At 36.6% G+C, this 72,089-nt stretch overlaps 3 protein-coding genes and 1 long non-coding RNA gene across 5 annotated transcripts; 1 reads left to right on the forward strand and 3 right to left on the reverse strand.

Annotated features, from left to right (window-relative positions):
- The first annotated feature begins 1,363 nt into the window (after window positions 1–1,363).
- Window positions 1,364–8,667, forward strand: odf3l2a (outer dense fiber of sperm tails 3-like 2a). Its single transcript, NM_001017836.3, is given in 4 exon segments — window positions 1,364–1,717; window positions 4,761–4,871; window positions 5,405–5,518; window positions 8,086–8,667. Coding segments are annotated over 4 exon segments (765 nt in total). The 5' UTR covers window positions 1,364–1,665; the 3' UTR covers window positions 8,574–8,667.
- Window positions 8,668–11,271: 2,604 nt separating this feature from the next.
- Window positions 11,272–17,402, reverse strand: ebi3 (Epstein-Barr virus induced 3). Of its 2 annotated transcripts, none has more exon segments than NM_001113508.1 (6): window positions 11,272–11,470; window positions 14,330–14,487; window positions 15,480–15,658; window positions 15,958–16,075; window positions 16,865–17,068; window positions 17,212–17,349. In NM_001113508.1, coding segments are annotated over 6 exon segments (909 nt in total). In that variant the 5' UTR covers window positions 17,300–17,349; the 3' UTR covers window positions 11,272–11,308.
- A 3,530-nt stretch (window positions 17,403–20,932) lies between these two features.
- LOC147846463 (uncharacterized) lies at window positions 20,933–22,665 on the reverse strand. The gene is made up of 5 exons (XR_015478816.1): window positions 22,584–22,665; window positions 21,719–21,773; window positions 21,569–21,634; window positions 21,362–21,411; window positions 20,933–21,063 (listed from the first exon to the last, which is right to left on the reverse strand). It is a non-coding gene; the product is annotated as an uncharacterized LOC147846463 (long non-coding RNA).
- Window positions 22,666–23,317: 652 nt separating this feature from the next.
- Window positions 23,318–58,370, reverse strand: helz2b (helicase with zinc finger 2b). Its single transcript, XM_087241189.1, has 19 exons — window positions 58,279–58,370; window positions 50,093–50,650; window positions 48,359–48,466; window positions 47,715–48,238; window positions 41,884–42,534; window positions 38,471–39,269; window positions 37,680–37,755; window positions 32,383–36,448; window positions 31,131–31,216; window positions 30,607–30,744; window positions 30,169–30,324; window positions 29,948–30,089; window positions 29,655–29,774; window positions 29,256–29,448; window positions 27,212–27,346; window positions 26,919–27,140; window positions 26,487–26,643; window positions 24,460–24,627; window positions 23,318–24,279 (listed from the first exon to the last, which is right to left on the reverse strand). The coding sequence occupies exons 2-19, from the start codon at window positions 50,582–50,584 to the stop codon at window positions 24,167–24,169; spliced, it is 8,346 nt and encodes a 2,781-aa protein (XP_087097315.1). The 5' UTR covers window positions 50,585–50,650; window positions 58,279–58,370; the 3' UTR covers window positions 23,318–24,166.
- Between the last annotated feature and the right edge of the window lie 13,719 nt (window positions 58,371–72,089).

Below are 72,089 nucleotides of genomic sequence, written 5' to 3' on the forward strand. Positions count from 1 at the left end.
AGGGCTTATGGGCCAAAGTTGGCCCATAGTAACCTATGATTTGGTCCACCATCCCATCTGAGAAGATTTAATGTGACTTCTAATTTAATGTAACTTTTTGTTTGTTTTACTTTATTCCTAAGCTACAAAAAGCTAATGCAAATTCAACATTTCAATTAAATAAATCAGATTTTTTTTTTACTGTGACCTGACAGATAGAGGACAATCCTGAGATATCAGTGAGCAAATGAAGCCAAGGCAGATTCTGCTTGACTAATTTATTCAGCTTTAAACTCAACTATCATTAGTTTTTATTTTAAAGTGTTTTACCAGATTCCTATTTTTTAGTGATAAATAATAGTAATTTGTATTTAAAAATAAGTCTTTTTTCATATTTTTAGATTTAAAATGCTAATCTTATAACAACATTTATTAAACTGGATTAACGTATCATTTAAATCCAATTTAGTAAATGAATACGTTGTAGTAAAATAGTATGGTGAGCACTTTTGTAGGAAATACTTTTGGTGCATCAAAAAGTGTGGTTATGATCACCACCCGACAAGCTGATTCAGCAAAGAATAGTTCTTAAAATTTGACTAAAATGCATAGTTGGATAGAAAAATGAGACGAATAACTGCAAAAAAAGGTCCTCTTTTTCAGAAAAAAGAACCTCCCCTTTCAATAGGCGGCTACAAGCCTGTGACCATATAAAGAACTGCAGTCAAGACTGGGTTGGAGTAAGGAATTAGGCCTAAATTACATATATTACAATCATTATTTTAAAAAGGAAAAAAGTGGTCCACTAAAAGCTGGAGTAAACATTAAAACTACAGGTATATAGTAATTTAAAGAATAATTAACATATACATTTTTTTTATTCCTTTTGAAATGTAATTTATAAATTAAACAAAATGTGATGATTTTCAACAGTTGTTATTTTAGTTTATTATAAAACAAAACTTTTGTTGTTAAAAACTAATTTGTAATAAAACTGGATGTGAATATTTTTTACAAACTAATACAAATCACACAACCAAATTACCTTTTATAGGTCTCTCACAAGTGTAAAATTTACTAAAGCTTGAAAGTAGAAAACAAGATTAAAATTTAAATGGAAATAATTTTGAAAATAATAAATACTTTGGAAAATAAGAAAATACTTTAGAAAAATAAAGTTAAAAATGTATTTAAAATCACTAAATATCAAATAACACTGCTGTAAATCACATTGTTGATAGTTGATATAAAGAACTGCTGAGAGACTGGGTTGGAGTAAGGAATTAGGCCTAAATTACATATTATTACACAATCTTTATTTTAAATGATAGCAGTGCTCCAATAACATTGGTGACCGTTTACTGTCAGCTTAATTAGTTCATTAGCCGTCGTTTACAGACAACATGCCAGGCTGTAACTGCGGGTGTCTTTTGTAGTCAGTGATGGATGTTTGGAAATCTGTAATGCGGAATGATATTGAGATGGAAGTTCTCGTCGCTCGGACAAGGATAATGTTTCTTGTGCTTGTAAGAGTCATTTATAATTCAGACGGCAGTTGTATCTCTTCACTGTGTCTAAACTGAAACTTCAACCTCTACCGGACCTCACTGAGCAAGTCTACTGGCCATTTTTCTTCTCAGCTCTTTGAAACCAGCCAAAAAATAATCCCAGAAAAATATCCGCGACATGGCGGAGGTGGAGCGGCGGCGGCGGCCCATCATCGCCGGGCGGGAACGGGGTGAGTTTTGACCTCAGTTGATTCATTTTGTACAAATAATTGATTGTGATGAAAGAATTATTCAGCGAAGCGAGGAGATCTGACGATTTATTTCAGCTCTGTCAGTAGTTCAAACATGCTTCTATTCGGCTCTTGAGAGAATGGACTGGCGGTTTGGTGAAAGAAACTGTCACTTGGCTCTTTTATTGAAACACCTGCTTGTATCGTTCTGAGAGTTGAACTGCTTTTGTCTGTATTTTATTTTCGGACAAAGCTTTGAAAATGTTGTGTGAAATTTAGCTGTGTTTATATCAAATTCATACGAATTCAAATGAAAAGTTTTACAGCCGAGCTTTGGAAATGTGGTCAGCATGTGTGGCCTTTTGTGTCTCGCTTGAGTCGCAGTCCGTTGTTTTATTTTAGGTTTAATGAAGATGAAATGACCGCAAGGAACAGGTAGTTGGCATATGCATTGATATTGTGTTATATATAAATTGTACTAAGAACATTAGTTTATGAAGTGAATATGCACTCTTAATGAAAATAAATGGTTGTGCAGTTATGCATCGGAAAAATGTTTAGTAGGCCACCCGTGTAATCGTTTAGTGAGTGCGAATATATATTGCCTAATTAATTTAATACAATATGGGACATTACTGTAAAACTCAAAATTTACAGAAAGTTACTTCTACACATTTAAGAGTTTTGAACTCCGTGTTGAGGGTGAGTTAATTAAATACCTCATTACTTCAACTTAAACGGAGTAAGTTCACAGTAATCATATAAATTAGGTTTTTTAACTCAAATGGTTTGTTGCAATTGGTTTCTTCAAACGATGAGCTGACTTAACTTTTTGAGTTTTACTGTAACTTACTCAGTAGGCGTGAGTTCTCTTCATTTATTGTTTTTTACTTTTTTTTTTACTCACATACATTAAGTTCACAGTACTCAATTGAATTCATTTTTGAACTCAATGTTTTTTTTTTTTGCAATCGGTTTCCTCAAATGGTTTAGGTTACCTTAACCTTTTGAGTTTTACAGTGAACCAGAAACATACATTATCTGTCCCTGAAATAAAAACATAAATACAGTCAATAAAATAATTTAATCCCAAATGTTTCTAAAATGGACTGATTGACTTCTGTGAGTTGTTCTGTAAAGAAAATGTTACATACCGTTTTAATACTTTTCTTATTCTAAAAACTGTTTAGAAAAAAAAAACTTCAGAAAAAAAGTTGTTATTGTTCACATCAATTGATTAAAAACATGAAATTATGAATTAATTCTACAAATAAATACTACAAATATATAATACAATTAAATGTACAATTAATGTAATGTATGGTTTTTAAGGATGACTAGCTTAAAAGTCAGGCCCTGTGAAATTTTTTAAGTGAAAATGTACGTTTCTGGTAGAATGTCCTATATAACTTATTATAAAGAACTCTTTTCCACCATGGAGAACTCTCTGTTGAAAGTAAATGTTTTATCAAAAACCATGAAAACATCAATGCAGATGAAGACAACTTTTATTTTTAGGAGTGTGATTATTTTAGTGTAATTTTGCACTACAGTAATTTTAGTATTATTATTTTATTATCATAATTTTAGTATCATTTGTAAACTATTAGAGCTTATTATTTTGACTTGGCTCTTATGTTAATTTGGATTTTCATTCATTCTTTTTTTCTTTTTCTTTTTTGGCTTAGTCCCTTTAATAATTTGGGGTTGCCACAGCGGATTGAACCACCAACTTATCCAGCATTTTTTTACGCAGCGGATGCCCTTCCAGCTGCAACCCAGTACTAGGAAACATCCATACATTTTCATTCACGCTCATGGAGAATACTCAATTCACCTATACCGCATGTCTTTGGACTGTGGCGGAAACCGGAGCACCCATTTGTTCAGTAGCAATAGTGTTTATTTCAGTTAGATGCAAGGCAGCATTCGTTTTTATTTATAGTATACTTTGGATTTGTCTCTTTTACCAAACCTCAGATTAAGTTAGTGAGTAATAAATGTAACTATAATACAAGATTATTATTGCTAAAATTAAAAACACAAATTTAAAATATTTATTTATTGATAATTAATAATAATATTTACTTATTGAAAAAAAAAAAAAACTTAATTTGTTAAGGGGGCTAATCATTTTGACCCTAAAAATGTATTATTTATTTTAAACTAAAATAAATACAGTTTCCTCAGAAGAAAATATATATTAGGAAATACTGTGGCAAAATGTTGGAAAAGGGGTACAAATTTTACTGGAGGGCTAATATTATTTATTTATTTATTTATTTAATTTATTAAATGTTTTCTCTTTTGTGCATTAATCAGCTTAGTGAGGCTGATTTTATTCCAATTAAGTTCTTATTATATTTCAGGAATTGCAATCAAATAAATTAAACTTAATTTATTTAAGGTCAGTTGGCATTTCTACTTTTTTGCATGTTTTCCCTGTGTTTGTGATGGTTTCCTCCAGGTGCTTTGGTTTTCTCCACTGTCCAAAGACATCCGCTATAGGTGAATTGGGTAAGCTAAATTATCCGTAGTATATGTGTGTGAATGAACGTGTATGGGTGTTTCCTAGTGATGGATTGCATCTGGAAGGGTATCCACTGCGTAAAACATATGCTGAATAAGTTGGTTGCAGCTGGAAAGGTATCCACACTGCGTAAAACATATGCTACATAAGTTGGTGGTTCATTCCGCTGTCGCGACTCCTGAGTTAATTGATTCCTGATCATAGACTAAGATAAGTTTGGACAGGGCATCTCAACAGTATGTGTCTTTTCAAAATAAGGAGTGACTGGTAACAAATTAAAACTAAAAAAAAATATATATATATATATAGGCACACATTTAAATAATAACAAAACATAATTTGCTTGAGCTTTACAATGAAAACAAAATGTAAAAAATAATCACTTCAACCAATGCACTATTATTCTGAACTACCAATTACTCAAAATTAGTTTCAAATCATTATTAACACTGTTCCAGTATAATAATGAATGCTGAAATTCTCCTGAGTGTGTGTTTTTGTGTGTGCCTGCAGGGCCCGGGCCGGGGCGTTATGCTCTTCCGCCCACTATCGGTTACATAAACCATGACTACACCAAACCCAGCAGCCCGGCCTATTCCTTCCACAGCCGCATGAGCAGCAACAGTGAGTGACATGACAACAAAACACTGACACACGACACGATCCACTCCACTAATGCGGCCTGCCATCAATCATGCCCGTTCATGCACAACACTCACATATTTCAACATGGCATTTATAGGGATTGATCATTTTATAGATGAATTAGTGTCGAGTATGATGGCTGAAATAGTCTTTGGATTTGCATACACACACTTACACGCCTAATTAGTGACATGTAACGCCTGCTTCCTCGTGGAAGGAATTGAGAACACCCAGTTTGATCAAAGAATGAATGCAAAAAAAAATAAAAACCTCTCCCACATCTGGACTTTATATTCCAAACAACAGCATGCAATATAATGATTAATGCTATTTCTTTGGCATATTACGCTGACAAAATCCATGCGCTTGATTTTAATCCATATGTTTGATTTTAATTAACATTTAAGAGTATTTTTGTTGCTCAGACAGTAGAAAATGGTTAAATAGTGATGCATGAACCTGATCAAATTTGCTACTAAATGTAATTGGTTAAATTTGTTTCTTTTGAATAGTGGTGTCTGTGGATTCCAGTCCTGGGCCGCGGTATCGCGTGGATGCCAAAATGACGCGCTTTGGCAGAGACGGGACCCCGTCGTACTCCATGCTGGGTAGAAGGAAGAGAACAGGTCAGTTTTCGTCTGATTTGATGCATTTTTTTTTTTCATAAATCTGTAAATTTGTTTAATTCAAGACTTTTTCATATATATATATACATATATATACATATATATTTTTATATATATACATATATATATATATATATATATATATATATATATATATATATATATATATATATATATATATATATATATATAATTGTGTATTATTTATTTATTTATTTTTTAGTGTATGCAAAATATAATATAATTATAAAAGTTGAGGTAATGGGTTTACTGACCTTTTTTAAGTAAAATTAACCTGTTGCTTTTCAGGCAGTGGGTTTACTCACTTTTTAAAAGTAAAGGAACTAATCGATTTTTACAGTGTAAAGAACCTTTTCCACTAAATAACCTGAGTTGATTGTAATAGAAAGCTTCTTTCAGATTTGAAATATTTTTCATGGAGCCACTATTCCGAATTAAAACCTTTTTATCTGTTGATAAGAAAATAAACATTATTCTAAATGGTTTAATCCAAATCTTCTGAAAATGTATTATTTTATTCACATATAAACATTGAGAAGCAAACATGATTCAGATTTGCTCATATACAGTAAGCTAGGGGATAATAATGAATTGATGATAATTGAATACTGCTGAATGAGGTTTGTTCCTAAATGTCACATGGATGGCACATTTAAGCCTCTGCAATAACCAATGAGGTTTGTTTTTTGTTTGTCAAACAGGTTCAATTGAGTTTCTGGTCATGTTTGCTGATCAGTGTTTACAGTAGTCAACAGTTGGATCAAAAAAGGTTTTTCAAAATTGTCCTAGGACAAGAATGTGTGTGGTTTAATAGTTTTAGGACAGCTTTGATGAACGGTTTTGATCCGCTTCAAATGTTGACTACTATTGCGTGTATGTGAACAATGAGCCACATTAACCCTGTTCATAATATAAAGTGATTGTCTCTTCAGAAGACTTGAATTGAACCATTTGATCTGTTTAGATTTGTTCTTATTATGAACATTTTGATAACTCAGAATTTGGGGTGTATACACTTTCAAAGAAGAGTGAAATCTTTCAGAGATAGGCTATAATAAATATGCAAAAGTTTAGCTAGGAAAATTAAACAAGCAATAAAATACAAAAATGGAAAACAAACTAAAAAAATTGCAGACATTGTGTAGCTTAATTCATAAATGCAGTTAAAATCAGGATTATTATTTAATTGTGTATATATTTTTTGCCAAGTTTTGTTTAAAAGAGAGAAGTTTTTTTTTTCAACACCTTTCTAAAGATAAGTACCTTTGTCCGATGTTAAACCTGTTTTAAATCTGTATTTTAATGAGAAATGGCAAATGGAATGGGATGAATTTAGAAACAACAAATTGTATGAAGTGAATCCATTTGTAAATGAAAAAATTACCATTTTGAAAATAGACATGATCAGGTTGTACAAGATGTAGAATCTGACACTCAAGACTAACACACTCATAGTTATTTAAAGGGGAAGATAAAGCTATTTGTGACTTGTGTAAGAATATTTTGACCGTAAAGCAAATTTAATAGAATGTGTATTTTTAAATTATATTAAAGAAGGTTTTTAGTAAGGAAATATTTTAAGGGAAATGTTTTAAAAGGTTTCTTCTGGAGCAATTTTGAAATATTCATCTTTAATCAAACTAAAAGATTGTACAGTCTGACTTTGTTTTTTGTTTTGTTTTTTGTATTTTTGTACAATGTATGTTTGCAGAAACTGGCATATTTGAATGTTATATGTTGTATATTTAGGATAGGTTTTGCCATGAATATAGCCAATGCTGCTGATATGGGATTAAAACAAAGAAATGCATTTCTAAGCATATCAGTTTCTTATTTCTAATAACTGATTTCTTTTATCTTTGCCATTATGACACACCCTAATATTTGACTAGATATTTTTCAAGATACTTGTATTCAGCTTAAAGGTCAGTTTAAAGGCTAAAGGTTAATTAGGTTAACTAGGCAAATTAGGCAAGTCATTTTATAACAATAATTTTCTGTAGCCATTTGATAAAAATAAGGGGGCTAATATTGACCTTAAAATTGACCTTATATTGACCTTAAAATATTGACTTTAAGACAATTAAGACTTTCTCTAGAAGAAAAAATATTATTGGAAATACTTTGAAATTTTTCTTACTCCTTTAAATATGACATAAGAAATATTAGAAAAAGAATAAATATATTATTAATTAATAATAATAATGTCAAAAGGGCTAATTTTGCCCTGAACTGTATATAACAACAACAGAAGAGTACATTATTATATCAACTCAATTCATTTCAAAATGTATTTCCAAACTACAGACACATACATTTTTCTGATGGCCAACAAAAGTCTTTCAAGTTTGTAGCAACATGGGCGTGAGTAAAGGATGACAGAGTTGTCATTTTGTGAGGAATTAATCCTTTAATGTTAAATGAAAAATAGCCATGCACAATACCTTTTGAGCAATTTATAAAGAAAACTGTCAATTTGAAGTCGCCTAAATCCTCCATTGCATGAAGCAGTTGTTGATTCTGTTTTTTTTTTTTTTTTTGATCAGCTAGTACCTTCCAGACTCCAGGACCAGGAGCCTACAGTCCTGAGAAAGCTCCACCTTTAAACCTCCACCACAGACCTCCATCTTACACCATGTCCTCCCGCACGCGCTACCGCAGTGTGGATCCTGTACCAGCACCTAACCGCTACACCTTACCCAATCTCTTCGGTACCACAGTGTCCTGCAAACCCTCCAGCCCCTGCTTCACCATGTCTGCTCGCATGAAAGCAGGCGGCCCGTCTGAAGATCTGTCCATGACCCCGGGGCCAGGCCGGTACAACAGCACAGACCCCAGCGTTTACTTGAACAGACAGCCTTCCTTCTCCATGCAGAGCCGTCATAATATTCTCATCGACAGCACCGGGAAGCCTGGTCCGGGTACGTACAGCTCTGAAAAGGTGACGGCGCACCTGCCCCGAGCACCATCTGTTTCTCTGGGGGTCCGTCACTCCGAGTTTGTAACGCCACTGATTGTTGATGTATTAGATTAAATTGAGACGACATGGGTGTATTAGATGCGTGTTAGATCACAGAGTGTTTACAAGAATTTTAAGGGGAAAATAAAGAGAAGTGTGAGGAACTACTGAGTGAACGAGTGGTTTTCAGTTTCATTCACATCAATTTTCATGGATCATTACATGACATTAAAAACTTTAATAGAATTAATAAATATAAAATGTGTGCTACATAATATCCATGTAATAAAAATTTAAATAAATATGTAATAAACAGGTTAGAGATCATTTTCATTCAAAAATTAAAATGAGTATCAAAAACAGATTCTTTTTCAATTTATTGTCAAAAAATTGCGTCATCTCTGGCTATTTAATTTCTTACTTCACGACTATTATTACTGGGGTATATGCACACAGACTTTACATTTCAGCCCGCCAGCCTTAGCACTTCCTGTAAACTGTCTTTCCATTTTAAAAGTCCCATGTTTAAGGTCTGATTTATTTAAAAATCAATTATCTTTACTGCCTGATATACGATATGAAGTGGGTCTGTAAGAGGCTAAATTATCATATGCATTTGTTTATATGACAAAACATGTCTTTTTGACTCAAGAAGGTCCATACTGACCACAAAGACAGATACTGATAAGATCAGCGCTTGTTGTGTGGACTTTGGGGGTTTTATGATGATCATTTGGGCTTTAGTCACATGGTCAAGAAAGATACAAAATAGGTGGTAAACTCTAGCTCTGGCTCTTTTCCTGCCCTCTCTTTTCCTAGCCTGTGTTTTCCTGCTCTGCTCCTATCCTCTGGAGTCTGTCTTCTTTGACTCTACTGCAATAAGGCTATCTTCTGGGCCTGCTCTATTTGTCTCTCTCTCCCTCCCCCTGTGTCTCTCCTTCTACCTCTGGTAACTTTAATTTTACATTTAAGCTGGGTACAATAATCATATGTTTTATCATTTCATATTTTATCATTTTATACAGTTGTTTGTAATTAATACAGTTGTAACCATAGAGTATTATTGTCATTAAATCATCTAATTTTCAAGTATTTGTGAATTACTTTTGATTTAACATCAACATTTAATTGTTCCATATAGCAATACAATACAATCACATAATATCAACGCTCTCCCACATTTATAGCATTTAATACTGCCCCTATTTCCGTTTTTGGTATGAGATTGCAGAAGAATGGTTTGACTAGAAATGTACAGTTTTTTTACCATCACGCTGATAACTTTTTAGTTGCTCGGCAGAACTACAGTTCGAACCGCTGTGGTTAAAACTCATTCTTACAGGTCTCAGACCGAACAAGAAGCACTGCATTAAATTCCAATTAATGGGATTTTTAATGACCACAGAGAGTCATGACCTTGGTTTAATATCTCAGCCAAAAGATGATGTTCACTGACAGTATAATGTCCCCTTCACTTTACTAGAGTATTAGGACTCACACAGACCACAGGTTGAGCGCTCCCTGCTGGCCTCTCTAATACCACTTCCAAAAGCAACCTGGTTTTTATGGTCTTCCATCTAGATGCTTACCAGGCTCAGCCCTGCTTAGCTTCAGTGAGTAACCGGTCTTGGTCTGCAGGATGATGTGGCTGAGGTTAAAATATTAGTCATTTATTTAATGGTGTATACATAATGCTTTAATACCAACAGCATGTGCCACAAATTCTTTTAAAACAGTATTATGCATTATGTCGGTGCCAGTAGCCTAGTGGTTAGAGCATCGAAACGTAGGTGCTCAAGGTGATCCAAGTTCGATTCCTGGCTTGAGGTCCTAAAGGTGAAAGCCCCTAAAAAAACATTGAATTGTATTGTTTTGTATTATTCATAGCAAGAAGGTTGTTGGTTTGAGTCCCGGCTGGACCAGTTGGCATTTCTGTGTGGAGTTTGCATGTTTTCCCTACGTTCACATGAGTTTCCTTTGGGTTCTCCCACAATCCTGCGCTATAAGTGAATTGGATAAACTAAATTGGAGTGTGTGTGTGTGTGTTTGCGTGTTTGTGTGTGTGTGAATGCAAGAGTGTATGGGTGTTTTCCAGTACTGGGTTGCGGCTGGAAGGGCATCCACTGTGTAAAACATATGCTGGAATATTTGGCGGTTCATTCCACTATGGCGACCACTAAAATAGAGACTAAACTGAAGGAAAATGAATAAATGAATAATGACTTTAATTTATTTATTTATTTATTTTTATTTATTTGTATTGATGAAGTGTGATTGCTTTTCATTGTGCAAATATTTGAACATTCCTAAATCAAATACATTTAACCAAATAACAAAAGATATAGAGTATTGTAAAATATTATTATCTTTATATTTTTTAATAATGCTTTACGTTATGTTTACAAATATCTGCCAACAGGGTTAAAAGTCTCTCTCTTTTTTTGGAATTACGATTGTTTTATACCCCATTGATGCATATTTTTCTTTAAACAATAAAATTGAAACAAGACAATTTCTACAGTCCAGATACTAAAAAAAAAACTATTTTGGTACTGAAAAAAAGATAAAAATCTGTAAAAACGTCATTTTACAAGCTTTTTACATCTTACAAGCTTTACTTCTATCAAGTAAATACACACACACACACACACACACACACACACACATATATATATATATATATATATATATATATATATATATATATGATGCAAGTGTTTGTTATTTTTAAAGACAAATCTGCACATTGAGCTTGAATAATAGCAATAATTTATTGAGTTTATTGACAGAATGGTTGAAGCCGAGATCCATCACTTTAGGTATAGTATAGTAGGTATAGTGATGTGTATTGGTGCACTCCATTCACTGCTCTGTCCATCATCAAGAATGTCCTTTGCTGATATTTGGATGTAATACGTCCTTCCTGCCACCAGTCCACTCAGAACCATTTTATTAGACTCGTAAGGGCCCAGCTAGAAAACAATAAACATTAAAGCATGAAATAACCATCATGTTTCATTCCTGCCTCTTAACACAAGAATCACCAAGGCGTATTGTAGAACTAAAACATCCAGCAGGTAAAAATGACCCATTCACATGACTACTGTAGTACTGTTATCTGTTCAGCTGAATCATTTTTTAACTAACTAGAACTTTTTTTATTATTATTTTCATTCGTGAAAAGTGGTTTTGGTATGATCTAGTGATAGGGGAAATCAATGCAGCATCATATCGCAATATTTTCCACAACTATACAATATTGATACATGGGCGCCGATATCATTCATTCATTCAGTTTTCTTCGGTTTAGTTCCTTATTTGTCGAGGGTTGCCACAGTGGAATGAACAACAATTCCGGCATATGTTTTACTCAGCAGATGCCCTTCCAGACACAACCCAGTACTGGGAAACATCCATACACTCGCATTCACACACAAACACACTCAAACTATGGCCTTTTTTTTTATGCAATTCACCTATAGTCTGTCTTTGGTCTGTGGGGGAAACCGGAGCAGCTGGAGGAAACCCTCGCCAACACATGCAGAACATGCAAACTTCACACAGAAATACCAGCTGGGACTCGAACCAGTGACCCTCTTGCTGTGGTGCCTGACGCTGATATCAATACATCACCAATATTTTATTTTATTATACTATTTAGTTGAATATTAAAATCAGTTTATTTACAGTCTTTCTAGATGGTGGTTTTGGTTTTGTTCTGGTGAGGTTAGCTGGGTCGCCTTCAGCATGCAGCAAGTTAGTAAAATAAAGATGGCGGAGTCATAGAAAGGTGTATACAACATTTAAAAGTCAGAAATATTTCTGTTTGGTTAAAACACATTTTTGCAAAGTTTTCCTTTTGAGATCAAATTTGAAATATGAAAAAAAAAAAAAAAAAAATATATATATATATATATATATATATATATATATATATATATATATATATATATATATATATATATATATATTGCTATATATTCCAAACTTACAAGCACAGTAATATTGTATAATGATCCAAGTATCGTCATCCCCATCCCTTTATTTCGTTGTACTGTATCTAGTGTTTGTGCTTTCAGCAGTGACATTTACATTATTACACTAAACTGATCCAGTTTCTGTGCTTGACGATTGGGTTGTCGTGGTCCTAACCTTCAACCACCACCCACTCCCATTACGACTCCCCCTTAAGGTGGTGGGCCTGCAGGAGGATAGTCCCACGTCGCTCCTTCGGGCTAAGCTCGGCCAGGTTTTACGGGAAAAAACCCGGCCACCAGGTGCTTGCATATGAGCCCCAAACCCAGGCCTGGCTCCAGGGTGGGACCCCGGCTGCGCCATACAGTGCAACGTCACGGCCCTCGATGTCATTATGTTCATAAGGGGTTTTTGAACCACACCTGTCACCTAAGATCTTTTTGCTTTGGGAAACCCTACCAGGGGCATTAACCCCCGACAACATAGCTCTTAGGATCACTCAGGCACTCAAACCCCTTCACCCTGATAAGGTGGCGGTCCATGGAGGAGTAAGTGGTGGAGGAGTTCAAGTGTCTTAGGTTTTGTTCACGAGTGAGGGAAGGATGGAGCGTGAGATTGACAGACGGATCGGTGCAGCGGCAGCAGTAATGCGGTCAATGTACCTGTCCGTTTTGGTAAAGAAGGAGCTGAGCCATAGGCAAAGCTCTCGATTTACCAATCAACCTATGTTCCTACTCTCACCAGTGTCATTAGCTTTGGGTCATGACCGAAAGGACAAGATCTCGGATACAAGCAGCTGAAATTAGTTTCCTTTGCATAGTGGCAGGGCACATCCTTATAGATAGGGTGAGGAGCTCTGTCACCCGGGTGGAGCTCGAAGTAGAGCCGCTGTTCCTTCACATCGAGAGAAGTCAGCTAAGGTGGCTCGGGCATCTGTTTCGGATGCCTCCAGGACGCCTACCTATGGAGGTGTTCCAAGCATGTCCCACTGCGAGGAGGCCTCAGGGAAGAGCCAGGACACTCTTGATGGACAATGTCTTTCGGCTGACCTGGGAACGCCTCGGGATCCTGCTGGAGGAGCTGGAGGAAGTGTCTGGGGAGAGGAAAGTCTGGGGTTCTCTACTAAGACTGAGGCCCCCGTGACCCTGCCCCGGATAAGCGGATAAAAATGGCATGACATGACACACTAAACTGAACTTCAATTGTGAAAACTGGACTGAAGCAGTTCCTATTTACTAGAACATCTATGTTAAGCTGCTTTAACACAGACTACATTGTAGAAACGGTACATAAATTAAGATGAATTGAATATAGGAATCTAATATTTTAAGTGGTTGGAAAATAATGGCATTATATAGGTAAATCTGACTTTCTGATGCTGCTAGCAAATCTATTCACAACAGGCATTTGCATAATGCATTTTTAGTAAAAGTTGAAAACTAGGTGAAGTGTTATTGAAAATCTGTTTATTTTTTCCCCAATTTCTGTTTAACGGAAAGATTTTTTTCAACACATTTCTAAACAATGGTTTATTCTGTAGATGATCGGAAATAAAAATATTGCTTAAGGGGGCTACTAATACTGACCTTAAAATTAAAAACTGCTTTTATTCTAGCTGAAATAATACAAATAAGACTTTCTCCAGATGAAAAAATATTACAGGATATACTGTGAAAAAAAGTCCTTGCTCTGTTAAACATTATTTAGGAAGTATTCGAAAAATAAATTTAAAAAAATCACAGAAGGACTAATAACATAATAACAGTACATTTGACCTCTTGGCGGTTCTAGTGTTAAAGTTATGATTTTGCTGTCATTTTGGTTTTGCTACTTTAATGTTAACCCATGAAACTCACAGTTCTAGCAGTTTCCGGTTTGCCCCAGTGGAATCTGACTTTGTATTTAAGGAGAAAGTTGACAGGATCTGGCCATGTGTGCGGTGGACTCCACTGCACAGACACCTTCCTGCCTGGCATTATTATCCCGCTGACATTCTCCGGAGGATCAGGTTTCACTACAGACCAACAAAGCACAGCAATTAAAACACTCAATATGAGTGCAAGGCATACGCATCAAGATGAGAACATTGATAAGAGCTTGATAAGAAAAGCATCTCTTTTGTCACTACAATGTTTTCTGTTGTGACACAAACCACCCAAAGCTACTTAATTTATTTCATATTTTTTCATAATGGTGATATGATTAAAAATTCCTTGTATAATGTAGAAAGAAGTTAATATTACAAAAAAAAAAACAAGTAAATCAGTTGACACTAAAAAAGATTGATTACCTTAAACTTGGGGTGAATTGAATTAACCTTACAAGTCATTTTCAAGAGTTCACACTGAGCTGATGATTTACAAAGCTTATTTGGCATGCTGTCCCGCGAGAGAGCCCCGAGCTCAAGGGCTCCTCGAGCCCGGGGCTTCCTCCCGTTGGCAGAGCAAGAAGGGAGCCTGAGCTCGGTGGATCTCAGAACTCCCCTGCTGCTGTAGCTAAGGGAACGTAAGGAATTAGACAAGCTTGATTGTTATGTATGTTGAATGTCTTTGGATGGTGGGAGGAAACCGGAGAACCCGGGGAAAACCCTTGCGGACACGGGAAGGACATACAAACTCCCCACAGAAACACTCACCGGTCCTATAGAACTAGGACCGGCGTTATTCTTGCTGTGTGGTTCACAGTGCTAACCACTGGACCGCCGTGCCGCCCAATCGCAGGTAAAGGAGGAGAATAGGGGAGGAGGGGGCTTTCTTCCAAACGAAGATAAAGTGAACTGAAAACTGAGGCTATTTATAGTGCCTTAGGGCTCATATGATTGGAAGATTAGTGATTAGCAAATACGAGACTGGACGTGATAAATCATAAGCACGTGATCCTCTCGAAATTAGTTTATGAATAAACTTCACTTAATCAAAATGTCAAATGTGTGTTGTCATAATTTATGGATCATATAACTCTGTATGGTGAAAAAAAATGGTAGAAGAGGACTGTACAATTTCTCACCTATTTGCTCAAAAATAAATGGTTGGATTTGTGTTGCGCTACCGAGAGCATTAACCGCTGTGATGTTGATAAGAGTTGGTTCTCTCGCAAATATCTCCAGTTCCTCTAATGCACATTGCCTGTCTTGGTCTCCCCATTTCTGGCATTGACGAGCACTTGAAACTGGGTCTGAAAAGTTCCTAAATATAAAAACAGAAAGACATCATTAAGTATTTTGCACTGTAATGTTATATTTTAAAAATCCCAAATATGTCCAATGAAATAACTCTGATACTGTAGAAGTAAAAACTCCAAATGGTAGTTCTGTACTTTTAAGAAAGAAAAAAATATAAACAAAGAAAATTTCAGTAAACACTTTATTAAAAGATATTTTTTTCTCTTATTGTGTAGAACATGAATGAAAGAAGAAACAGTGCAATTGTTGTTTTGGAACCTTTAATGCCAATGAAGAACCTTTAGTTGAGAAATTGTAAGATACCTGTATGTAGCAATATACTGGGTTGGAAGTATTGGGTCTGAAGTCAGTGTCCAAGAACAGATTGCCCTCTTAGGGTAACTTGGAGACCAACAATGCACATGCGGGGGAGATGGGGGATCTGAATAGAGCAAACATTACAGGTGAAATATCCGAGACAATGATTACCACGCTCTTATAATAAAAGTCTCACCCTCCTTCCTCTAGCTCTTATTTCACTAATAGTTTCCTTGCGAATAGCACTTGTTTGTATTGCCTCTTTATGTTGATTTGTTGAGTTTACAAGTTGCATTGGACAAAAAGCTCTGCTAAATGACTAAATGTAAAAATAAAGGTTCCAAATTAGACTGTTAGAGGAACCACACTGTACAGAATCTCTAATATTCTTAGTGTGAAGAGAATTTAAATAATCTAAAGCAGGGGTCATCAATCTCGGTCCTGGAGGGCCGGTGTCCCTGCAGGATTTAGCGCCAACTTGCCTCAACACACCTGCCTGGATGTTTCAAGTATACCTAGTGAGACCTTGATTAGCTTGTCCAGGTGTGTTTGATTAGGGTTGGAGCTAAAATCTGCAGGACACCGGCCCTCCAGGAACAAGTTTGGTGACCCCTGATCTAAAGAATCTTTTGTGATTCCACACAATTCCCTCATGTGGCCCCAACATAAATCCATTAAGTTAACTTAATTGTTTTTACAAATGTAAGTGGATTGAACATAAAATAATTCAGTTGTCCATAAAAAAACTCAAGAATTTTGTTGATTCAGCTTATTTTAAATAAGCAATTTGAACAATGCTAAAATTCTTATGTATACATGTTCTATTGGTGTTCTTCATGGAACCTTTAATTATAAAAAAGCTTTGTATTTAACAGTGTGTACACAGAATTATATAAAATGTGCATAAACCTACATCCCAGATGTAGAGATACAGATTGCACCACATCTCCAGTCTGCTTTTGGCAGGTGTAGATGCCTTGGTCCTTCAAACTGGCGTTCTGTATGGAGATAACTGGGCTTGAGACAAGCACTGAGCTGTTAAATCTCCACTCCACCCCTTTTTCCTCTCCGTCAGTGCATGGTATCTTCACAGATGAACCCACTGCTACAAACAGGTCTATTAAGGGAGGTGAGGAGGAAAGAGACAGGCTTGAACAGATCCAACACGCTGTGTATGTGTGTACAGTAAGAGAATACGTGTGTAGAGGTGTATGTATGTGCATGAGGGGAAAAAAGTAATTCTGAACAAATAAACCTTACCTCGAACCGCTGGCTGTAAAGCTGCCGTGCCTTGGCAAAAAACTCCACTTGTTATGACCAGTGCTCCAAAAACGTATATTAAGCACATTGTTATACTCACAAATACATAGAGGTTCTTTTTAAAAAGAACAAACTAAAATTGAACGTACTGTAGTCACACACTCATATTTAAAGGAGAACAGAAATGCTCTGTTGTTTGGAGTTTTGTTAATCATTAGTTGGTAAATACATTTGCGAAAGAAGGCAGGTCCCCGTTTGGCACCATTGGGAAACTAAATACATGGAATTTGAAAAATTCATGTGCACTTTTGACAGTGACACAACAGGATCTAAAAAAAGAAAGGGAATATAAAACAACAAAAACACTTGTTGACAATCTAGGCATACGTGCATATGCAAAAAACAAATGTAGTATTCTGTAATGTATTTCAAAATAAGCATAGATCATGTTGAACTCTACTTACAGACATTAAAAATTATAATATATAATCTATAAAACCTGCAATACGTGTTTACTGGACAAAACTACAACATTGGATCGAGTTAAACAAATTTACACCTAAAAGAATGATATTTTTGCTAACTTAATTTATGAGAAGAAATGCACTAAATTAAGTTGAAATTGCTGCTTTTGTTTAGCTGTAACACGTTCAAATAATTTTGTTTTCAGTTGTAATAGGTGCACTCGTTCTAGTTATAATTTCAAAAATGTTTCCATATGATTTTTAAATAAAATGTCCATTCAAAACATTCAAGCCTGGATTATTAGCATTTGGAATTAATTCTGTAAATAGAAAATATTATAGGGTAATTCATTTCGCTGTGGCGACACCTGATTAATAAAGGGACTAAGCTGATAAGAAAGAAAATGAAAAATATTATAGATGTCAACAGACCAAAAAAAAAAATAAATGTAAACAAATAAATGAATCACTTGATAATAGAATTGAGTCAAAGAGTACAAATTCAATACCTCTGTATTCTATTTGACAACTCAGTGTTTACTGCATGGGTGCACCAACATGGTGCCCATGGGCACCAGGTAGCCCACGAAGATTACATGAGTTGCCAACAGACCTGTTCTAAAAATAGCTCACCATTGCACCACATACCAGTAAGCTGAATCTAGTATTTTTTGAAGCTATTTTTTTAAATCACACCTGCATTGGTGCAAAATTTGGTAATGACATTAAGGTATATTTATATTTATTAAGGTATATATATATATATATATATATATATATATATATATATATATATATATATATATATATATATATATATATATACATATATATATATATATATATATATATATATATATATATATATATATATATATAAACTAAAACTATTTCAGACAAATAAAGTGTTGCATATTGATATTTCTGTTTCTTTCCTTGTAAATCATTGTTGAGAACTATTGTGAGAAATCATGATCAGTGTCTTTACATAGATGAATATCATTAATCATTAATAATAACAACAAATAATTAAAAGTTAATTGAGAAAAAATGTTATTTAAGAAGTGTGTATCAAACTGGTAGCCCTTCACAATAATTGGTATCCAAGAAGTAGCTCTCAGTTTCAAAAAGGTTGGTGACCCCTGGTTTACTACAACTGGGCAAGTGGAAAAAAACACAAATACTACTTTAAAAGAGTAAGAAAAACTGACATAACAATTTCATCAATTTGTCAACAGGTCATTATTTTTATGCTTGCATAACAGAAAGAGCACACATTTGCAGTTAATTAAATGGATGCATTCAATGATATTTTGACAATACAAAATCCTGGGCACATGCTCGATGACACCAGCACGATAAATTAAGGTGAACCTATAATGTTAAGTAGTGACTTATAATCCATAAAATATTTAATGCAGCCCATCAATTATAACTTAAACTAAGGGGAGGGGACAGAGTTTACATAATGCAGGATTCAGTGAGCAGTTTTAGCTACCATGTGGACTGTGATATGATGAGGTCAGAATACTTCTGTAAACAGCACAATGTGCTTGTTTATTGAGTGTGTGGGACTGTTCATTCCTCCTTGTATTTTCACAATCCTGAGTGAAGACTTAATTCACATAAGCAATGAATGCGCAACATCTTTAAATGAAAACATTTTGAATTTGAGCTCTTTGGACGAGAATGAAAGAAGACTTATGAGTGATAACTGGGAACAATATTAAAATCATTTAGGACTGATAAAGGGAACATAATCAAGTTGTTTTGCGCCTTTACCACCCTCTGTTGTGCCTCTGTTGTGTTGATATCTCCTTTTCTACTGTACTATCTATCTGCATTTGTGTCCTTGTGCATTTTAGAGACTAAATGTTTGAAATTGGTGTTTGGAAAGTTAGTAAATTTTTGCACCACTGTCTGACATCAAATTAAGTCAGCAAAGTACATTTAGTTTTTTAGATATGGCACTTTAATATAAAGACAAACACATTTTCTTACAAGATTAATTTCAATAATTTGGTACCTATTTCTCCCTATCACTTAAATAAAATTTGACTTGGAAGAGGCTGTAGTAAATATTTAATGTCTTTTTAAGGCTTTATCCATCTGTCTTCTCTTGTGTTCAAACTCCCAATCCCAAATGAGGTAATAAGTATCCACTGCCAGCAAACAAACAGTTTAACTTTGATTGTTGTCTTTGTAAGGGATAAGATGTTATCTATGAGCCTTATACAGAACTTTTAAATGATTAAAGACAGAAGCCTCTGGCTCTTTTGAGGAGCATTTGCTGTAATGGCAGCAGTGCTCAAAACTACATGAATCCGGATTATTATGTTCTTCAGATTGATTTGAGTATAGCTTAAATTACTTAATAGTTTAAATCCCAGATTTTTAAAGATGCTTAAGATCTTAAAACCTTCCTGCATGGAAGACGCAAAAAGAGAAAATAAACTGAAGTCATTAGGCGCCATCTTGTGGTTGGTGGGGGTTATTGTTGCTAGATACATATCTTTTTTCCGACACAGAAGCCTAACTTTCTGCCTAAATTTAAAGCATTTTTTACTTGAATCTTCAGTCATGTGACTCAATATCATTCGCTTTTCCGCCTTTGACGTGACATGCTACAAATGCTAAATCTATTTTGGCGCCAATTTTCTTACCGTGTGCGTGGCCACAGTGAATAGAGTGGTAACCCAACAAACACATTTACGTTGTAGCAATGTCTGCACAACGTTGTATTTTTTTAAAGGCAACGTTGCCGCTTACGTGCTCGCTACATTGTCACAACGTAGAAATGTAAGACGAGAGAAGGCTGTAGCAACGTTGTCGTGCGACATTCAGCAACCGCGAGGCGGCGTTCTTACTACTTGTATTAATATTTTTTGTGGCAGTTTATCAATACTGCCTAGAATACAGGATAAGCAGCAATTATTTTCCAGTATTGCTTAATATGAAATATTGTTCATTTATTTTTCCTATTTAATTTAACAACTGCATGTGTAAACTTTAAAGTGTAAAAATGCCACACAAATTAATAATCAAACTTTTTATTATATATTTCACAACATTTAATACATACAGTACACATACAGTATCTAATTATAAGCAAACAGTATAAAATAAAGTTTAGATATATATATATAAATATATAAAAGTATATATATATAAATTAAACTAAAGGGTAAACAAACAAGAAAAGTAAACAAGAAATCATTAAAATGTAAATAAATATATAAATAAATATATAAATTAAAATTCAAACACTGGGCAGTGAAACTCTGGACTGGAGAATACAGCAGACCGGGGAGCGCAGCTGAAGACCAGTCGTAGTTGTTGGTATGGAGAAAGCAGTCAGAGGAAGAAACAAATTCAACGGATAATCCAGCTTCAGAGATCCACAGCAGACACAAGTCAAAATAGGCAATGAACAAGAGAGGACAGATCAGAGCTTGACACAACAGCACTTCACAGGAAATGACTATAACTAGCAAGTTATTGAAGTTTCAGACATTTATTGTAATTTCATTACATATAAAATCTCCAGAGTAATTATGTAGCCTACTTTATTTTAATGTTTTAATAATATATCATATACCAAAATTACATACAATTAAATAAATTTAGAGATACAGTGAAAACAGTTTTGAGTTAACAGAAGTCAGAGTTAGTCTCCGAATACTTACTTAAATTATGAGTAGAGAAAGAACAGGCCCTGTAGTTGTGGCGTTGCTCGCTGTAAATGGAATGTTAAACTTAGTGTCATTTCAATAACAGCTGTACAAAATAATAAAGTAATTTTTCATAAGCATGATCTATTTTCCACACTATGGACATGCTGTTTTAGGTAACATAACTACATTTAATAGTAAATAGAGTAGTGTACTTCTTACCTTATTCAATTCTTCTTTCCATAGATCAGGAATTACAGCAACACTGATCTGAGGTGAATTCAACAGCTGAAAACATTTTGAAAGACAAGTTACATGAGTAATTTGAAAACAACAGTGAGTGATTAAACAATAGAGTTTTATGCAACTTACGCATAAATAAAATCCAGAAATTATCAATAGAAGATTACCTCCATGTAAAAATAGCCTGTTGAGCAAAGAAAAGAGTGGGTTTTAAATAAAACATCAAAAGACCAATCAAAATAGAAATTTAGACTAGCAGACCTTTTAATTACTATCTATATTAATTAGGCATATGAACATTAATTTATATACTTTAACTTATAGGGATAGCTCACCCAAAACTGACAATTCTGCCATTTTAGCCTCATCCTTTATTTGTTGCAAACTTATTTAGCTTTTTTCTGCTAAACAATAAAGAAGATATATTAAATAAAGCTGGAAAACTGTAACTATTTAATTCCATAGTCTTTTCCTACTATGAAAGCAAATGCTTACAGTCTTTAGTGTTCAACAGAATAAAGAAACCTAAAGGTTTGGAATCACTTATTACTTACAGGGCAAATAATTCGTGAGTACATATCATTTTTGAGTGAACTGTTCCTTTAACGGGACGCAATCTGCACAGAGATGTTTTGTTTTTAAAAGTTATTTTGTGTGTTTTGTAAAAAGTGGGTCGGCTCGTGTGATGAAGTATCATACTAACTGATCACGATGGATATGGAGAAAACTGAAGTTCAAAAACATTATTGTCCATTTGACTAAAGACAAGGCGTAGGTAAATAATCAGGAAATGTTTTATCGAGAGATTTAACATAATGATTTTAATGTTGTTGCCGTCCGTTAACGGATTGCCGAAATGTTACTCGCTCGTAATAATTACGGCTTTTGTGTGTGTGTGTAATGTTGGAACAGATTGTTGTCGAAATCGTAGGTTTGTTTGAATATTCACGATTTACGTATCTTATTTAGCAAGAAGACATAAAGCAATACTCACGTCTCCTCGGTCGTTGATGAATGAGACGACGGCTTGTTGAAATTTAAACTGATTCAGCTGTGACCAGTAAATGTTGTACAGTGGTCGTCCACGCCACCTAAGCACAACCTAAAGCATGCGACCCTCATGATGTTTAAATGGCAACCTTATGACATCGTTGTGACAACCTTTAGCAACAACGTAGAATCCTCAACCTTTTTACAATGTTGGTACAACGTTGTATGAAGGTCGCTACGTTGAGGCAACGTTGTGTGTTTGTTGGGAAGCTACCTTCGGTAAAAAGATAATTAAATTTCTGTTTGCTTTCCCCCAGAATCGTTATGCAACTTTTAAGTCATGTGGATACGAGGTAATGATATTTCCTTTCATCCATTAAATTTCACTCCGGACATTCTACACAATTTTTGTTTGTGTGGGTGTCCCACAGAAAATGATACAGGTACGAAAAGGGTTTACTGTCTGATATCATTGGCTTTTCGTCCCATTTTTTCGTTGAAATGGATCATCTAAAGAAAAATTGAGAAATTATCTCTAAATGTAAGTCGTCGTTCATTAGATGAGAGTTGTCTGAAATATTTGGCTAAAATTCCTGTTCCTCAGCTTGACCTGTTCGTCTATGTTGACTTCTTTGGGTTAGTTATGGAGTGGATGTTTTACTTAATTGGTCAATGAAACAGTTAATGAAATGCAGGTTAGCTCAAGTACATAGATACTAAAACAGACAGACACTAATGTATTTTGCAGCTCAAATGTTTTATTTATTTATAAATGCACACAAATACAAATCGTTGATGATTAAATAAAAGTTCATTTCAACATGAATTTCATATAGCACCTTTAGAAAATAGCTGCTATGTATATTATAAAAGACATATCAGGCACCAGCACCAGCCAGTGCAACATTAAGGCTATGTTTAGACTGCCATAATATGTTTCGTATCCACCTTTTATCCAGATTGGTTTGTGAATGTTTGTAAAACAATAACAAAAAATTTTTAGATGTACTGTATGTCAATTCTCATTTTTGATTTTACATTTTTGCATTACTTTTAACAGGACACACATCAGTATTTTAAAAAAATGCCTGAGCGAAGTCAGCTGTGACTATATGGAACATCAAAAATGTGATGCACTTCTTGCATCAGTTTTGAACACCTTGTCACGTAAGTAAAGCTAAATTATTACAAAAGTAAAAATAGTGGTCAGTTTGCCTTAAAAGATTTGTCTGCAGCTTAAACATTGCCTTAAAAAGAGACAATTCAGACAATTTGTGGCTTTGTATTTTGTGGAAATGTAAGAATAAAAACAAGCAATCAACAAAACGTTGTATAGTTATACGACATATAACTATATAGGTAGCAAAATATATGCAATTTCATTTCTCAAGCTGCCATAGTTTAAATTGATTGAAAATTATATTAATGGCTACATTTTCATATATGTTTGTTCATTAAACCAATCGTACCTACATTAAAATAGGGGTGGAATGATAAAAATTTGCAAGGGATTATTAAAAATACAAATGTAAAAAATATATATTTACACACTGATTGTAAAACGCTTCAAGATAAATCCAACTTGATTTAACGGACCCTGTGTACTGTTATTTGGTCTGCAGTGACCACACAGCCATGACCTGAATAATGTTTCAGTAGTTTCTGCCACGCTGGGCTGCAGTTCAGTACTGCTTGATTACCTAGAGTACAGAATAAATAAAAATTAGTATTTTATAACAGTCAGTAAACATTAAAAATGACATTATTTTCAATTAAACATTGTGATATTAGGATGCTGATATGTGTATTATTCAGTCATTTATATGAATAAATCATTTGAAAATGTTCCTAGTATAATGTAATGTTCAGGTAAGGATTACCCAGAATGCACAGGCCGACTTGTGCTCTTGTGATGCCCACATTTATCTGGTTTTCATCGCCCACAAAACCAATGTGTTTGGAGAGCCATTCCCTTGAAGGCATAGGTTCAATCTCATCACTGGGACAGGAACGAACTATTGACAGTATCACATACTGCCATTCGCTACCTGCAAGCACATCATCAAAATACAAATAGTCGTCACCTTTTTTTAAGAAAGCAGGTTGAAGATTAACGGAAATAATGATTTAATTGAAAACAGTCCCAAACAATGTTTAACTGAAAACTATTCAACAACCTATAACTACAAGATTTTAAGCCCGATTTGCAAATTAACAAGTTCATGTGTGAACTTCTGAATGACGCATTAAAGAGACTCATCGCTGACATCTCGCAGATGCAAATTTAATATCAAGCAGGCTAGATATTTCAGACCAGTTAGCTGACTCAACCCCACGTTTGATTACATTACCAATCAAACTACATTTGATTGGCGTCAAATGTAGAGATGAGCTACAGCCAATGAGAGCAAGTCATAAGCTGACCAGCTGTTGTGTTCACACACTCAACAGAAATGTCTGTGATTAGCCAGTATGGTCATTGATGTACTCGCTTCACCCTGTATTTACAGACATAAGAGCAAATTAAAGCCACAACTTAAATCAGCTGAACTGTGCAGATATATGAGTGACATGTATATACATATTCATATGAATTATGAGCGATATATGATGCTTTTAGAGCAATTTTAAAAGCTGTGTGTCAGTAATGTCATCACACAAGCAGCCAATAGTGTTCAGCTCTGTATGACGGCTCCGCCCTCAACATTTTATTGGCTGTGATATGAGGTTTGTTGAGTGACAGAGTTGTTGTCATATCTTGTAGTGTGTGACCCCCTCCTGTGTGTCATTTACATAGTGTTGTGTAGTATGAACACATTAAAAGACACAATATCAAATCATGTAGTCTGAGGGTGCTTTCACACCTGTGAATCGATTCAGTTGTTCCGAAACAGAGATTACAATTGTTACATTGTTGCTCTTTGCTCTCGAAGCGGTTCGCTTTCACACTGCAAAGTTTCTAATCGGACCAAAAAAGCTAAAATAAGTGACGTGCGAGTAAACTCTCCTCACATTGGTCAGAGTGTCAGGGTTTATTTTGCAGCGTCCAGCTCAGCTGTCAGGAGAGGTGGTGGTTTGGTGGTGATTGACAGGGTGCACGCGCGTGACGTGTCTGAGGAGAGACGCGGTGGGGAGGGGTGAGAAGGGTGCGCGACGATGCCTATTTGAGAACCGGGAGGGAGACGCGAGATTACCGAGAGATCATCACTCGTTTGCGGGCATCCGGAGACTCGCGAAACTTCCCGCCATACTTATAATTCTCTCTTCATTTAGCTGTAAGCCTATTACATATCCATAAAACACTGTGATATAACCGCGCTCGGATCGCTTTCTCACTGCAATCGAACCGCTCCAGGGTTCATTTCAATCGAGCTGAGACCACCTCATTCAAGCAATCTCGGAGCGATTACTTTGGCGTGGAACAGAGCGCGATTGCCCTGTTCACATATGCCAAACGAACCGCGCTAACTGGGCAAACGAGATACGTTCCGAAACTAAAGTGTAGGTGTGACAGCACCCTGAATGGCACAGTGATCTGCCAATGTTTAAAGTCATGTTTAAACTAGACATTAACAAAATTAAAAAGGGCATCAGTGGCGTAGTGAAAAATGCAGGGCCCCCCCTGCACGGATTATTGACGGGGCCCCCTGGTTAGAAGTCGAGTGGGAGAACCATCTGAAACTGAAGAGCTGAAGGGAGCGATCTTCAGTTTGGGTGAGGTTGTAGTTGGAGCTATATGAAACTGAAGAGGGGGGTATGCGGAGTGGTGGGTGCCATCCGCTACGCCGCTAGAGGGCATACTCATTTACAATTATTTTGCCTACGCTTCAGCCTAACATTTGACCTCTGGTAATAAGCCTCACCAAAGAAAAAAAAACATTTAAACAAAGTTATTTTTGAGTATGACCTTGGCTCTTTGTAATGGTGGTGACAGTGAATCCCTTCAATTCGAAATCAGACAGTCTCTCTCTGATCTGAGCCACCTGTGCATTATAGGGTGATAGAATGGCAATGTCCTCTGGTCTCACACGGCCCACTGTTACCAGCTGAATACAAATCTCAACCTGTGGCAGAACACAAAAACATCCCTTAAGCACATCTTGGCTTCTAACTCTAATATATCTCTAATATAAGGTGCTATGTCAACCAACAAGGGTTAAAATATTTACAGTAACAATTAGGTCAATTTTGAGTTACACAATCACAGATGCCTTTGTGCTTTGCTATAGTGTTTGGTTTATATTTAGGGTATATATATATATATATATATATATATATATATATATATATATATATATATATTTTTTTTTTAATAGTATTTTTTGATGCTTTTACTTACCGCTTTCTTAACTTCATCAAAGTTAGCTTTTGAGTTCTCGTTTCCTCGTGCAGTTGAAACAACTAAACCGATTTCTTCTCCACGTATATCTCCAAACAGAATGCGCTTGCTTTGTCTTCTTCCCTCAGTTTCAGCATTCAGCACGCTTGTCCGTTCACGCACAACAGTTTTCAGCATATCGTTATAGTATGCCTCTGATGGGAATTTGCAGATCTCTTCATGCTAAAGGAAGAGTTTAATGTTAAAAATGAGTAGGTACATTTATATGTGAAGCATAAATGTTTGACTTGTACCATTCTGTACTGGGTGTCAAGCATTATTGCTCTGTCCATGTAGCGTTCAAACAGAGAGCGTGTCATGCCTAATCTCCGCACATGGTTATTCTTCACGATCGGGCGCAGCTGTTTGTGATCCCCCAACAGCACAACCTGCAGGATGAGTGTGTGAGACTGTTTAACAAGGAACTGAAAATCCTCATAGATGGTGGTGAATGAAAATTTCAATAGGCAAGATCAGAGAAGTGCACAGTATCAGCACTGCAAAAACAACAAATCTTTCTTAATGTATTTGGTCTTAATTCTAATCCAAATGTCAATTTGTCAATCAAGAAGCATTTCTATAAAATGAAAAATATTATCTTATAATAGTTTTACCTTAAAACAAGCTAAATAATTTGCCAGTGGGGTAAGTAAAATAATCTTATTTTTAAAATAAGATTATTTTAAATACCCAACTATATAACTAACTGTATAATTTTGCCTATTTTACTGTAAAACCTCATTTAAAAAAAATTTTCTGAGAATTTTTTTTCTTGCCTAGAAAATGCTTTATGGTTTTTTGATCAGTGTTGCTAACTTAGCGACTTTTCAAATGTTCAAAAAAGCGACTAGCGACAAATCTAGTTTTTTTTTTTTGTGTGTGTTACTGGAAATTTTAATAGACTGTCTCTTGTCCGTACTGTACAGTCCCTACTCTTCTTAACGAGCTGCGGGTGATGCCACCGTCCCCTACCCCGCCTCAGAGCACTGACAGGCGGCCCAGTCCTCATACAGCAGCATCTCCCACCTGCAGCCTGACAGCAGATTACCTCTCTGTGTACCGACGGCAAATGATTTAGCACCAGCAGTGTAAAGGTATTTCCTTAGTACTGTCAAACCGATTTGCTTCTCCTTTATTTTAATAATTTAATTTGACCGTTCAATGTTTTCTTGTTCACAAACACAAATATTTTAGTGACAATTTCAGAACTTCTCTGAGTTTATTACGTCTGAGAGATTTCTGCAAAACCAAATCTATAATAATATACTGTATTCCAACAGCAATAAATTTAGTTAAATTGGCATGCTTACATAAGCGTAGTACAAATATAAATACCCCTCTATTGATCATAGCCTGTTAAACAAACAGAAATGGCAGAACGTGATGACGTCAGAAATATGCAAATTAACGTATGACGTATTTTATTGACTTTTAGCGACGTTTTGGTCAGAGCTTGACGCCTTTTCATTGAAAATAGTTGACAACAGTGTTTTTGATATTTGGATTAGAAACAAGACAAACACTCTAAATAAGAAAGGCATTTCTTTGCTATGAAGAAGTCTCTGGTGTCTGGTATCTTATGTTAGCTGACAAAGTTTGCATTTAGGATTGAAATATTATTTATTATTGCATGACGAAAACTTATTTTAGGTCTTAGGACACATGCCTTTAATTATCATATGCTATATTCTTTATTTTCCTTACTTTGTTGCATTTAAATTTATTTCTTTATAATTATAACCCTCTGGTGCTGCAATAGGTAGCAAGTTCGCCTCACAGCAAGTTCGAGCCCTAGCTGAGTTAGTTGGCATTCCTGTGTGGAGTTTGCATGTTCTCCTGATATTGGTGTTGGTTTCCTCTGGGTGTTTCGGGTTCCCCCACAAGTCCAACGGCGTGTGCTATAGGTGAATCGGGTAAGCTAAATTGGCTGTAGTGAATGAGCGTGTATGTGTTTGGAAGGGCATCTACTGCGTAAAACATATGCTGGATAAGTTGGCGGTTCATTCTGATGTGGCGACCCCTGATAATTAAAGAGACTAAGCCGAAAAGAAAATGAATGAATGAATTATAACCCTATTATAAATATATGTATAATGTACTTTATAAAATAACTGTATTATGAAATATTATGTACAAAATATATTCAAAATAATTACATTTTTTCCATTTCTACTGTATTGTTTTCAAAGGTAAGCTGGTAGTATTCTCTCACTATGTCCATCAATATAAATCTGTCCATTTACTATTTAATAATTACCAAACTTGTTTGTTAAAGAAAGAGTCAAGGGTCATGCTGACCTTCTCAGGTTTGAAGCTGACCAATGGGACAAGCGTCTGGGGTTCTGTTGCCATTGCACACTCATCGATGAGGATCTGTCGTGCACTGAGCGTCTTTTTGAGATTTGGGGAGGCAGCAGCCGTGCAGGTACATAGAATAATATCATGCCTTTCCAGTTCATGCAAACGTGCATCGTTTAGCAGCTTCTTATATCTGAGGGTACAGATAAGTGTCATGCAGACATACAGTACGTTCACATTAAATCACACACTTGTATACTTTACATACTCAGATGCCAAAATGTGCATGCACAGAAAATGATTATGGTAATGAAGCTCAAGTTATGTAAAGATGTATTTGATGTTTGGAGTTTATAAATGGGAGAAAGATTCATTAAAATAACATAGGCTTACACTTACTCTTCTATGTCTGTGTCTGTCAGTGAGTAAGGGTCACTCTTAATTCTGTCATCAAAGTCAGTTATTCTTTGTGAATAAGGATTGTGTCCCATTCGAATCCTGTGATGAAGTGTTATAGCTCTAGAAACAAGACAGTGAAGATTTTGAGTACTGTACAGAACAGATAAACTGGTGATTACTGTTTACATGCCAGATAGGCTGCCATGCAAACAAATTGGATTTTCAAGAATGTATTTTAACAATAAATCAGCTTGTACATCATCTCGACATTAGCTTTGATTCAATGATATTACCTGAGCTCAGGTTTAGAGCGCTCCTGGCGTGATTTGTGTGATAACTGGAGGTTGCTGCCTGGGTAGGGATACTCCTGCATCTCCATCTGTCGACTATACACACGTAGTAGCTTCAGCTTCTCTCCAAACTTGAGCAAGTATTCTGTAAACACAAGTTGTAAATTTAGATTTATAAATACAAATTGCTGCACACAAATTCAAGTTCTTTAAAAGATACTTACCTGCAACTACATCTACAGACTTGTTTGAGGGCCCACAGTACAGAATAACCTCTCTCTTGTCTTTGTCTGTCGGGTCCTTCAGCCTCCAAAGATTCCTAGAGTTCAGCTGAGAGAACCAGTACACGATATATGCTCCTACAACAGTCTTTCCTGTTCCTATAAAGGTCAAACAAACACAAGACCCCATTCAGTCATATTAACACTTTTTTAGGGGAAATACCATCTGACTATCATAACATAAACTGTGATCATTGATTTGTGATCTTTAAGGATAGTTGGGTTGGATAAATCTCTGCGCCAACAGCACTGACCAGTTGCAACAGACAACAGCGATATGAGTGATAATAACAGTGTTCTGACATACTAAAACAAATGTGTCTCTAGCCATTGGTCCATCTGTTGGTGCAATGTAAAAAAACAATATGCAGAATATATAACCTGGTGGTCCTTGAATGATGGTGAATTTGCCATTCAGAGCTTTTTCCAAAGCTTTAAACTGACTTTCATTCAGCTGAGGCAGACCTGCTGGTGCTTCCTCTCTCATGAGCAAATATAGCGGTACATCTTGATTTGAGCCTGTTGAGTGATAGAGCCAAACGTATCTTAGAAACCAGTTAACCAAAGTATATTACAGCACATTAAAAGTTTTCAAGTATTTTTCAGTGCAGTTTTATCTACTATAAAACTTTTTTTTTAAATGTAGACACATTATCATATTATTTTACAGTACAACATTTCACCCAGAATGTTTCTACTAAACATGTCAAATTAGCATAAAAACATAATCCCATTAAAGCGCTGGTGGAAGTTGAAATTTCCTAATGTCCAAAGCAGCACATAAACCTATATCCTATGCAGTACATAAACACATAAAAGGCAATTAAACAACACAAACATGTGGGTTAAACCATGTCTTTATTGGCATTAAATAATGATGCAAATGTAAACTATTTATTGCTTACTTTGGTTCACGATCCGGTGTTTTAGTGCAATGTTCTGAACAAGTTCATTCGCTCCTTTTAGATTATTCACTGCACTTTCCTTCCGTCTGAATGAATCAAGCAGAAACAATACACACATCAGTGGAACTGGTTGTCATGTCTTTCAATTTTTATATTGAACAACATATATTTTTAAAGTTAAAGAGGTAGGACACCCAAAAATGGTCATTTACTCATTCTTCATCTGTTGAACTTTCTTCTGTTAAACACAAAAGAAGATATTGTATATTGAAGAAAGCTGGAAACCTGTAACTATTGACCTCAATAGTATTTGTAGTTCCTACAATGGACGTCAGGGGTCACAAGTTTTAGCATTTTTCAAAATATCTTCTTTAGTGTTCAGCAGAATAACTAACTAATAAAGGTTTGGAGTCTAACCACTTAGGCACAATCCCTATTCTATCCTTTAGCCCTTCCCCTTACCTCTACCCCTCGTTATGCACATCTCCGTAAAGGGGTAGGGGTGTCCCAATTCTCTTTAGCTTGAAGGCGTAGGGCTAAGGGGAAGGGGTAGATAGCCCTTCGAACTGAGGTTTTTCAGGACCACACTTGAAACCAAGGGGTATGATATTTTCCCAGAATACACCAGCTAAAATGCTAAAATAAAAAACGCAAAATCTATAGTCCCTAATAATAACTCCTGTATAGCAGTCCCACAACATTCTGACACTCGATGACACTTGAATAGCCTGTCAGAAAAGTCTAGTAGCTGGGAATGGGCTTTTTACAGTGTCTGCTATAATGTTGATGTTGTTTTTGATGTGTTTACATAGATGAATATGGCCACTGTGTAAATGCGCTGTATAGTTAAGATCATATTGCCACATTAGATCATTATAATAACATAATATATGCCTTCAGTGATTTCCTGAAGATAAATACCAAAAAATAGCACAACTGGAATAACTACAGCAGTCGCGATCGCCTGATCTCATGAGATCGCAATGACATCTGATGACATGTACAGGTGCTGTTGTGATGTCCCAATTCTTAGGGTTAAAATTTTAAACCCTTCGCACTCGCTTTTAAGAGCCAATGGGAAGGGGTGGGAGTACAAAAACAGAAATGGGATTGAGCCTTAGTGTTGAGTAAATAGTGAGTACATTTTTATTCTCGGATGAACTATGAAGTAACTAGATTCTGGTGCAATGCTATAAAGTGTTATGAGTAGTTAAATAATACTAAAGAACTGTATAGTTGTTGTGTGACTTACATGTCTGGAAGAAGTTTTGGGATAATCTCCACAGTGAATGTCTCATTCCTTTTAAATTTTGGGATTTTCATGGATGCATATTTTACATTAAAGTTAATGATTTTAAACTTATTCCCACTGTTCTCTGGAGAATCCGAACACAGTGTTGTCACAGCATGGGCCACCCAAGTAAAATATTTTGGATCCAGCTCTGACTGTTCTGCTTGGTTCTGCTCTAGATCTCTCTTTCGGATACAGAGCAGACACCTGCCTAGGTCAAATTCAATTGCCCATTTCTTGATATTCTCTTCAGGTAGAGAGAAGTTTCCAGAGAGTCTGGAATCGTCCCAAGTTATTGCCACATTTTCTATCACAACACAATCACTATCATCCACAGCCGTTGCAGCAGACTCCATTTCACAGAGGGGCCTCCATATCTGCACATATTCCTCTACATTACTGTAGGAACCTTTGGATGGATGGTCTGCAATTCTGGAAAAGCACTTGATAGGATTGTCAGTGTGCTCCACACATATCTCAAAACTTGAACTCAATCTAAATAACTGTACAGTTGGTGCCCAGTAGCCTCTGTCCCTTTCTGAGGTCAGCTGTACCTGGACAGTGTCTCCAACTTTCAGATTAATTTGGAAGTCAGTGTAATGATCCTCTTCAGAAGTAAATGTGCGATCAGGATCCCATCGAGATGTATCAGACAATTCACTGTTCCTGCTGTTATCTTTCACATGTGCTGCCAATACGAGAGACTTTGCCTCATCCCACTTTTCGTCTCTCACAGCCTCAACAATAGCTTGCCAAGTGCTCTGCTGAATCTCTGAAGAGATTTTCATGTTCTGGAGGGGGCTCTGGGTCATGCTCAATCCGTATATACGCTTTTTCCACGTTAGCTTCACATGTTTTGGCTTTTTGATAAATAGTGGTTGATCTTCAAGCTGTAAATTTCTGTACTGAACAGGAAGCTTTTCCGGGAAAGTTCCTTTGTCAAATGGAAATGACAGTTTAAAGCTTTCACTGTCCCGTTTAACAACGGTGACAAAAGCCACTTTGTATGTGCTTTGTTTCTGTAGATTGACTGCTATTTGAAGTGCCTCAACTTTGCTCTCATACTCCTGTGCCCTCTTTTCTCCTCTTTTACACTTTTCACACAGCAGATCAATGTCTGTCTGAGAGTACTCTACAGGACGATTACCGAGAACTGCATGCATGAGCCTCTGAAGAACCACATCAATGTACCGCCGAATGGGTGAAGATGCATGTGTGTAAGAGTCTAGATGTAATGAATAGTGCCCAACTAAAGCTTCTCTGCAGGAGAGAGAACGAATGAAGAAGGCTTTGTTGATGCTGGCACTTAATTGAACAATTGCCGGAACCAATTGAGGATGAATGTCATCTGTAGAAATGAGGTCAGCCATTTTGTAGAAATCACATGTCAAAGCTGCTGATTTGATCTTTTTCCACACAGATGTCAGAATGATGAAACTTCCACAGTTCTGCCCGTTGTTTGGATCCAGACATTTCTCTAGTACTTGGAGAGACTCAAACTTCTCATTGTATTTCTTAAGTCTATTCACCAGTCCAGGAGAGGTGTTTGGAAATTGGGTTTGTTGATTAATAATTTGATCACTAGCTCTTTTAAACATCAGTTTCAGCTCCTCCATCATTAACCTGCACTTGCTGTCTTCAGATGATGCAAGATCAGAGGGATTGGAACTGTTCACCTGTCTAGAGAGCCTCTTTGTCCTGTGATCAAGTGCAAAACGACAAACCACAAGGATGCAGTCTTCCAGAGTGCCAAATTTCATCTCTTTTTCTCCAAGTTGGTTGATGATGCTGTCAGCCTCACTGTAGGACAATGCCTTGCATGACCTAATGCGGGAAAGCACCATCTTTTCCTCTACTAGTTTCCCATTTCTCTTTTCTACTTTCAGCATCAAAGAGATGGCACAGCGTTTTTTGCCTGGTGCCAAATTCCACATGTCTGATTGTGCTCCCAAGTTCTGAATATTGTCCTCAGACACATAGTTTAAAAAATCTGCCTTGTGAATTCCAATTTCAAAATGAAATTCAGACTCGCTGACAGAGATGGCATCTCGTAGTTGGCTTGATAAAGGGCTGGAGTTAGCTTCAGGGTTAGGATTATTGTTTGGGTGAACATATCTAGACCCTAAAGAATACACAGTGAAGGTAACTGCATTATTCAGGTCCATTCGCTGTCTCTCTAAATGAAATGTCAGGTGGGATGAAAAAGGAATGAGTTCCATGTGTTGATTACTAATCTTCTCTAAAGCTTCTGCATTAGGAGAATCCTGGCACCTCAGAGGAGTGCAGGATTTGGTGTCTGTGTACTCTGACAGAAATTTTGACACTTCATGGTTAAACATGATGTTTAACTCTTCAATCATTCGATGTGCTTCTCTCTCCCCTGGCTTCTGGTGTTTATTAAGCTGGGCATAGCTCCAGTCTTCTTTAAGTCGTGTTTTGCGCTGGCTTCTGGCAAAATGGTAAGCCACTCGGACACAGTCCTCCAATGTATCAAATCTTAGTTCACCATCACACTGACATATTATATCCTCAGCCTCATTGTAGGTCAGCTGCCTTTTAGATTTGACCATAGAGAGATCAAAGGTCTTTTTTGTGATGACCCCTGACTGCTTTTCCACTTCAACAATTAAAGAAATTGCTTTCCGATCTTTGCCTGGGAGAAGACTCCAACAGGTGGTGGAGAGATGTTTGGGGAACATAAATGCTGGTTCTTTTCCAGGTGCATAAAAGGTTGCTCCCATATCCTTTGCGAATGCATCAATGGAACTGTCCTTAGACACAAAACTAGCTACATCTGCAACATGAACTCCTATTTCATAGCAGCTTCCAAGATCATTGATGCTGATGGCATCATCTAAGACTTCAGCGTTAGGTGGATCAACAGTAAAGGTTTTTAAACCTGTAAAATCCTTTCTTCTCTTGTCATCAATTCTGATTTCTAAAAGCGTGTTCTCTTGCATCAGAGGAGGAGACATTAGTTTGAATTCTGATTTTAAAATCTTAAGACCCTCCTCTAAAGATGTCCCAACTGGTAGAATATCTGTAACTCTACCAAGTGGAAAGGAACAGTGTTCTTTCCAGCCCAATATCTGCACGACAAAAACATAGTTCTGTTTTGTTTGTTCATTAATAGGAACTCTTCCTGTTATTGTCCAATTGCCACTGACACATTTCCACAGAGGAATTAATTTGCGAGCCTCTTTCTTTACCAAAATGCGTATTTTGGTGGTTGTGTGGTCGAGGGGTATCATCATTTTTGGCACCAGGTTTTGGTCAGGATTCAGTTTTTTTCTATTGTAATTTTCATCTTCTAATGAACACACACATTCAGAGGATGTTGGTGATCTATTTGTGAGCCCTAAAACTCTTCCAGTGAGATGCCCTTCATCATGTCGTCTAATCTCAACCACAACTTCATCACCAGGGAAAGACATGCCAATGTTTTTCCTCCCTTTAATATCAATGCGTTCAGATGGGTTGTCATATGGTATTATATAACCTGACTGATATCCTTCCATCACCAATTCTCCACGTTTGTAGAGAGCAGGCTGATTCCTGACCATCTCCAAAAGGTTTTCTTTTTCAGCGGAAGTGAATATCCGCCTCTTTTGTTCATTGTCATCATCAGACTTCTGTGCATCAGAATCATAGTTCTCCATCTCTTTCAATATAGCATCAGTTTCAGCCTGGAGGTTTACAACAGTCTCAATCTTTTCAACATTTTCTGTCTTTTGAAACTTTGAAATTTCCAACACTTCTCGCTGTAGGACATCTCTGGTGAAATGATCTGGTTTAATGCTGCCCTTACTGATGCAGTGTTCTATGTAGGCCCTCCAGACTTTTGAACACTTTCCAAAGCAACAAAGAGCACCAGCATCTCCAATTACAACCACTAGCGACTGGGCTCTGGTCAAGGCGGTGTTTAGCGCACGGATATCATCAAAGAACTCTGGGCAGCTTGAGTCTAACTGAAGAAGTTTGTCTCTTGTGTGGACTGTTGTTATTATGATGACCCTGAACTGTTTTCCTAAGAACACAAAATTTTGAAGAGTAGGTTGTAATTTCACAACAACAAAACATATAAAATAATATATTGACAGGAATTTTTATGACTTGTGATCAGGGCTTGACAATAACACCCGCCAACCTGCCAAATGCGGGTAGAATTCAGCTATGGCGGGTTTTCGGTGTAATCGGTTTTCTTTTAAATAGACTGGACAAAAATGTATGCTCATGCGCCCACAGTCTTGCTGCTTTGAAGAGCTCCAGATTTGTTATTTTGTAAGCAGCACCGGTTGCTTCCGCTTTAACCATTCTTTTATCAGATTATTAACTTGACTAACGTTAACCATGTGCGGGTGATCATCCTTTCATTATCACACATGATATGTTTTCTTTAGCTTACAGTGTTTTGTTTTGTTAATATGGTTTAATTGTCATTTATTACAATAACATTGCTTTAATGGGAGATTAACTACCCATTTGTGTGGTCAACAGATTACTGTGCATAGTTTTAGATACATATAATATTATCTACATTATAATATTATTAATATAATTATATTATACATTATACATATATATATATATATATATATATATATATATATATATATATATATATATATATATATATATATACAGTATATATATATATATATATATATATATATATATATATATATATATATATATATATATATATATATATATATATATATAATATTATACATCTAACAAAGAAAACAACTATTTTTTTAAATGTAATTTTTTTTTTTTTAAGAAATGTTTTGTTAAACTTAAGGTATAGCATACAGCTATATTTTGCTTGTTTTGACATTTTAAATTTGTAGCTAAAAAATAATTATTTATTTATGTTTGGTGTGGTCAGAGATCAAATTGGTCAATCCTTAATTCTGAGCTCTGAAAAGTCATGTGAAATAAAAACTAATTGTAATGCGACACTATGAAACCATGACCAATTTGTTTTATGCTCACTGAGCAAGCTCATACACGACACACAAAAAGTGAAACGAGTGAGGCATGTGGACATAACACAAGATCATTGTGCTAAGTCATATTTTCCCAACAACAAAATTGTGGCTAATGAAAATGTCAAGTGGCTAGTAATGTTGCAAATCTTCTAGCCACAGTGATTGGTGATCAAAAAAGTTAATGTCAAGCCCTGCCTGTGATCATTTTGTTCTAATTGAATCAAACAGGTTCAAGCAGACAGTTATGTTTGAACCCCTAAGTACCTTGAATGTTTGCTAAATTCTGAACCGACACTCCATAAAATCCTTTCCTGCGGAGATGTATTCTGATGGCAGCAACCTAAATATCAAAGAGAAAAGATGTCAAATCTGTGGGTAATGACAAATTTCAGGAAAAGCTTATTACTTTGGTATCAGTTTTTGTGCTAGTTTCCAGTGCTTGAAGTTTATGCACAAACTTGCAATACTACCATTTTAATTTTTAACGTACGGCCCTAAGCCACATGCTAATGTACTTGTCCGCTCAGATTCAGCATCACTGTCTGTAAGCAGCAAACTAACTAACTTACTAACCAGCGGTACTAATTAATGAAAATTTTAAATATCTCAAACTATTCCTTGACATCCCACGACTCCTAGAAGGTCCAGGATCATACACGGTAACTCGTAAATTTGGAAAGCAAGAGATAAGGTCTATATTATAAACCATATTATTGAGGTAGACAAGTGCAATTACTTTTTTACCCACTTTAAGCACTGCTTGACACAATTTGAGCCCTTAAACAATCACTAAACTATATTATTTAGTGATTGCAAGTGATTTTTCTATTAAAGATATCGTCCTAAAAAATATTTAAGCAACAGAATCATTCAATCTTAAATTATTTAACACTCTCATACCTAATGCTTGATTAATATTAGCAGCTCATATCACATTGTCATTCATATAGCATTTCACCATACATTACTTGCATAATATAACTGTAATCATTTAGAATCATGACATATTTCTTCATGTTTATGTAAATATTTGTTTTTATCACTATAAAAAGTACCTGTTGGCCTTCACTTAGAACACAAATCTGCTTTGGGTCTTTATCACCCCATTCCATTGGCCAGTCAGTCAGAAGCACTTGTACCATGTTTACCACACTGTTGACCTCAGCATAATTTAACCATGATGTGGATGTGATGGTGGAACTCAGATGGCATTCTCCTCTGACATGATGAAAAATCAAGGGTTTTAGCCTCGGGTGTGGATGCACATCTCCTCTGGCCTTGATCCCATCACTCACATAGAAGTAAGTGGATACAAAATCCACAATTTCTGTGGTCGAGCGGTAGTTCTCGTTAAAGATTATTCTGCTTTTCTTGGCGATGTTGATGCTCTGATCCTGATAGTAGTGGAAGAGGCGATTGAGCAGGGTGTGTTCTGATCTCTTGTCATCGGTTACAGAGAAAAGTTTTGGAGCCATCTGCATGTGGTCTCCTGCTAAAACCACTCGAGTGTGTTTGTCTGCTAAGCCCAGAGCCATTAGAGCTTCACCTTCCAGCATTTGAGATGCCTCATCAATCAAGATATGAGTGAAGAAACCTTTGGGAAGTTTCAGCTCATGGAGATGTCGGGCTATTGATGTGGTGGTTATAATGATGCGATGCGACTCTAGGTCAGAGCGTGCTGGGAGGATGAACGACTGTCCATCTCGAGAGCAGAGACAGTATTTTCGAGTGATGTCATCAGTTGCTATGATAGCGGACCCTCCCTTGTTTGCCTTTATCCTGAGTAGTTTGAGAGTTGGGTGTCCATTAATTATGTATGGATGGAAGTGCTCTCTTACGTATAAATCTGCAGAGCTAGAGGAAATAAAACACAACATTTATTAATTATACATTCTAAATAGCTGTTTTTTTTTACACAAAACAGCTTGATACTGATAACATTTGATCTCATTCACTAATAATTGCATATATTGTCAAGAATCAAAAGAAGTCTGAAGTCTTCTGAATTTCTCAGGCTGAAGCATTTATTGTTACAAGCAGTATGCAACAACGGAGGTGATCTGATTGTTAGTCTGACTGGTTTTACACAGTCCTATACACACTTTTCTCCTCCCTTATAGTTTGACATTTCATACATCATGTCTTATTAATCCACCAATATATACTCAGTATGTTCTGCTGTCTACAGCATGGACATTCATCTTAGTTTCCATGTCCCCAGCTGCATCCTGCTATCCAGAACATTGGCTACTGTATCCCTCAGTCTATAGCCTTAATTGTTCTTTAACCCATAGTTGCCCTGTCGATGACATTTATATGTATGTCTCTGTGTCTTATAAATAATAGCTTCTCTATTTAACTAGGAGATAATAAGAGTGCTCTGGAAGGGGTGTCTATTGGGGCTGCTCGGGAAAGAGGGTCTGTAGGACCTGTAATGATATTCCATCAGACACATAGAAGAAATCACACATTAAATAGATTACATTTTAGATCCAATATATGCGAATATCAACACATTTTTGCAAGAGTACAAGTATATAGGTATCATAAAGTTTTAGCAGCATAATATGTGGCCAGAGGTATGTATAGCTGTTTTTCATCTTTAAAATGAATGCTACAGGGCGGTATGACGCCGTCGCCGGCTACTGTTGCTTTTCACGCTACTATTGACCGCTTACCTTCGTGTGGACGATTTTTCCGGTGTGACCAGTTTGCCCAGTGGCTCACCTCGTACATGGATGGATTTAGGACGCGAAGCTAAGTTGACCACGGGGGTTGGGTTTGAGTCCAGCGAAGAACGGTTCCAATAAATAAACAACAGCCTGAATATGTGGTGAAATCACAAGGCCACGACTGCTTTTCTTTTTGTGGATTGCTTTTGAAAGCACTATCGGTTAGGTTAGGGGATGGGGTGGGTGGGTCTGTCGGTGAATCAGTCTGTCAACAGCTAGCTGGCCTGGCCGACTGAAGTGTGTATTGCATCCTCTGGTGCATTTATGCAAGAAGAGGACGCACAAGAAAAAATTTAGATCATCAAAAAGTAAACATATCGCCATTTGATGCATTTGCAAAAACAAAAACTGCAAGCAGATGTACCTCAGTTACATTTTTCACTGTCCCCAGAAATGTAGACCTGGGTACAAATCCGTAATGAGCCTTGATGGCACATTCAACCACATTTACATAAGAATAGTGGTGGGCAGTAATGCGTTACTAGTAATACTAATACTCTTAACGCATTACTTTTTAAATATAGTAACTCTGTTATTGTTACAATATTATGCGTTTGTTCATTACTTGGTAAGTTAATTAATTTTGGCTGCAGTCTAGCCCACTTGTTCCTGTTTACAGGGGCGACGCATTGTGGGATTGGTGGATGAAAAATCAACCACCGTAAAATGACGTGTCGTGTATGAGGTGCCAGACTGGACAAAAGTCAAGCGAAAACAGACCGAATATGCGCGAGGTACACCAAGTGTGCTCGCGAGAGAGAGGCTGAATGTGTGCGAGGTAGACCAAGTGTTCGTGAGAGATACCGAAAGACTATTAACATTAATATTATTAAATACTATTACTGATACTACTGTATTTGTTGTTTCAAATAATTAAGCACACGTTTGTTATCTAACAAAATTGCTTAGTTCAGTAGACACAGTGACACATTTCTGTTTAATCACATTGCTGTGTTAATTTTTTTTATTGTTAAACATATTTCTATAGCTGTTCTACAACAGCAGATTTTGCACTTTGAATATACATAGCTTACTTTCCATAAGTTGCTGATATACCAGATTTAATTTGTGGTTAATTTTAAAATTCATAGATTTCATTTTTGAGCAGCTGTGATGTTTTTGTTTTGTTTAAAATGTATAAAATTTATGGTTGTCTATAATAGCAGTTTTTTTGGTGCTGAGTTTGACCAAATAGATTCTGAATGATAAGTCAGATTACTTTATTTATTTCATAAAGGTTTTGAGTCTGTTGTATATTGTTGCTAGTTTTCATACTGTGAAGGAACATGTTTAAATGTTAAATACAACAACTTTTATAAGCTGAAGCAACTTTAGTTTTTGCATTTTGTTTCTGAATATATATTACGGTGGTTTATCACCTTGTGATTTTTTTATTTTTGTGCTGCTGGTCTGACTGTAAATTAGTGTTTAAAATTCACTTTTCATTTATTTTGTCTTGTATTTTAGTTGTAAGAACGCAAATTAATTAAAACTGCGAAGCTGATCAACAGTGTATTCTCCATGCAGGACTGAAGTGACGTTATAAGGACATTAATGGGAGCATTAAAATGTTCTTTGGAAAAGTAACTCAAAAATGAATTTTAAAGTAACGCATTACTGAAGAAGAAATTGTGTATATGCATGTTCAGTGAATGAGAACCATTGTCTAGATTTATTTTGTTATTTTGTCATTGTCTAGATTTTTCTTTAAGCTTTATTATGACTTAGAGACTTACCTGTTAGTATATGTACAGATGAGCACTTTGTTTTGAGAACGATGGGCCAGCTCTTTGGCTGCCGAGGCCAGACAGAGTGTTTTCCCAGTGCCAAACGGTCCATATATGAGCAATGGAGCAGCAACTTTGTCGTCCTCACACTTTCCAAGAATGAAGTTTAGTGCAATTTGCTGTTTGTTGTTCAATTGGGACTGTTTGGTTAAATTCACGGGGACACAACAGTTGCTGAAGTCAGGCAGAACATTGTGCAAGTCTGGTAGGCGGTCGATAGCTTGGTGTATCTGACAGAATGACAGTCTATTCAACTGAAACTGAACCTCCATTTCACATGTGGTTTCTTTTCGCAGCTCTAGTTCAGACACACACTGTGTAGAGAGCTCGAGACTAAGGTGACCCTCACCAACAGTCTCTTTCATCACAAATGCTTCATACACATGGTTTCTGTGCTCTGCTGACATGCTAGCCTTTGTTGATTTGCAGTTCACCAGAGCCATCTGCACCCCTCGTTTAAGTACTACCCCTTCAGGAGAGTCCGGTGTGAGTGAGCAGGACACCTTTAGATTGGCAAAGAGCTTTCCTGGAGCAGCGTAAAACAGTGACATGGCATCACTCAAATGGTTAGAGAGAGACACAGTCCCACAAACATTTAACCTGCAAGTTTGGGAAAAGAAGAAAACCAGAGTAATGATGAGAATATAGATTAAAGGTCATCTAAATTTACAAAACTGAGAAAATTTGCATGTTTAATTAAAAAATTTGAGACAAGTACTGATAAATAATTGACCAAATTCTAATATGGTAAGTGTAGATGTATGGCATATTTGTCAGGATTCTGCCACCTCGATCTTGTTAATTCTTGTTTTGGTGGCAGAGTCCGGACTCTAGTCCTGTCTTGTCTACTATGTTGTGCTCGGTTTAAGTTTTCTCAGGTCGAGCACTCATATTTCTCATAATTGTCCATCTTTGTCACTGTATGAGTGCCTTCTTGGCTGTGCTTGTGAACGATAAGTGTTTTTATTTATTGTATGCTCGTGGCATTCTGTTTGTGTTGCTGTTGCGTTTAGCATGTGGTTCATGTTTACATGCTATAGTGTTGTGTTTCAAGTGAACACGCGTTCTCTCATTAGCTGCGTGTTCTAGTCCTGTTTTTTACATGGCTTGTGTTTTTCTTTGTGTCATGTGCTCCCCTGTCTATCGTCTTGTCCCACCCACCTTGTCCCATCCTATTATTTATCACTATGTTCACCTGCCTGCTTGTCAGTTTAATGGAGAGGCAGTTTTAAGATGGAGTGACACGACATCTGACGTACAGATGCCACTGGCACATGCCACTAAGTGTAGTGACACTTCTGGTGGCACGTCCGGTTTTCCACTGTCATGTGTCACTCGCTAGTGGCATGTGTAGTGACCTGTGTCACTCAGAGTGTCGCGCTGCATGTCACTGCAGTGACATCGACACCCGGCGAAGCTTATGACATTAATTAACAGCAAAACCATATTTAATCATTACGCGACTTTTAACCTAATTTATCACGTCGCAAGTTAGTTTATATGCTGAGCTACTCCACGATGTTTTAATTTAAATGCATTTATTTTATGTATTCGTAGTCATACTTCCGTACGTAATATAGTCATTTGACAGTACATGTCAGTCAAATTTATTGTGGCATGCTTATGTATGGGAGGGGTTACACTTATCTGTTGTACTGTATAACATTGCATCCTGGCAGTTCCTTTGTTCCCTACAATATGGACTTCTCTATGTTTTTAATTCATTCGTTTATTTTATTATTTAACTTATTTTCATTTTAAGGTATTTTAAATAATATCCTTTAAAAAGTTATAATAAAATGCATGTTGAAAACTCATTACATATATGCATGTAAGATAACAGGTGTCATTTGCCTAATGATTTTTAAATATTAAAGCAAAGAGACTTATAAGATTAATGTGCTTATAAAGTGCTTATATTGACACCTACTGGCACATGTCACAAGATCACTGACACTGGCATGTGACCCCATATACATTTTTGGAGAGTGCAAATTATGTAGCCAGAGCTACGCATTTCATCTTTAAAACGAACGCTACAGGGCAATATGACACCAGTGTGAAGGTGTTACCAGTTTGCCCAGTAGCTCGCCCCATACGTCAGCAGACTTGAGACACAGAAAAGAGCTGACTTTGACCACAGAGTATGACAACGAAAGCACTGGCGAAGAACGGTTCCAGAAAGCAGGTAAAACAAAAGTAAAAGGCAAAAAATAAAAAAACAAGTAATTAACAGGGTGAGAATGTGGTAAAACCTGAAAACGGCCATAAGGGCTTTTCTTTTTCTGGATTGCTTTTCAAAACACTGTTGGTTGAGTTTAGGGAAGGGGGGATCAGCTTTTGAAAAGGGAGTTTTGTCCTGGGAAGGGGGAGGTTGGGGGGATCGGTCGGTCAGTGTATTTATGCGAGAACAGCAGGCGCAAATAGCACTCACAAGAGATATTTGAGATCTAAAAAAAGCGTACACACCGGTCTCCAGTGGATTCGTGAAAAACAAAAAATGTTATAAATTTACCTCCTGGGATATATCTCCAGAAATGTATATAGGGGTACATATTATTTATTCAAAAAGGCGACAACACCAAAGCTCAAAAACTGCATATTTATTAAGTTAAAAGGCTGACAGTTGAACACACTTTGTGACAGCCTTTTTAATTGAATACATTTGCATTTTCAGAGCTTTATTGTTGCTGCCTTTTTGCATTTTGGCTAAGCACTAAGATAAGAGTGATGTGCTTGCTTTTGTACATTTTTATATATATGGGTATGTATCAATAATGAGCTTTGGTTGGAATCACACTAACACTGAAAAAATATTAAAATGTGATAGTTTCTATGCAATATATTTTATATATGTAAGGCCCCTAAGAATCTGAATCAATCACACACCAAGCATAGTTGACAGCTCTTCAAGTTCAAAAGAGTGACAACAATGTTTCCACAGAGTGTTCATAATGGATTGCTTATTCTTTCAGTTTGAATGTTGGTAGCAGCCTATTCATCCTCCTTTCCCTTCAGCAATGTTTTCATCTTTTACCACTTTATCATTTTTCTATGCATAAAAACACCCCTGCCCATGTTTCATTCATGGAAAGTGCAATTAGAAAATAATGCCTTTTAGTTTTCAATGAGTTAGCTTTCAGTTATCTTTACACTCAACTCAGTGGTTATACCTACTGTAGCTAGTACGAGTTCAAATTCCAAAATTAGAGATTTGAGATAAGGAATAAGTATATTATGAAACAATCTTTGCATAAGTGGACACTATAACAATGTTTCTATGGGTCACTGTGACTCATTTGTATGCGCATGATCTAGCCTCTGCTACAGAAAGTATATCAGTGGGTGTGGCTGATAATATGACACAAGATAAATTACACTCCCTTAATGATGGTGTGGTCCTGTAGATATCAAAAGGTTTCTGGGCAGAGATCAGCTCTGAACAGTGTTTATAATTATATATTAGGTCTCTGGTACCATATAAGGACATGACCTCCCTTAGAATTAAAGAACCAGTCATTATAATAGAATGCACCTTTTTTTGCCGTGAACGCCATTTCAAACGTATTTATTCCTCGCCATTTTTATACTATACATTACATCAAGATACACTGATTGTATGACCTTTTACAGAGCTATTTGCTTGAATATACTGTTAAAGTGGATCAACAATGCTTTTAAATTTTTCCTAATGCAAGAATGGGGGTTGTTTAATAGTTTTAAGACAACTTTGATGAAAGGTTTTGAACCACTTCAAATGTTAAATACTGTATATTGAGTAAATGTGTATATTACTAACAACATAATCTTTCAGTTTAATAATAATCATAATTTTTTATTTATTTATTTTCTTTTCGGCTTAGTCTCTTTATTAATCAGGGGTCACCACAGAGGAATGAATCACCAACTAGGGTTGGGCGATGTCCACCAATTTGGCATCGTACAATGTCTAATGTGAAACATCGTGATGGACGATGGCATCGTCTTAATATGAAAAGTGAGGGGGTTTGACAGTGCGCGCGACGTGTCTGAAGAGCGTGGAAGGATCCGGGGGTGAGAAGGGTGCGCGACTTTTTTGAGGAACGGGTCCGGGAAGGAGGCGCGCAATTTCCAGGGGATTATCACTCATTTGGGAACATTATAAGGGCGGTGGGGGTTGTCACGGATTTAACATAAGGCAAATTTTTTGCTAATTTTTACTATTGATTATTGGTAAAAAAAATAAAAATTAAATTTATTTTTCCTATACAAAAGGTGACCTTAATGCTTATGCAATCTTATCTCGAATGCAAACATTAGTTTGTTCAAACTGTTTTACCATTTGTTGAGCTTTATTATTCTTAGTTATTTAGAAGTAATTAGTCAAAACCCTTGGACATTTACTGTATAAGGTGAAATTGGTCCCACTTAATGTTAAGTAGCCTTGGTAGGTATTTGCATACAAAAATTAAATGCAGTGTACTTATTGTATTCAAATTGTATTGCACAACACTTATGGTGCTATCAAAGTCCCTTTAAGGCAAGTCATTTCACTCAGTGACCAGCTTTAAAAAGCCTCTCAGGCAGTATGCTAGTGCATTCTGCTTGAATGGGGAAACTTCAAACTCGCCAAGCTTATGATTACATTACATATTTGGAATCACAGATAAAATTACACAACAATCGTCTCACAAGTTTCATTTCTAACCATTCGAATCAAACAAAACCTGCATTTTTTCAGGTTACCTGAGCTAATGCACATGCACACTTGAAAGGAACAAGATCACGACAACAAGCTCATTTATTCACAACATGATCTTGATGGCGGATCTCCTCCAAAAATGACAGCGACTCTTTGTTTACAAGTCTGTGGGCGTTTGAGTAGTTGATGTCATATGTTGTGCGTTTGACAGGATGGACTGTACCTCGTGTTAGTTTCATACAGATTAAAAAACCAGAAATCTTTTGTTTTTGTCACTTGGTTCATTTAAAAGTAAATATTTCAGGCTTTATTTAGATATATATCTTATGTCTGTGAAGCAAGTATTCACTAAGATTCCAGTGTGTTTGTTGACCACATAAATTGTTGTAAAAACACACGTCTAGTCCAAGCTTCTCCCCCAGAGAATTGTCAGTCTATGATTGGCTCCTGTACTAGTAGGCAGGGCTTCATTCGCCATATTGACCATTACAGATTTCCCCATTCAAAACTATACGAGTGACGCGTCTTGTGTATTCTGTAGTCTTTGGTGCTATTGAGGTGGGATACAGGTAAGCTCAATGACAGATTTGGTGGTATGGGTAGGTTTATTGGTGGTTTAAGGTGTAAGGGATGGATCAACAATGTAATTTTGAATGTTATTTAAGACATAATTACAGGTGTAATTACATTAGAATAATGTTTAAAGTATAAGTACTATGTAAAATTAGAATGTACAGTATGTACACAATAAGTGCATTGTACCAAATTATATATTTAAATGTAAAAGAACATACTAATTAAAGAGCCCCTATTATGGGATTTTGAAAATGAAAATTCTAAAACCAACAGAAGACCAGTAAATCCTGCATCTAATTAATTTAATTGTTCTTCTGTTGGTTTCAGAATTGTTGACTGGAACACTGAACACGAATATTAACCTATAACATAACTTAAACCCACACCTCAACTTTAGCATAGCATTGATGCACAATTTATGTTTAACTGGTTTTGGGAATACATCCACAAAAATAAAGAAAATATAGTAAATTTACACCACAGCATACATTTCAAGTGCACTATTTCTACAAGCTGTCTATACCTGCTAATGAGCTCCTCCTCTGCAATTTCCTCCCTGAACAGGAAGTGGTGAGCCCTCTCTCTGTAGTTTTCCCGATGAAGTGGCAAACTATGATCTGCATGTGGATTGAACTGCAGGTTCAGTTGAGGTGGTTTGTATTTACTGAGCAACTGCTCGTCCTCCTCCTTTCTGGCGAAGAAGGGCACGATAACCCTGTTTCCCCTGTTCCAGCGCTCATTGGAAAGAATCTCAGCACATTCACTCTCTTCTGCCTCTTCAGGCTGGACAAGGAACTGCTGTCCAACCCTCACCTTCAGTTTCCTGAGCAGAACTGGTCGCATGTCAAAATCAAACACCAGCCATTGTTCGTACACACCAGGGTGGAAAGACAGGAAAGACACACTCAGCTGGTAGGTGGACTGAGAGGAACGAAGCTCGTGGCCTGCTATGTGTGTGATTGGGGGGATGGTGTTTCTTAAACTATCACTCAAAGAGAAAACAGCACCATTTTCCACTTTTAGTAGAGCTACGTGAGCCAAGGATCTCTAGACATGCACATACACACACACACACACAAAACAAACTAGGTTATTATTAGTGTGTTATTAAAATAAGTTTAATATTAGCTGAATGTAAGCTGATGCAGGTTAGCGTGTGTTTCTGACCTCAGTGGTGATTGTGAATTTCCATCTGATTTCATTGTCCTCTTGTAAACAGTCCATACTGAGATTCTCATCGTGTGTAACACGCACATCATCTACATGCTCAGAGATCTGCAAATACACACATGTATCTAAGATTTACTTGGAAAAAACTTATGTCAAGTTTCATCACATTTCACAATCCACGTAGTGTTTATAGATAACCCTGGCATAATTCATAAGCTGACGCATTATACTGTATAAAATTCACTCCCAGTGTAATTTTTAATATACTACGATACATGTCACATCTATTTATAATATTATGATATGTACATCAAAACAATTTGAATTAGTATGCTATTTTCTGTTCTGACCACCCTTGTCTGAACACACCTCTTGACTATTCATGGAGGATTGCAGACTCAAAAGCACACACCCGCAGGTATGAATGGCTAACACTTTTGCATATTTAAAATATCTCAAGCTTTGCTTACAAAATTAGGTTCCAAAGTTTGAGAGAACAGATGTGTGTAAAATTCTACATCTAACCTGCATCTTCATATGTGATCCTAGACCACAAACATGTTGCACTAGTATATTTCTGCCAACAGCCAAAAAAATACATTATATGGGCCAAAATTATAGTTAAAATGATATATTTCTTTGTTTATGCAAAAATCATGTAAACATTAAGTAAATATCATGGCCCATGAAGACTATTTTTAAATTCCACACTGTAAATATATCAAAACTCACATTTGCTTAGTAATATGCATTGCTAAGCACTTTATTTATACAACTTTAAAGGCAATATTCTCAGTATTTAGATTTTTTTTAACCCTCAGTTTGAGATTTTGAAATTGTTGTATCTCAGCCAAATTGGATCCTATCCTAACCTAAGTATTTGTCAATGGAAAGCATATTCATTCAGTTTTTAATTAAATGAAATAAAAAAGACAATTATGACTGGTTTTGTGATGCTGAGAGCCACATACCATTCATAACCTTGGGGCTTGACTGTAAAGTGTATGGAAGCAGCTGTGATTTAGACCAATACACAAACACTCTTAAAAGTTCCTGTATTGAGTCCAGAGTTTTATCAATGAAAACTGCACATTAAAAAGCGATAACCTGTGCTTTAATAAGAGAAGCCAAGGGGAAAACAAATCATTAGTAACTGAGGACTTTTGATTGAGAATGTGTTGGTTTAATGATGAAAGGGCTCATACATTTGAAGTCAGAATTATTAGCCTTCCTGAATTATCAGCCTCCCTGTATTTTTTTTCCCCATTTTCTGTTCAACAAAGATTTTTTTTCAACACATTTCTAAACATAATAGCTTGATCTGTAAACAATCGGGGGAAAAAATTGCTTAAGAGGCATAATAATTGCTTAATATTTACCTTCAAATGTTTTTTGATAAATTAAAGCTTCTTTTATTCTAGCTTAAATAAAACAAATAAGGCTTTCTCCAGAAGAAAAAAATATTATAGGAAATACTATTTAAAAATATAAAAATTCTGTGCTCTGTTAAACATAATTTGGGAAATGTTTGGAATAAGAACTACGAAGTCACAGAAGGGCTAATAATTGACTTCAACTGTAACTCAAGTTTTGCCAGCCGAGACTCAAATCAGCGACCTTCTTGCTGTGAGGCAACAGTGCTAACCACTGAGCCACCGTGTCATTTTTCTAAGATAACATGGACATATGTATTCTGTGCAGTCATCTAGTGCAGGATTTCAGTATACTCACAACAAGAATCTCGTTGCTGCTGCTTCTGTATTCTTCCAGAAGTTTTTCCTGGTATGAAGAAAGCTCCTGAAAACTCGGCTGAGCTTCTTTCTTGCTCTCAGCCCGTCGCTTTCTCTGAGTAATCAGATGAATTATTGTTCTGTGATCAAGATTTGTGTGTTTTTGCAAGTTCCACACCGCAGCCTCTTCTGGACTGCTGGCAAACGTGCATCTGTCTCGATGTATACGGCACCCCACATCCTCCTGAAAATACCAGCAAACCTCGTATCGTTGCGGTCGTGGGTGAGTGGGCCGCTGGAACACACGGCTCCATCTGGAACCTCTGACCTTTGCTCTGGCTAGCAGGACATCATGAGAGCAACGGTGAGGTGTTGCAATGATGGTGTAGGAAATGTGAGAGTGTTTTTCAGTACAGCCATTACAAACAGCTCTCAGCTCATACATCTGCATGAACTGCTGCAGCTGAGCATCTCTCGAGTGTGATGTCGACATTTCTACGGATTCAAGACATAACGCACAACGTCTTGTTCAGCTGGCACGTACTGCTGTCAACTTAACCTAATGGGAGGAAAGAAAAGAACACGGCACATTAAATGCCCCTTTCCTGCTCCACATAGGAATATGTAAATACCATTTACAAGGCAATATGTAAATACCATTCAAATGCATAAGAGCATAAAAACACACTGAAAAAATAGTGTTTAGACAGCTATAGGAAAGTTTTAAAAACAAATCATGATTTTAACAGGATTTATTAAATGGCACAAACGTTTGACAAAGTATCTACACTAAAATATGCTGTAAAATTTACAAGTGCACTGTAAATGAATGAATAGTGTGAATGAACAGTTACAACTGTGCTGTAAAACTAAGCTTGTAAATTTAGCCAGTAATACTGAAAAATTGCCATTAGTACTGTCAATTTTGAGCGGCACAGTGGGCAGTGGGTGGAGCTGTTGCCTCACAGCAAGAAGATCGCTGAGTCGAGCCTTGGCTGGGTTTAATTGGCATTTCTGTGTGGAGTTTGCATGTTTTCCCCGTGTTGGCTTGGGTTTCCCCCACAAGTCCAAAGACATATACACTATATATATAGCACTATATATAGCACTATAGGTGAATTGGGTGGGCTAAATTGGCAATAGTGTATGTGTGAATGAGAGTGTATGGGTGTTTCCCAGTGATGGGTCGCAGCTGGAAGGGCATCTGCTGCGTAAAACATAAACTAGATAAGTTGGTGGGTAATTCCGCTGTGGCGAACCCTGGTTAATAAAGGGACTAAGCTGAAAAGAAAAGGAATGATTGTCAATTTTACAGCATTTTCAGTGTATGTTTAAATCCAAAGATATGATATAGACTGCTATAAAACTGAAATATTACATAAAACATTTGTGCATAAATCACCGTTGTTATCCAATGAGTCAAAGAAAACAAAAATCTCAAAGTCCTGAAAAACTGGTGTCAGACATCAAAAAGAAAAATGGAATTTGCTGCATTTGGGAAGCCTTCATGAGCCATATCACTTATCTAATAAATTACAGCGTCTCAGAAGACAAAACACAACTAATGCCCTCAAGACTGGTTTTAGAGGTGAGAGACAGTTATGGGTGGCAATATACCAAACCACTTTGATAACAGACTTTGACCAAACCAGCTTTTGCAGATGTTGTGCAATGTGGTCAGACCACTGATCTGTCCTTTAATGCCATCCCATTCTGCTCCAGTTTCTGACAGAAAAGCTGATTGGCATTGCGCTGTATAAATTAGCTACATGTGCATGTAAAAACAAAATCATGACCTTTTGATCCACATACTGGAATTTATTTGGTAAATTTGTTTCCATTGTCATTTTTCTTCTCAACTAAACAGTTTATCCTACTCAGTTATGTGCACAAAAAATAGTAGGATAAACTGTTTAATTTTTTTATTATGCATATTTTGGTGTTTAATTTTTATGTGTCTATATTTTTTATGTGATAGTACAAAATGTAAATACAAATAGTTTGATTGACACTGTAGCTGCCGTCAGAAGCAATTCTTATTACACTCTATAAACATAAACTTTACATTTAAAAAGTCAATAAATAGTTAAAATGTTCAGAGTAATCATTAGAATAAATAAGTAATGTATATTTGTTGTTAATGCATGTTAATTCATTTAAAGTTATTTAACTAAAACTATAAGGGGGAGGGGGGAACCTTTTCTTGTTATGTTTAGCTTGGAAATTATTTCATTGTTGCAATCAAGATATTCTTCCGATGCACTACAAGTAGTTCAGCCACAAGGTGCTGTGCCAAAACACGGCTTTAAGGTTTAAGAAGTGCAAAGAAGTTTGTTTAAGAGAAACTGCAACCCTTCAAGTTTATTCCTCTTGAGTTAGAGAGGCCAATGAGGTATGTGTCGTATGGTGTTAACGTATGTGAACATGTATGATTATGTGTCCGTATGTAATGTATAATTAGCCAATTAAGTGTATTTCTTTACATGTTGAATGTGCACTTTATCTTTTGGTTGTATGTATGTTGTTCATTACGTGCAACATCACCTTTAAAGGGTTAATTGAAGTTTATGTATTTCTTTTCGTAGTTCTGACAGCAATATTGGGACATAAAGGAGTGCAAGGCTAGAATGTACAAGACATACTAAAAATCAAGAACGACTTGAGCCTTTGTTTCATCTCGAGCGGAGTAACAGACACTGTTCTAGTGACACCGTTTAATCAAGCAGCAGATCCCTTTGGGGCTATTTCCCTTTGGCACAATTAATAGCAGTGCATCAAAGTGAGTATATTTTGTTTACGACCAGTGTGTTGTTGTTGTTTTTTCATCACTGCACTCTATCACCCAGATAGATTTGAGCTTTAGATCTCTTATGCCCATAGCTGCTCCCAATGCACAAAAATGGTGGTGTGATACTACAATGCAGCTTGAAAAAACAGCATAGAATATGAAAATTGATAGAAAAGAATGTGTGTGAGGTGTTAAAGTTTAGTTATCTCAGAACCGAGAACATACTGATAAAAGGCACAGTGACTTTTAGTGAAAATAATGTAAGTCCAGAAACAATGGACCCAATGGTTGGTTTAATAATATTAACTTTAAAAATAAAGTCTGTTATTTAGTTTTTCTGGGTAGTTTATTTTGATTAATGGACAAGGCTAAAGCCAAATGGAAAAATGACAAGATACATTCATAAGGAAAAAGAGAAGATGAAAATAAGTATGGTAGTGGGCAGGCTGCCAAAAAATGCATTGCTGTGGTCAGCAACACCTCATGTGCAGGCATGCATTTGCTGTAGGCAATTAATTGTTAGAGTGAACGCACAGCATGTCAATGTTTATTACACAGCTCTTTGAAATACTTGATTCTAATTGGTCAATCACAACATTCCAAGGAATAAAAACCTGTAAACAACCGGTAAAACTAATATCACAAGCTCTCCCGTGGAACTATGAATCATCTCGACCATGAATATATTAGGAGATTCTTATCTCACGCTCCATCTTTTAAAACTTAAGCTGCTTTCACACCTGTAGTACGTTTCCTTTAGCCTGAACCTGGGTTAAAAATGATACAGTGTAGCACTTTCAGCCGCTTTGGTTCTATTTCACACCAGACCGACTTCTATATTCTGAACCAGTTTAAACGAACCAAGAAGCAGTCATGTTACAACATCCACATCAATCGTTGGATAGACAAATTTCCTGAACTTCATTTAAATTGGTTAGAATGAATGCACAGCAAACTCATTTTGAGCAGGTTGTTTGGTCCACTTTGGTGCGCACCAGAGAAAGATTGCTGCTTTCACATCTGCCCGAACAAACCACACCAAAAAGGCAAACAAACTCTGACATGCTTTAATCAAAGTAAATAAGGCAGGTGTATGAATAATGTAAAGTAAAGCAGGTTAACCCTGAATAATAATACAATTAGATTAGTGCAGACTGCATCCAGCCATTTCTTCAGCAAGATTTACATTTAATTTAACAGTTTGTAAATTCTTATAGCTCAGATCAATGTTTTTGTCTAATTGTTTACTTTTGTGGCAAGTATCTGATTATTAAGCAGGACAATGCACACATTTTGTTTTTGCAAAAAAGAAAAAAGAAAAACCTATAGTGTTTGGCTGATAACTAAAAAATGGACTGCATTAAAAAAACAACTAAGGATTTTCTGTTGTTAATATGTTCTGTATGCTGTTGTTCGCATGTTGAAATTAATCAGTATTTTAAACTACAATATTTAAAGTGTCAGACACAAAATAAAATTATTTGTTTTATTTCGGGTAGAAAAAAAGCAGTTTTAATTTTTTTACAAAATATTTTAAGGTCAAAATTATTAGCCCCTTTAAGATATATTTTTTCAGGAAGGCTAATAATTCTGAATTTATTTACATTTACATTTAGTCATTTAGCAGATGCTTTTATCCAAAGCGACTTACAAATGAGGACAAGGAAGCAATTTACACAACTATAAGAGCAACAATGAATAAGTGCTGTAGGCAAGTTTTAGGTCTGTAAAGTCTAAGAAGGAAAGTATTAGGAATTTTTTTTTTTTTTAGTACAGTTAGTGTGATATCCAGAGAGGCAATTGCCGATTAGGAAGTGAAGTGGCGACTAAATAGTTGAGATTTTAGTCGTTTCTTGAAAACAGCGAGTGACTCTGCCGTTCTGATGCAGTTAGGGAGTTCATTCCACCAACTGGGCAGATTGAGCGTGAGCGTTCGGGAAAGTGATTTCTTCCCTCTTTGGGATGGAACCACGAGGCGACGTTCATTCACAGAACGCAAGTTTCTGGAGGGCACATAAATCTGCAGAAGTGAGAGCAGATAAGAAGGAGCAAAGCCAGAAGTCGCTTTGTAGGCAAACATCAGAGCTTTGAATTTGATGCGTAGGGTTAGGGAATTCAACTGTATATATAATTATTATTATATTTATTATTATCATGTAGAGTGGGTTACTTTAATAAAATAATTTAATGTGTGCTTTAAATGTAATATATGTTTGTCAATAGGCGGTACTTTTGTTAAAACCTCTTTTTTAATTGCATTAAAGGGAAGCACAAATCTTAGCCTTACCCTGAGGTTTGTTCACCCTCTACCCTGTCTCTATAAATTTAAAGCTTGCATTTATATACTGGCTCTTCGTTGTTCGACTGGTGCTCTACCGTCTACACCCTAATTGCACAACCATTTAATATGTGAATTTTAGAATTAAAATAATATAGCCCACTTTGCAGCTTTCTTTTAAGTTATAGTAGAACTATATAAAAATAGCCTAACCAAGACAGACTGTTTTGACTTCTGACGTTTTGTAATATAGCTAATTTTGATGAATTAGCTATAACTTTCTGTGTTTTCTTTTTTAATGCTGTTATGCGCGCATTATATTTCACACACATATGCAAGGTGACTGAAAATGAAATTAAAGCACAAAAGATACTGGGCCATTAATAGCTTAAAAAGTTATTTTTTAAAAACTATTATAATTTGAAGGAGAACAAAGAAAATGTTGAAAAATGAACTGAAACTAAATTATTAAAAATAAAGTTCATTTAATATTTAAAAAAAATGTATGCCCTGCTGCAAAATTATTTTAATTATGATTTAGTAATCTGCTAGAGGTAGGTCAATGTCTTTGTATGCTTTTAATGAAGTAGCATTTAACTTAGGAGCTTTATTAATTAATTTATTTATTTATTTGTGCATGTAAGTATGCATGTTTGTACTTTCATTTTAACTGTCTTCATTTCTTTAATTTTACTTTCCAAAATGAATCCTCATTGCACTTAACCAGTTTACAACGATAATAAAACTTGTTAAAAAGTTTGTAATGTTTAATGGAGGAATTATAATTCTTTGTTTCATTATTTCATCTTCATTTACAAGTAGCAGGGTATTTACAGCTACTGTATATTTCTGTCCATCCCTTTGTGTCCCCATAGTCGCAAACAGCTATTACACCTGAAAAATCCTTTAGTGTTGCGGCGGCGCTACACACGGCAGGAATGGTCCTTTTGAAGTGTCACCCACTGTAGATGTTTATTATCCTTTACTTATCACTTTGCAATAAATTTGACGGCATTTACGAAGATGGTTTTACCAGAAATGGAAATTCTGACAGGCTTTACACATTTTCAATTTGATATCCATATAGGGAAATGAGGATCGAAAAATGTTTGATTCTCCATGTTTTTTGCAAGATCTTATTTTGTGTTCAGCAGAAAAAAGAAACTAATATTAGTTTATGAACAACATGATGAACAGATGAACTTTCCTTTAGCAACATCCAAAGTAAAGCCTCAAAAATCAGTTGTGTGAGTGTGTGTGTATGTGTGTTTGTTTGTCTGTTTGGCATTTTATAGGTAATTTCTCAATTTAATCTTGAAAATTAAAAAATTATTCATTTAAATGCATTGTTTATTTTGACATATAACCTATTAATAATTCTGATAGCACTTTTTTTATGTTAGGATAGAATGAAAATTTAGAACATAAATTTAGAACAGAATGAAAAAAGTTCCCTCGGTGATACTTAAAGTTTTCAAACAGCAGAAAGACAAATGTTCTGTAATCCTCGGCTACAGCTGTTTTCAAGGTTGTGATAAAGAATGAGCAGTGGTGTGCAGTACAAGCTGATATTCTCAAACACAAAAGACAAAACAAAAGCTTATTTTCCTTTTTGTTCTCACAAAACCTAGCAATCAGATTTAAACAGAACAGCTTTTGGGCCTTCAGACAGATACTACATTTGTTAACCACAAACGTCTGTGCGTGAAGGTTTTTCCTTTGTGCTTTTGATAAACAGTTGTATGTTTATTTTATGTCAGTGTGACCCAAAGTGAAAAGTTCTTCAAATCATGCGCGGATTATTTTAGGACAGAATGTAATGACAATGTCTACAAATACAAACTGTGTGCCAAATGAATATATGTAAAGTGCATTTGTAAATACTACACAAAACAAGCACATATACACAGGGATTAGTTTCACTGCGTATTTACACAGAAGTCAGGTATCAAAGCACAAAGGCCGTTGCTGGGCAGCCATGCTTTATAAGCTAATGACTTAGACTAGTTGAATAAACAATGATTTTATTTGATTTATTTTACAGTGCCTGACACTGCTGTCATATGTCCTCATGTCATGCTGTAAAGCTTGCAGACATTTTTCTTGTGGCTCCAGGAAATCTACCAGTTCAACAGCTTTTGAGCACTCCACATCACTTGCAAGTCATTAAACAGCTTATGAAAAAATGTCTCGACATCTTTCCGCATATATTTCTACACTGTAAGGCAGGCGGTTGTTTGTTTTCTTTGGAGGAAACTACAGTGTTGCAGCAGCAAGTCACTTAAAATAGAAACACAACATAAACTGCAACCATTCACACACAAAAAAACAATGTCACATAAAATATTACAGATTAGGTAGACCTATTCATCAGATTAATAACCACTATGAAAAAAAAACATAGAATCGGGTATGTTCTGATAGCATTAATTGAAGTTATTTTTGTAATGGATGATCAAAATTCATTGAAAATAATTGAGCTTAAGATAAAGCCAGTCTATGATAGATTTCAGTGGGCTCAATTTGACTTTACAATTATAACCTTATAACTGCTCTTATTAGACTATTCTACCGGTTTCTATTCGACAATGTGAAATTTCTAACATAGGCTATAATACAGAAAGAAAACATTGACTCAATAAAATAGCCTACTTACAATAAGTATTAGAGGAATACAAGCTGGCAGCAGGTGCCGACTTATTTACTAGCTTAATAATAATCCTCCTCCCTCTGCTGTCAACCATCAGGGGGGAAAGTAATGCTCCTACAAAACAGCTAAATTAGTAGGCTAGTATGTTGTTATTATTACGAATATTGTAGTGTATAGCTGTAAATTAAAGACTAGCTAACATTGCACTTGCACCCAATGACCAAGAGTATAGCCTACTGCAATATTTCACTTTAATTCACCAAACCAAATCTGGTACCTGACATAAGTTACACAAAAAGACTATTAACCATATACATGAACTTAATAAAAACAATTACGGTGATATCTTTAAGAAATTTGTAAAATTTAAATGCGCTAATGTAAAAAACAAGAGCGCGCGCGTAATAAAACCGAAAATACAACCGTCTTTGGAACACAGATTAAAAAATACTTATATCCATTTGAACCCACCTTTGCATCTTCGAGGAGGGAGGCGGGAGGTCACATGCACGCTAAACTAAGTCCATGAAGTGTACACAGCGAAAACCTAATGTAAATCTCTTGCATTCTCACTACCCACGGGCGTTTTTATGAGTTTCGTTTTCCTAGTAGTGTGGGCGAAACACCGGCCAGTTATGCCCTTCCCCTTTTCTGTTTGAACAACGACATACAGTAGTAGGGTAGTTGTGGTGCTTGTGGTTGTAATAAACAAGCCTCATGTCTTCAAAAAACGATTCCTGGGTCATGTGTTCCGATGCCACGGGATATTTTTGTTGCAGTGGGCAATGAAGACTCCAACTGCGTTCTGGCGTGTGAGATCTCACGTGTAACTCACACTTCATTTTCTATTCTATAGCTTACAGTGTTTTTTTTTATTTTTCTTATAGACCATTTAGAGGGATGTAAACAATAACAATGGTTCTAATGTATTCTCTATTTTAACATTTTATTTTCAATAGCTTTTCAATAATCCAAAAAGTTCCATTTATATTGATAAATAATGTTATAACAGGGCCATTCTTCAACTACGGGCACTTTAGCCTTGTGAAGTTAAGTAAAAAAAAGTGTTCAAAATTAACGTAAAACAGCCTTATAAGTTTAAAAAATTGTCTAGTTTTAAGATCTGTAAAGAGGACAAACTTAGATAAGAAATTAAGCATTTTTTCCATCATGAACTGAACAAATGTCAATTCCACCACATCTCAATCTGCTTATTTCAAAATGAAATTAATTATGGCAGTCAAACATGGTCTAAGATCATTTTTTTGTATCTTGTTTAACCAATCTTTCCACAAAATATATAATAAATATACATTTGTCAATGAAATAAATTAGTTGGTTGCTGAATAGTACACCTATCACATTTTAAAATGTAATATTAATTTGGTTAAGAGCTTATCAGAAAATAAATAAACTGAATTTGTATATATTAAACAGAGCATGAATTTATACATTGTGAATACACTTTTAATGTGTGATGAGAACTTTTTTTTTTTTTTAATGTGTGTGGTGATGGAAATGACAGTGGTGGAAATGACATTTCAACAGTTTATTGTGAAAAAAATGAAAAATAGCTTCACTGATTAGCTTTGATTTGATACTATCTTTATATGTATACAAAACACTATTATTTACCTTCATTTTGTTTGGTTTTTAAAAACATCTTTAAAGGTACAACATGTTTGGAAATGATGTAGAATAAATGTATTTCCTTATCAAGCAATATTTACCTAGATTTTTTTTTTCAAATGTTTTTGATAAAAAAAAAAATTAATTCCCTCCATCTTGAACATGTTCTCAGATGGCACTATTCATTTTCATAGAAAATGTGGTGCACCCAAATTTGTGCAACCACATTTGGTGATATAAATATATATATATATTCTATAAATAGATAATACTGTTTATTCATTTAAATTAAGACTAGCATCTTTTATTAATTCAGCAAATTGTTATTTTGTCATTTAGTGCAATGTCCTGCAAAAAGGAAAAAAAGAGTAATAATGAATGAGACAGCATAGGGGGACCGGAACCTTTAATGCGATTATTTGTTCCCGGGTGCGTATACTGACGGAACCTCCGGTTTCTGGTTAGACGTAATCTGGAGAAAGAAGCGCATGGTCCTGTCTTGCTTTCGTCTCAGTGTTTTCATTCATTTTACAGGTCAGTACTGTGTTAAAACTGTCAAAGGATAAAGTTTTAGACGTTGTGTAAAGAATATATTTGTTGAAAACTGTACAGTGAAGATTTGGGTAACTTTTGGATGAGTTAAAGATGAAACACTTTAGGTAATGGTGTAAGGTCGGGCCGCGAGTAATCTCGCGATGACTCGCGCTATTATCGCGAGAGTTCGTTGGCGCGCGGTCATTCAGTCCGTCTGTAGTGTAAGTTAAATTTAAACACTTTATCTTTTGCTTGAAAGCAACACAGATCGCTCCAGTTGATGCTTAAAGTCTCCCAATATGTGTTTACATGTTCAGTGAGCTGTTTTAAAGCAGAGTGAATTCATAATAGTGTGTTAAGGAAGCATATGAGAGTTTTATATATAAATATATGCTATTTTGTTTACAGTTTTGATAATATTATTACTACTAATAGCTTTATTTCTTCAGTGTTATTTCATAAGGTCTGTTAAAGTTACTGTACACTTTCAAATGCAATGTCCCAGTTTAAGTAAGCTAATTTCTTGCACATACAGTGTATTTTTGAGTGTTAAATAATACTTTTGAATAATTAACATGTGTGATAGTACTATATCTCAGGGAAATTAATGCAATATTGCAATGTTGTTTGTAACTAGTAGAATATCTACTCTGATTTGAGTGAATGTGCAGCAGAAAGATTTTATATATCTGATTGGTGAAGCTAATTCATGTAAATGCACTTTATTTGTGTTTAATATGCAGTGAATATGTTAGAGAGAGAATTCATTTATTGTACAAGATGTATTTGAGTTTAAATGATTTAATAGACGTAATCTGGAGAAAGAAGCGCATGGTCCTGTCTTGCTTTCGTCTCAGTGTTTTCATTCATTTTACAGATCACAATTCTTTTTGTTATTGCGGCCACCGCGCCTGGGGCCCGTAACAAACTGTGGGGGCTCGTCCGGGATCTCTCCTCTTCAGTCGTCGAGGGGCAGATCCAGTGATACAAGGACCGTGACAACGATTGGGCCACTATTTCAGCTAAGCCAGCCAGTGGGTGTCCAAGGAGAGACGACGATCAAAAGTGAAAGGTATCCTCGCCTCAAAAAGGGAGCCGGTCTGCTGTAAAGACAGAATAGTGCACACTTATCACTACAGAGCTACAGTAAATGGTAAAAAGAAATAACTAAAATTATACAAGCAGAATGGCAACAGAACGGAGAAAATTGGCCTGGAGCATCAGAAGGCGCTTGTTTGCACTCTCTAACATACAGCTCTTCGAGCTAGCCATGAATATTGCTACAGACAATGTGGACCCAGTCCAGTTTAAACAGACTGACGAAGAAAGCTGCATGGACTATGTCACTTCCTACATTCAGTCTGACACACTGCTACAGCTAGAGGATGAGGGGTTAAGTCAGCTCCTAATATTGAGTGACGAAATAGACCAGATCATTAAAAAGAGTTCCAGCACCGAGTCCTCAGTCAGTGAAGTAGCTGAAATAAATACACTCGCCACGCCCATTCCCCATTCGTCTAACATGATTTCAGACTCACCACCATCGTCTGATAATGCATTAGAAAACATAGAAACACAGTCAATAGCAGAATTGAAGAGAGTGTACCAGGAGCTAATTGAGCAGATGAAGCAGCGTGAAGCTACAGTGCCCCAACCCGCTGCAACAATCAGTCAGCCCAGCCAACCACAAGTAAGCTCTAGGACACACTTCACTCAGGAGAGACCAGCCACCATAACAGACCTTTCCTATCTGCCTCGTAGAGAATTTAAATTATTTGGAGGACAGATTGGGGACAACAGCTCTGACATCAGCTACAACAGCCTCACTAAACAGATTAATGAGGGCCTAAAAGAAGGATTTACAGAAGCGGAAGTTGTTAGGGGCGTACTGAGAATTGTCAAACCTGGCACCTTTAGAGATATGCTTATGCTAAAAGATGAACTGTCAATTTTTGAACTTCAGTGCTTTCTGAGGTCTCACCTTGGAGAAAAAGCAGTAACTGAAATGTTCCAGGAACTAATGTGTGCGAGGCAAACTGAACAAGAGTCACCACAACAATTTCTGTACCGTATGATTGGACTTAAGCAAAAACTCATCTTTCAGTCCAAACAGGCTAACACAGACATTTCCTATGACCCAAAGACTATACAGGAAGTGTTCCTTCACACAGTCTACCAAGGTTTGGGCGTTAAGTATGCAGACTTGAGGCAAAGATTAAGACCCCTTACTTTAAACAACAATGTTGCTGATGAAGAAATACTACGAGAAGTCACCAGAATAATTAGTGACGAGAACGAACATCAGCGTAGGCTAGGTCAGGTAACTCGCCAAAAGCATTTACAGGCCCAGAGTGCTGTACTTGAAACAAAGGAAACAATCCCAGCCAAAGGACAGAACGCTGCCCAAACAATTCAACACCTCGCAGCCCAGGTACAAACCTTAACCGATATGGTAGCCAGCTTAATGGAGCTTAAAACAGCAAATCAACACCAATTCTTCCCGCCCCCAGCCACTCAGAATCCCCCCTACCCCAACTCAAGTCCATTCCCCCAACAACAGTACAGTCATACCTCTCAACCTCCCACCAACCAACACATAGCTCCTTCAAAGAAAATGTTCCTCTGTCAAAAGTGCACCGAGCTAAACCTCCAGGACTGTAGCCATTGCTTTGTGTGCGGTGAGTCTGGACATCGAGCAGTTGGGTGTCTAAAGCGGACGAGGACTCAGGGAAACGGGAACCGGTCTCTGTCGAGGGACAGCCAGAGGCCAGCACAGACCCTCTGTCCCAGTCTGTAAAGCCTGCTCCAATACAACCTGCAAAACAACGCACCAGACATCAGAAGGAACCCCACATATACTCTTGTCAAAGCATGAAAACTTGTCAAGTACCCCTAGTAGGTAAGAAGAGTACCTTAAAGTGTTTGATTAGTGGCTACCCTGTAACTGTATTGTTCGACTCTGGCTCCCAAGTAAGCATAGTAGACAGGCAGTGGGCTAAGAAGTACATCACCAACCATCCTGTAAGGCCTCTAAGAGAATTGATGGATGATGAACTCGAGGTTTTTGCGGTTAATGGCCAAACAGTCCCATATGATGGATGGGTTGAACTCACAGTTACACTCGCTGGTCACGAAGACCCCAATCTCACAGTAAAAGCCCCATTTTTAGTCAGTCAGTTGCCACTTCCTCAACCATTAGTCGGAGCAAATGTGCTTGGTGTTATCATCCAAAGACAACAATCAGATAGGGATGCTAATGCCGTCCTTTACAGCCTTCTACGCAGAGCTTTTGAAGTTGATGAGGAGCAAGTGGCGGCCATAGTCAATTTCATACAGGTGCCGCAACAAACAGACTGTACCCCAGCCACAGTGAGGGTTGGCAAAGACAATGTCATTATCCCAGCTGGAAAAGCGGTCCAAGTATGGTGCAGGGTACCTCCAAACTTTGGCATCACTGACCCCTTTGTCCTGTATGAACCCCTTGAAGATAATGTTGCTTTAAGACATCTGAGTATAGGAGAGGGACTATTAGGAGTTAACATGACACAGAGACCTTATGTCAAGATCCCCATATCCAATCACTCAAAAGATGATGTGCTCCTGCCAAAACGGACAGTGCTGGGAACGATCCAACATGTTGCCAAACTAATTGAAACAGAAACACTAGAAACAACCTCAAGCCAATCTACACCAATCACAATATCTGCTACAGGTGTAGACAAAACCACCCCTCCTTGTGATTCTCCAACTGATTCTTGGCTGCCGCCAGTTAACCTTACTCACCTCAGTCCAGACCAGCAAAAGTCAGTTGAAAAGGTGTTAGTTGAAGAGTGTCGGGCGTTTTCTCGTGACAGTGGTGATATAGGTTGTATTCCCTCACTACAAATGGAAATCAGACTTAAGGATGACACACCAGTACAGAGAGCCTATGCATCTATCCCAAAACCTCTTTACAGGGAAGTCAAGGAGTACATCCAAGAACTGTTAGTTAAAGGGTGGGTTGTAAAATCTCAGTCCCCCTATGCAGCCCCTGTCATCTGTGTGAGGAAGAGGGATGGAACGCTACGATTGTGCATCGACTACCGCCTCCTAAACAACAAAACAGTCCCAGACAAACATCCACTTCCGCGAATCCAGGACCTCACAGACTCACTTGGAGGATACAGCTGGTTCTCAATCCTGGACCAAGGCAAAGCATATCATCAAGGGTTCATCGCCGAAGGATCAAGGTACCTTACTGCATTTACAACCCCATGGGGGCTCTATGAGTGGGTGCGAATACCCTTCGGTTTGTCCAATGCACCGGCGGCCTTCCAACGGAGTATGGAGGAAATGTTAGATACACTGCGGGATGAGTGTTGTATTCCCTACCTTGATGATGTGCTCTGTTTTTCAAAGTCATTTGATGAACATGTCCAAGTGTTGCAGAAAGTTCTCAAGGCCCTACAACGCCATGGAGTCAAACTAAAACCAGAAAAGTGTGAGTTGTTCCGCAAAGAGGTTCGGTATGTTGGTCGCCTAGTGTCTGCTGAGGGAGTGAAAGTGGACCCTAAAGATATTGAGGCAGTGCAAGCACTCAAACACAGGAAACCCCAGACAGTAGGAGATGTCAGACAACTCCTGGGATTCCTAAGCTATTATCGAACCTATGTGCAAGACTTTTCACGTATTGCAAAACCTCTATATGATCTGCTTCAAGTCAAGACTGACATATCCCACACCAAACCAGCCAAAGGCAAAACAAAGCATCCCCAACAGTCCTCTCGAGCTCCAATACATTGGGAACGAGAGCACCAAGATACTCTTGAGCACTTGATTGACATGTTGACCCAGCCACCAGTGTTAGCCTATCCTGACTTCACTTGCCCCTTTATACTTCATACAGATGCATCGCAGAAAGGTCTAGGAGCAGTTCTGTATCAGAATCAGGACAACAAGATGAGAGTAATAGGTTACGGCTCACGCACTCTAACACCTGCCGAACAAAACTACCACTTGCACAGCGGAAAACTAGAGTTTTTAGCCCTCAAGTGGGCAGTTTGCGACAAATTCAAAGATTATCTGTTCTATGCACCCCATTTCACAATCTTCACAGATAACAATCCCCTAACCTATGTTTTAAGCACAGCTAAGCTAAATGCTGTCGGACACCGCTGGGTCGGACAACTTGCCGACTTCCGCTTTGATATAAAGTATCGCCCAGGGAAAGTCAACATTGATGCAGATGTGTTGTCTCACTGTCCACTTGACATCAATACCTTCATAAAAGAGTGCTCGGAGGAACTGTCACAAGACGCAGTCAATGCAGTTTGGGAAGGGAACAGGAGAGCAAAACAAGGAGATGTACCATGGGTTGCGGCCCTCAGCCTTGCTTCCTTAGATCAGCCCCTCAAAGAGCCACTGCAGACTATCAGTCATGATGAATTAGTCCAAAAGCAAATGGCAGATCCGGTGATTGGGAAAGTCCTAGAAATGAAGGTAAATGATATCACACTATCAGAAGATAACCGAGCTAAAGCTGACACTAACACCAAAAGACTTTTAAGAGAATGGAGTCGATTATACATAGAGAATGGCCTTCTGTACAGAAAGACCACAGAACGAAAACAGTTGGTCTTGCCCTCTGTTTATAAACAAGTAGCTCTCACACACCTTCATAACAACATGGGCCACGTAGGCGTAGAGAAAGTCTTGAGTCTGGCCAGGGAGCGTTTCTATTGGCCTTTCATGAAGCGAGAGATTGAAGAATATGTCACGAGGAAATGCCCCTGTATCAAACAAAAGAGACCGGCAACACATGAAAGAGCACCCATGGGAAGCATAACATCCAACGCCCCACTTGAACTAGTTTGTATTGACTTTCTCCACTTAGAGTCTTGCAAAGGTGGCTTTGAGTATATTCTAGTTTTGGTGGACCATTTCACCAGGTTCGCCCAGGCGTACCCCACTAAAAATAAGGCAGCTAAGACAGCAGCAGACCGTCTTTTTAATGATTTCATTCCAAAGTTCGGATACCCATCTAAACTCCACCATGATCAGGGCCGAGAATTTGAAAATGAACTTTTCAAATCTCTCAGACAACTCGGCGGTGTGGGCCACTCAAGGACCTCCCCATACCATCCTCAAGGCAACCCCGTCGAACGACTGAATCGGACTCTGTTACAGATACTTCGTACCTTAGGAGAAAAGGAGAAACAAAATTGGAAGGACCATTTGCCCCATGTCATTCACGCTTATAATTGTACTAAGCATGAGGCCACAGGGTTTTCACCACATTACCTGATGTACGGCAGACATCCCCGTCTTTCTGTAGATCTTCTTTTTGGCCTCCAGACAGCAGATGATGAAACACCACACGGATTTGCTGATAAGTGGAAAGGGAAGATGGTGGAGGCATACCGTATAGCAAACACAAACAGTCAACAGTCAAGCCTTAAGGGTAAAGTACACTATGACAAAAGATGCAAGGGAGTAACACTACAGCCTGGAGACAGAGTACTGGTGCGCAATCTAAACGAAAGAGGTGGGCCTGGCAAATTAAGACCTTACTGGGAACAGACCATTTACATTGTGAGAGAGCAAGTTGGAGACAATCCAGTGTACAAAGTAAGTCCGGAGACAGGAGGACGTCCAATCCGTACACTACACAGGAACTTGTTGTTGCAGGTAAATGACTTGCCAGTAGAAATAGTTCAGCATCCCACTGCCAAGCCACAGAGGAGAGATAAAAGGCCCAAAGAAAGATCAAAAACTCCTGACCAATCACAAAGCCCAGAAAACAGTGATTCGGAAGGTGAGACACCTCTCTACTGGTTTCCCGCTCCTGTTAGCCATCCTCAAATTGAACACCCACAAGCAACTAAGCCAACCCACATTGTGCCACATCACAGACCAGAGTCGCACAAGAATTCCCAAGTGGAGCAGGACACATACATGAATGCTGAAAAGGAACAAGTGATAAGCATGGATAATGTGGAAAATGCAGACTTACCTCTGTCAGATGATGTCCAGGAGGAACCCCAGCTTCATGAGGAAATGGAGATTCAAGAGTATAGCCCTCAACCAGTATCATGTCTTGGACCGGAACAGGACCTAGAGACACCACCCCGCTTGAGACAGTCCACTAGGCAGAGACAGCCAAAGAGGATATTCACTTATCCATCACTAGGCCAGCCAGACTATCGGACTTGTCCTACTGTGAACACAGTCAACGTCCAGCCGACCATGTATCCTTTATTGCATTACCATGCCTTTTATCCCCAACCCCCTCCCATTACATCGAATCCTTACTTGCAAATGCCATATGCAGTTGCTTGCTTTTGAAGTGAAAGACACTAAGTAAAAGTTCAGAGACACTGCATAGAAGATTGTTTTGAGACTTTTGAAAGTTCATAGCTGTTAATTGTTGCTATGTGTATTGTTATCTGTCAGTTGTTTAACTGAAGTGTCAGGAGCCACTTTTATTGCTGGGGAGCGTGTGGTGCACCCAAATTTGTGCAACCACATTTGGTGATATAAATATATATATATATTCTATAAATAGATAATACTGTTTATTCATTTAAATTAAGACTAGCATCTTTTATTAATTCAGCAAATTGTTATTTTGTCATTTAGTGCAATGTCCTGCAAAAAGGAAAAAAAGAGTAATAATGAATGAGACAGCATAGGGGGACCGGAACCTTTAATGCGATTATTTGTTCCCGGGTGCGTATACTGACGGAACCTCCGGTTTCTGGTTAGACGTAATCTGGAGAAAGAAGCGCATGGTCCTGTCTTGCTTTCGTCTCAGTGTTTTCATTCATTTTACAGGTCAGTACTGTGTTAAAACTGTCAAAGGATAAAGTTTTAGACGTTGTGTAAAGAATATATTTGTTGAAAACTGTACAGTGAAGATTTGGGTAACTTTTGGATGAGTTAAAGATGAAACACTTTAGGTAATGGTGTAAGGTCGGGCCGCGAGTAATCTCGCGATGACTCGCGCTATTATCGCGAGAGTTCGTTGGCGCGCGGTCATTCAGTCCGTCTGTAGTGTAAGTTAAATTTAAACACTTTATCTTTTGCTTGAAAGCAACACAGATCGCTCCAGTTGATGCTTAAAGTCTCCCAATATGTGTTTACATGTTCAGTGAGCTGTTTTAAAGCAGAGTGAATTCATAATAGTGTGTTAAGGAAGCATATGAGAGTTTTATATATAAATATATGCTATTTTGTTTACAGTTTTGATAATATTATTACTACTAATAGCTTTATTTCTTCAGTGTTATTTCATAAGGTCTGTTAAAGTTACTGTACACTTTCAAATGCAATGTCCCAGTTTAAGTAAGCTAATTTCTTGCACATACAGTGTATTTTTGAGTGTTAAATAATACTTTTGAATAATTAACATGTGTGATAGTACTATATCTCAGGGAAATTAATGCAATATTGCAATGTTGTTTGTAACTAGTAGAATATCTACTCTGATTTGAGTGAATGTGCAGCAGAAAGATTTTATATATCTGATTGGTGAAGCTAATTCATGTAAATGCACTTTATTTGTGTTTAATATGCAGTGAATATGTTAGAGAGAGAATTCATTTATTGTACAAGATGTATTTGAGTTTAAATGATTTAATAGACGTAATCTGGAGAAAGAAGCGCATGGTCCTGTCTTGCTTTCGTCTCAGTGTTTTCATTCATTTTACAGATCACAATTCTTTTTGTTATTGCGGCCACCGCGCCTGGGGCCCGTAACAAAAACACCTAAATAATCTTTCACACAAACATTACAGTGTTGTGGTGGAAATTACACTGATACTGTGCGACAGCTATATTTTGTATAAAAATAACATTGATAATAGTCTCACAATAATAATGATAAAATATGTAAATTATTTCACTTGTGCTTAATTAAGATACATTAATAGATAACAGATAAATAATATTTTAAAATTATATTTTCATTGTTGAAGTTTAAAACTTTGGGTGTGCGACAAAGTGAAAACAGTGATTTTGACACCTAAAAGGAGATTGAATAATATGAAAAAATGTAATAGAAAGGTAGTAAAAAATTAAAGTAGGTTTTATTGTTAGTTTGACAATGAAAGAGGAATTTTAAAAAAATTATATATTTTTGGATATCCGATCAAAGGACATAAAAGTGCCTGTACTTGAAGAATTAGCCAATAGCTGTTTTAACTTTGAGATGATTAAATTGCCTCTTGTTATGAAATAGTTTGACAACAAGCAGGAAATGTTCTAGCCCAAAGACATCACCTTATTGAAATGGTCTGGCAAGATATCTGCCAAAAGTCCCAGCACAGGTGCTTGTGGCAAACTAGTCATCATTGCGCCTCAAAATGGGATTACTCTGTTTTGCTTCGTTCTTTTGTTATCAAGAGATATTGAAGGCCATGCTGTTAGGAAGTAAACATTTCTTATTCTCGCTGACCTTGTTCCTCTTTTTATTTGCAGGGATGAACTTTTGACACATTTTGGGTGTTAGTATTGTTACAGCTTTAAAATCTGTTTGGTGAGGGAAATGTGAGGATAATAATATAGTATATTATTCCCTAATAAAGCTAGGTTTGAGTGACCTGCACTTCTAGAGTCTGTGACATTCTTGGTTCCAGCTGCTTTACTCCCATCTAGATTGCAATTATTGTGCATTGTTTCCAGACTTTTAGTATTCACTTTATATTTTCTTCTTCTATATTTACTTCTATATTTATTTATTTTTTCAATTGGTTTATTATTTATTTATCTTCATTTTGATTCATCTTTAAATACTTATTGAAGGCCTCAGGAAACAGGGAGAGGTGGGAGGGAGGGATGGTGCTTAAAATGGGGTATGTTTGATTTGAGAGTTCTGCAGTTTTCTTGTTATTGTTGTTGCTATATATTTGATGGCACTTCTTTTCTGATAGGATTTCTGTTTTTCATATGCATTTATATGTTTGAAGTGGTGTAGAGTACGGAGTTCCACAGTAAAGTAACAAATTACAAATACTCAAATTACTGGGGTAGTTTTTCTCAGAAATTGTAATTTATTAAGTAGTTTAAAAAAATATGTACTTTTACTTTTCCTTGAGTACATTTTTAGTGCTGTATTGGTACTTTTACTCCACTACTTTGCCTCAACCTGTAGTCACTACTTTTTTTTTTCTTTTCAATAAGGATTAGATAAATCGGTCCTGTGATTTCAGTCCAATCAAATCACACATAGAATTAAATCACCTTGTAATTAACTACCGTAGGACATGAGCTATATATAATTGCAACAAAAGGTTTTGAAGCATTAAAAGTGTTGAGACACTGTTTAGATGTGTCACTGATGAGAAGAAGATGACAGATGTTTACTGTATGAAGACTGAAATGGCCATAAACACCCAGCAGGCACAGGATGTCAACATGACGTCAGATTGATGTTGTACCATTAACATTGTGGGGACGTTGCTTTTTGTTTGGAAATGAAAATCGGGCCCACATCTAAACCCAACATTAGGCTGACATCAATGTTCAACGTCCAACCTAAAATCAACCAAATATCAATGATGTTACAGCTTGACATTATCACTATGACATCTATCAGATGTTGGATTTTGGTTGTCATACCTGAAAAAAATAAATGTCAGCATTTGACTTTAATTGGTGTGAGATGTTGGTTTAACATCAGTTTGTTTAAGATGTTGGCTCGATGTTAAATTTTGGTCACTTTTTAACAACTAAAATCAACCAGATATCAAAGTCATTTTGTGCCATTATTGGACATCAAAATAAGGTTGTCCTAAGACACTGGCTACACATTGAATTTTGGTCACCTGAAATCACAACCTAAATTCAACCTAATATTAACGTTGTATGATGTTGTGTGCCTGCTGGGCAGTAACTAAATGCACTACAGAATGTTACGTTTACAAACATCCACAAAATGTAATTGCATCAGCTTTTTACAGAGTAATACTCACTACTCTTGAGTACTTTTGAAAGGTCTACTTTTTACAAATATTCACAACAGATACTCAGTACTCTACTTGCACTAAATTGTTAAGCAAGTATTGGTACTTTTACTTAAGTATGATTTTCAGTACTTGTTACACCACTGTATGTTTGTATATTATCTGGGGAAAAAATGCAATAAAAATATATACGTTAAGTAAAAATATACATTACTGTTTGTTTTGGTTATTTAGAGGATTTCATTATTATGAAAAAAATGATCTGTACTATGCATATTAATTATCTATACTGTACAGATGTTTGTGAGTTATTGTTCATCTTTTAAAACTAAGGTCTGAAATAGATCATTTGATGTTAACGCAAGAGCAGGAGTGAACATGAGAAACTGAAATATGGTCTGTATTTTTGCTTGCACATACATACATACATACAGTATACCTACAGTAAATCTCACATTTCCATGAGAAAGTCATATGACAAAAAATCTAATCTACATTTAAAAATAAAAAGGGTATTGAGGGTATGAGAGTTGTAGGGTATATTAAAATCATAAACAGGAAAAAATACAAGGAAACAGATGAGATTTTGGTACAGTGTATTATCATAATACTCTGAAAACATTACTCAAGATAAGGTAGACGAGTCCTGTTGAGAAATTCTTAGTGTCTTTATAAGTGATTGTTATTGATATACAGTATGTATGTGTATCTGCTTCATATATATTTTATTTGGTTTCTTTATTACTTTATGCTGCTTTATACTTTATAATAAGTATGTGCTGTCATATACTTTGTACTATCATCTTATACGTATCTTATATGTGGTTGTCTTGCAAGTATCATTACCAGCTCCCACAGATCTCATTTAATCATCATTACTATATATCAATTACACAAAGAAACTGTTATTAAGCGGCGACTCACACTTGCAGAGACATTCTGAGCAGCGCAGCCATGAAGCAGAAGAACAAACATGGCTATAGAAAAGACCCACGAGAAGCTGTATGCCTGGGGGCTACGAGAAAACAATAGAAAACAGCAGCACAAAAAAATACATTCACTGCTAATTACAGCTATAAGTCTATTTTTTGATGAGGGAAGCAGGATGCAGCTGGGAATATTAGGACTAAGATTGATGGACAAAACTACAGACAGTGGGAAATACACATTTGATATTGT

The sequence above is a fragment of the Danio rerio genome, chromosome 2 (assembly GCF_052040795.2).
Source record: "Danio rerio strain M-AB ecotype USA chromosome 2, GRCz13ab, whole genome shotgun sequence".
Taxonomy (NCBI): domain Eukaryota; kingdom Metazoa; phylum Chordata; class Actinopteri; order Cypriniformes; family Danionidae; genus Danio; species Danio rerio.

Bases quoted from the DNA above. Each gene is read 5' to 3' on its own strand.
- ebi3 (XM_087238504.1), bottom strand. From the start codon at position 17,299: ATGTGCTTAATATACGTTTTTGGAGCACTGGTCATAACAAGTGGAGTT. The intron at 15,659-15,957 runs GTATCTTACAAT...TTTTATATTTAG, and splicing joins CAGTATATTGCTACATACAG to GAACTTTTCAGACCCAGTTT. The intron at 13,619-14,329 runs GTGAGTTTCATG...TATCCGGGGCAG, and splicing joins AACCGGAAACTGCTAGAACT to GGTCACGGGGGCCTCAGTCT.
- helz2b (XM_087241189.1), bottom strand. From the start codon at position 50,584: ATGTCGACATCACACTCGAGAGATGCTCAGCTGCAGCAGTTCATGCAG. The intron at 30,745-31,130 runs GTAAGCAATAAA...ATCACTCAACAG, and splicing joins ACACCGGATCGTGAACCAAA to GCTCAAATCAAGATGTACCG. The intron at 30,090-30,168 runs GTAAGTATCTTT...TTGTGTTTACAG, and splicing joins GTCTGTAGATGTAGTTGCAG to AATACTTGCTCAAGTTTGGA.